This window comes from Leopardus geoffroyi, chromosome B2 (genome assembly GCF_018350155.1).
Source record: "Leopardus geoffroyi isolate Oge1 chromosome B2, O.geoffroyi_Oge1_pat1.0, whole genome shotgun sequence".
Classification (NCBI taxonomy): Eukaryota; Metazoa; Chordata; class Mammalia; order Carnivora; family Felidae; genus Leopardus; species Leopardus geoffroyi.
The window spans coordinates 82,389,587-82,461,675 of record NC_059332.1 but is presented as its reverse complement, the minus strand read 5'-3'; the positions used below and the strand labels follow the sequence as shown (position 1 = coordinate 82,461,675).

The window sequence follows — 72,089 nt, the reverse complement described above, 5'->3', positions numbered from 1 at the left end:
GTAAGCACTGCCCTGTGCTGAATAACCCTGTGGTGCTATGGTTCACTGACTCTAGACCAAGTGCTCTGTGTTAAAATAATGTGATTTTTGTCCGTGTGCACTGGGATCAGCATGCTCTCTGAGAGGATTTAAACCCTTTTCACCTGGAAGAGTCACTTCTTGCTTAGGGCTAGAATTTCCAACAGACATCTTATCAATTTGAACAGTGATGAAATGGTAGTGCTCAGTGTTGACACTATTTTACTTCTTGACCTGAAGTATGGGGCATTACTGCTTTCTGGTTTCCTGTCCAATGCCTCGGAGGAAAGGCAGTATGTCTGTTCATTCTCCACATTCTATTATGCAAATTATGTGGAGATGATGCATCACATGTTGTTATATATTAACATAACATATTATCCCATATTAATTTTGGAACATACATCCAGAGTTGAGGCTCCCTGGACATAAGATTCTGAGACACTGAGCTTTGCATCAACTGGTCATTGAATATGACCTGCTCCCATAAAAGAACCATAATAATGAGCGAGGCAGCTTCTTTCTGCCAAGGACAGTTCCTGGAGAGGGACCTGACTGTAAGCTGTCAGCAGCCAATGCCTCTCAAAAACGTGAAGAATAAGATCACAATCCTAAAGGGAAGTAAAGTTGGTACATCACAGCATCACTTTTAATTCAGTCCCAGGTTTGGACCATTTCAGTGAGTATGAGGTTCCTTTCTGTTCCTGAGAGTGTGTTCCTTGTCTGGCCTTGATTCAATCGCAATTTTGTTCTTGATTTCTCCAGTGCTTACTTGCTTATCTGAGCTCCCCGACCTCTTCTGATAAATATCATTAACACGGGGGAACAATATTCATCAAGAGAATAGCAGAGTCTACCTTTCCTGTTCAATATCAACCCAACCTGCTTCCAGTACTCACTAATAAGGGTAATTTAGAGACAAACCATCACTGAAGAGAAAGTTGGTAAAAATTTTTTGGCTCATAGTCATCTCTGCCCACCCCCGCAAGGTGAAGAGAATTCCAACATGGAGCCAAGTGCCCTTGAGGGGCAGGAGAGTCTAAACAAGAGAGAACAAGGGTAAGTTAGTATATTACATGACTTGATGAGTTCAAGGATGGCTTAATGACTGAGAAGAAGTGGTCAAAGATGAGTTAACAACTGGAAAATTAGAATTGTACCAAAGTGAAGAAAGGAAACTATGATGAGAAAAAGAAGTTCAAGAAAATGTTAAGTAATTTTAAAAGGACGTTTCTGAGCAACCAGACAGAGTGAGAAAGAGAGAACTAGCCTTAGACTGATCAAAGGGTAGGTGCAGGGACTTTTGTTACACTTAGGACTCATAAGTGTTCTCAGATAGGATTCACCTTGGAGACTGGCCTCAGGCCTCCTAACTTTTACAGAATTCCACATTAATGCAACTCATACTCAGAGATAGCAAGAGTGTGATTAAGTACAGTACTAATGCCTACAGTAAAAATGTAATGCTTTTTCCAAAATTCCTTGATAACATTTCTAATTTTGACCTTTTACTTAAATCACTGGCAGAGTATCTTTCCAACTTTCAACTCATCAATTTTCCTTATATTCAAATTGTTATTGAAATGCAACTTCCACCGTGAAGTCTTCCCTCATAAGAATTTTTTTTGCAGTTCTGTCTAATCTGAATATGCAGATTCAACAGCACTCTTACTTATCCCTGCCCTGATTTCATATACCCTGAATATGTGACCTATCGAATTATGCAGCCATGCTTACATAGAAATCTATTCCCTAGTTCCCCTCATCCAGCTTACCAGTGCCAGAACTTTGCAGGCAGCTTCCATGCCAGTGAACGATTGCAGAATAAGGAAATGGTAATAACGATGCAGTTTATTACTCAAAATAGTATCTATTTTAAGTGTCATTATGGCCATATCCCATGCAAAAGAGGACACACTTCACAAGAGTCAGAAATCTCTGTGAGGGGCCACTAGTCATCTCTCAGACTTTTCCACTGAATTTATTCATAGCTGGATCTGTATCAATCAGTAAGAACTATCTCCAGCTCTATACTGTGTCCACCTATATGTACACATAGAGAAATGAAGATATGAAAGGAGCAGGGGCTACCCCAAAATTTTATTTTTTTAAAATTTTTTTTTTCAACGTTTATTTATTTTTGGGACAGAGAGAGACAGAGCATGAACGGGGGAGGGGCAGAGAGAGAGGGAGACACAGAATCGGAAACAGGCTCCAGGCTCTGAGCCATCAGCCCAGAGCCTGACGCGGGGCTCGAACTCACAGACCGCGAGATCGTGACCTGGCTGAAGTCGGACGCTTAACCGACTGTGCCACCCAGGCGCCCCTACCCAAAATTTTAAATACGAAAGAGCAGTGAGCTTCACAGACTGTCTCAGTGCACAAGAAAGTCCCCTTGGAGAGGTCTATAAACATGACAGAGCAGTCCTGATATTTGATTCAGAGATATCAGTGTTTATTTTTAAACAGGAAGGAAAGCTCCCAAGACCCATTACTTTTCTCTTAAACACAGACCTCTTTAGCCACCCCCTCTGGAAGCTGTGATGATTTTCATAGGACTACAGATCATTTCAAAAAGAATAAAATATAATGAAGGGCTGCTCCTACAAACGCAAATTTTGTAGAATCCTTTGGACTGGCAGCTTTGGAAATTCTTCTCTCGGGGGAGGTAAATTTAAGTGGAGCTGCACTTGAGTTCAGTTTGTATTCCCCTCTCAATTACCATCAATGCAGCTGAATCAGGAGCTACACCAAAATTCCTGAGATAGCTTTTTAAAAATCTAAAACAAAAGAAGAGAGTGTTATTGCAGACAGAGGTGAAAGAAACCTTGATACAAGAGGGACAAAATCCCCAGAGGGAGGGAGCTGAGGGCATGGAATAATGAAACAAAAACTTGAAACACCCAAAACGGAATACACACATTGTGATCCTTGTTCTTTCTTTAATTTTTCAGGCCTGCAAATATTTGATGTATTTTTGCCAGACTTAGGATGCACACTATTTTATTAGCAGATAGATAATAAGCCACATATAATTATCATATTGTGGGAAAGGAACAGCCAGTCAGTGTCATACGTTTGGGAGTCGCTCCTTCCTGCGTGATCAGAAAACTCCCCGAAAGTGTACCCCAGGCAGCGTGCAGTTAGGAGAGTCCCTGTCATGGCTTATTGCTTAAGCATGCTGCAGGCGACTACTGTATCAGCATCTAATGGCTCAAAACAATAAGGTATGTTTATAAGACACAGAACATTATTCAGCAGTGCTTCTCTACCACCAATAGATCATTGCTTGGGCTTCAAGTTTTCAAGAAGTCAAAGGCATTTTTACTAATTAAAATGTGAAAGTAAGCTTCAGAGCTAGTTTCGTGATTCAAGCAATTGTAGGAAAACAGCTCTCTTGAAGATAATAGTACAATCTGATATTTATAAAATGCTACTGGAATTGAAGAATCAACATGGAGTAATTAGAAGCGGAGCGATTTTTCTCTTATTTACCTGCAAGCCTTCACAGAGGCCCACAATTGCAGCCATATCAAACATTAAAACTATATTCTGAAAACTATTAAGTGCTATCGTGAAGGAATTTTAACATAGCACTAAGAACACCCGTGGGAGCATCATTAAAGTTGCCGAGAACATGCATCTTGGTGCATGATTTCTAGGGTGACAGCTCCACTCTGCAGAACACGTTGTGGTTCACACAGGCATGTCAGTACCTCTGCACACTTTCCTCTATTGACTCACGGTGCCATTGGGCAGATCTAAACTGTGTCTACACAGCAAGGATCTGAGTCGGTGAGATAATACAACCAGGTTTGTCTGATTACAGGCAGATTTTTGAGGGTGCTTCAACAACAAACAATTTCGTCCGCATTTTATAAGTTGACCAAACAAATAGGTGTAAGATTTGTGATGATAAATGTAAAATTTGCGTTTTGATTCTCCATCATTCTATCACAATATAGATGTACTAGTTTTACTTGTTTCCATAGTGGGCAATGCACTAAATACTGTGAATATAGGGATGGGATAGATCAGGGTTCCGAGAACTGCATTAACCTATAAAGACGCCCCAAATTTGTAAAGTTAAGAATTGGATGGAGTTAAGATTTCAGTGGATTTAGGACTTTGGTGTGAGTCACATTGGAGGTTGAGACCTGCTTCTGTCTGTTACTAGTTCTATTACCCAGGCAGACTACATTACCACCATAAACCTCTGTCTCTTCGTCTGTCAAATGGAATTAACACCAAAACCTGCCTCACTGGGACGTTTTGAGATGAGGTGAAGTAATTATGTACCTCTTTTAACATAGTGCCTTGCTGATAAGTGCTCAAGTAGTGTTAGCTAAAAGGTATTTGAACCAATGATTACAAAAAAAAAAAAAAAAAAAAAAAAGACTCTGGGCTTGAACTTACGAATAGGCAACAATCATAGAGGTCCTAGTGCAAGGGAGAGATACGGAGAGAAGTGATGGTTAATGTGCGTTCCTCTGCAAGCTGGTCCCTTTAAGTTCCACATCATAGGGCTGTTCAAGAACATAATAACGGGCCACAAACACAACCGCCCTTCAATAACATGAAGGTGAGCCGTACGCAGAAGGTGGGCGGAAGGACTACAAAAGGTGCAGTGAAGCACAATGGGAGGAAACATAAAATAGCTGTTGATCACTGGGAAGTAGTAACAGCAAACAGGCAGTGCTGGCGGGGACCAGTCAGAGAAGAGGTGGCTCAGAGGAAGGGAGACAACTGAGCTTCCCATGAGGCACATTCGCCGAGCTCCAAACAGTGGGCGGCCGGGCAAGTCAACCAAAGGATTTCCCCTTGTGCTCTGGCCTGGGCTACTGCGCAGGTCAGACGGCCTTCTCTCTCCCCGCAGGTTGGTATAGAGATCCAGACAACAACTCCTAGACACAGCCTGGGAGAGTAAAAAGAGCAGAGCCTGTGTGTTTTTCTCAGGGCTCCGCCACCTACCAGCTCGGTGAACTTGGGCAAGTCACTGGACCTCTGTAGAGTTCAGTAGCGCAGCGTACAAAGTACGATGATAATGTCAACCCGGCAAGCAATCGGTGCCGGTTCGTAACCTCCTCTGATTTCCTTCTCACACCCACGCAATCTAACATGTGGCTCCTTTCTACATGGTTTTATTTTACTACAGGAGCCAGTGCTTAAAGCACCTGGGAATTACCGAGGTAAATCCGTGGCTTCTTTGGCGTGGGGACCGAGCAGATTTCCTTTCTCCGTAACAATGGGGAAATCATCGGCACCGATCATCCCTCTGCAATCATTTTAGCTGCAGCAGAAATCGTTCCCATTCTTTATCTCGGGATTACTTTTGCTCTGTGTAGCTCTCCAGAGCTTCACAATTCTTGGTGCATTTGACGAATTTTGCTTTCAATCCAGATCTCAGATGCAGACCTTTAAAAAAGAAAACAACTTTATTTATTTTTTAAGTCCCTGGCAACCAAACTTCACATCTTTTAAAACCTCAAGGAAAGCCTGCTGTCATTGGTTTTGCCCTTATCCAAATCTGCATGTACTTCCTGACCACAAATTAGGTCACAGATAAGTTTGGAGCTGCCAATCAGCCTTGGATTCATCAAGCATTTGAAACGGCTGGTGCTGCAGTACAAGCGCCAGTGTGTGCCACAGATAACGGTATCATTTGCATAGTTACAATCAGTTAGTGATAGAATGCCTGAGAGGCAGAGGGGATGCGTGGCAAATGCAAAGTCACTTTCAGATTTGCATTCATTTCGGTTTTAAATGGGAAACAGAGGACCTGACGGGAAGGGGCATCGCCTCCTGTTCAGCTTGATTCTGTGGACCCTGTGCCTATGGAGCGTTTCAACTCTTTGAAAGTGCTTTGTGATCTTCCTATGAGCTATTCTTCTCAACAATGTATGACATACCTAGTAGGCATTATTATCCATAATTTAGTGAAAGGGAAGTGAATCAAAAACAGGTTGAATGACTTGTTCAACACCGCAGGAAGTCACAGCACAGGCAGAGGAAGAACCCACAGCTTTGTACCGGCTCCCCATCTGTTGCTAAGCCCCATTAGCCGTGTTTCCTACCTGTACCCAGTAATTAGCCAAACCGAATGCTGCCAAATAAAGACATGGCGTTGATTTTTTTTTTTCAGCATCTGCCTCTTTTGAACTGACTCATTTGACTTACAAAGCATTGTAAAAACACCACCACCAACCCCCGCCCCCCCCCCCCCCCCCCCACCAAAGAAGGCAGGGACAATAAAAAGGACAGCAAGCTAGAGTTCCTTTATTCTGAGGTTTGAGAGCGCAAGGAGTTAATGTTTCTAAATGCTGTGGCTGGTGCTCAGAGAGGCTGGTAAACCTTGAGAGAATTGTGCTCTACTTAAATGACAAGTACCAGGATCTGATTGATATTCTCTGTAAAGTTTTCCCCAGTTACATGGTTTTTCCTTGGCACCTATGATTTATGGAATATCCCTGTATTAATTAGGCATATGCTAGTATTTTGGAGGGAGAGGTAATAAGACAATTCTCTAGCATTTCATTGCATAATATATACAATTTATTGAAAAGACATGATTTTTAGAAACTGGGAGAAAAGGTTAAACACCTTCTTCAGGTACCATAATGGAAAATGCTGTCATGAATAGATAGCAATCCCCTAAATATAAAAAACCAAAAAGTAAGTAACTTCTTTAGTAGGAAAAAAAAGTTAAAAACCATAGCAATCCCTGAGTCAGCAAACAAAAGCGGTTGATAAATGTACCTGCTACCCTGTCGGAAGCTGATCTAGCCTTTTCAGGGTGGCCTTATCAAGTTAAGATCTTGTTGGAGAGTAATGAACACGAGGAAAGACGCTGCTTCTCAATTGCTCATCATTAGAGCTCCGTACACGGCTTGAGGGGGAGCGGGAACTGGGATAAATCAGTGCTTTGAACCTCCTGATAATTGGTGCTCAAATCTCAGAATCTGGGTATTATTCTTGGTTAAACTATCTGCCACATGGCTAGATTGCTATATACATTAATATGTTGAAGACAAAGTGGGGCAGGCATTCATCCTTGCAAAGGGAATTAACAGAATCGGACTGCGTATGAGCCTGACCTAGCATGTCACACTGAGCAGTCTCTTTGTACCTCAGTTTCTCCCACATGGAATAAGAATGACAGTCACTTCTGGAGAGGGCAAGTGAGAGCATACAAGAGGGAAGTTTACTTTTAATTAAAGTGCCACATAAATGTGAAAGCAAACCTACGTTTTGCAGAATTTAGCAAAGCAAATGAAACATTTGTTGAATACCTACTTGCGTGTAAACTCTAGGCACTTTTCAGAGGATATTACTAAACATCACAAAAACAGAACAGGTGGCTCACAATGGCCTGCATGTGTAACTCCAGATGAGAGCAGAGATATCTCCAGGTCTGGAGTCCGATGACGTTGCTTCAGAAGCCCTGTTTGAAGTCTTTGGGAAGTTCACAGGAAATCCAAAAATGAGCTCCTCTATCTGTTATCTGTCATCTCTTAGTCTTGCTCTGTCCTCAATCGATTTTTCTTTATTATTTTCATTTTTTGGAAGTTATTTAGTTATTCATTTGATCCCGGTATAATTAATACACAGTGTTATCTCAACCAATTTTTATTAATACAGCTGCCTCCAGGGATCCTGAATCTTCCTTGTGTGTGTTATTTTTCTGTCAGACTCAAGGGTTGCATCATTGGGCAACCTCAGCCATCTGACCACAGGTTGACGGGCACCTTAAGTGGGAGCATATTCTCCCCTCCATCCCTTCTCCACTCCATCAGCTAGGTTCCTTTTCTTACTGTAGGGGTAAGAATGGAATTCTAAGAGTCTGGAGCCATGGGCTTAATGTTTATTTCATGTTCATATCGGATAGATCCTAAGAATTCTGCCATTTTAGAGTGAATCACTTAATGGTTTGTGGTAGTCACAGAAGTGCAGGTTCAGAATTTTCTAGTGTCTAAGGTGGTACAAAAATGTTAGTGGTAATGATTACTATCTGACTTAGTAAGTAGTCTGCCGCCCCCTCCGGGGGCAGGGTAAGAGGTGGTGGCTCAAATCATCGTCTAGGCTGTGAGTGGCAGAGGAATGAGTATATCAAAATAGTCAATTTGTCCATCATAGATTTATTTTTATCTAGTTTGCTTAAGACAAACCCTTGAAATTTCTTTGTTCCCATCTTATATATATTCCTCCTGCATAAGATGGATAGAATACTCTGCAAAATAGACAACCAGTTTCTTATTAAATCTGTTCAGGACATAGACATATGTAAAATATACTATTCAACAAAAATAGCAAATCTGGGCTGCATTATGACTAGGTGATTAAGAGTATAGGCTCTGGAGTCAGTTGCCAGGATCCTTGGCTGTAAGGTTTGGGGAAACTTCCTTCATTTCTACAAGTCTTTGGCTTCCTTCTGTGTAAAACAAAATAAAAATAGAACCTACATTATAGGATTGTTTTGAGGATTGAATGTAATAATATACATAAAGTACATGGCACAGCTCCCAACACATACTAAATACTTGGTAATTGTTTTTGTAATTATGTCTGTAGATATGCATACAAAATGCACACACAAGGCAAGCAGTGTGTCTCATCAGTAGGATGGACATTTCCTATGATGACTTTCCTGTTATGGTAGATATTACTGTTTTCCCATGAGGGGAAAGCACAGATAGATTAAGATGGTTTACCTAAGCTCACACGGCTGGTTATTGATCAAGTCAGAAATAATTCAGGATTCCCATCCCCGTTTATATCTTCACGTTGGCTCTTTAAACCTCCATGCTCTGCCCCTAAAACAGAGCTTTCTCTGCTATAGGAAAATCAGCATGAACAAAAAGCAAAGAAATAAAAAAACAATTTGTGAAAACTGCTTTCAACTCCATCCCACTTCCTCCTTCCACAATTCCTCCTAACTATTCATCCCCTCATTATTCTGGAGAATGATACGCAAGGCTAGTTCCTTCCACCTGGTTTTTACTCCAGGGAAGTTCCTGTTCCCATAGTTCTAAATGGATAAGGTGTTCAGAGAGTGCCACACCCCATGGGAACTGGTCATTTTAAAGAAGATTCTTAAAGACCTAAATGTATAATATCCAAATGAATGAGTCCATAATGGCAGAATTTAAGCATCAGAACAAGGAGGCAAGGAAAACCAGATATGAGAAAGGGAATAATCAGTTATAGCTAAGGATACTTCTAAGATGCTCAAATCCCTTTTGAGAAACCACTCCATGTAATGCTTCCTTTTTCAAAATTTATTATACTTTGTTTAAAAATATATAGTCAAGTAGTTCAAATCTTATAATCATATACAAAGAAATCAGTCATCCCCATGACTGGTCTTTTAAAATATGAACTAGATAAATAATTTGGCTTTTTAAAACAATAAGCGTGCATGATTCTAGCATGCTCTCATGAAACTGCGATATTCAATGAAAATATTCCACCATATAAATCAAAATCAGCATGAGGTAACCCTTAGAAAGATTCTTTTATAAGTAAAATTAAATAAATATAAAGTGATACTTGATAAATATAATTTAATAATATGCAACATGGTTCATATAAAACTATCAATCAACAATAGAGCCTTTAAAAATGTCATAGACTTACAAATCTGCTACTGAGTAAAAAAGTTAACAATACAGCAACTGATATCCATGTTCTAATGGATGAGATGCCCTGTTAAACATCAGTGTAAGTTTTCAAGTCTCAGTTCTACCACTTGTATCTATTTGAATTTGGGCATGTTTATATCTCTCTGTGCCTCATTGGCTCATTTGAATGCAAAGTTAAGGATAATTTCTACTTCCTGGAGTTGAAGTAAGGTTTAAATGAGAGAGTTCATGCAACATGCTTAAAAAATATCTGTCATACGGCACCTGGCTGGCTTGGTCAATAGAGCATGGGACTCTTGATCTCAGGGTCATGAGTTCGAGCCATGTGTTGGGCATAGAGTTTGCTTAATAAAAATATACTTTAAAAAATTTGTCATAGTAAACGTTTGATACAGTTTTCACTACTCTTACTAGTACTACTATGAATAGGCACATGGTAGTCATGCACTGATCTCAGGGTAACCAAATCTGTGAAAAGAAGAGGCCATTTTTAATGGTGTTTTCTGTAACAAGGTTTTTATTTTTAAATTTTTTTTTTTAATTTTTAAATTTTTTAAAAAATTTATTCTTGAGAGAGAGAGACAGAGTGTGAATGGGGGAGAGGCAGAGAGAGGGAGACACAGAATCCAAAGCAGACTCCAAGCTCTGAGCTGTCAGCACAGAGCCCAACGCGGGGCTTGAACTCATGAACCGTGAGATCATGACCCGAGCTGAAGTTGGATGCTTTACCAACTGAACCACTCAGATGCCCCTGTAGCAAGGTTTTTAGAGCAGTTACCATAAAATGATGTGTGTGTTAGCTAGGTGAGTTTTTAATATGTACTTTACTGAAAATTCTTATTTGCAATGAACAACAACTTACTCAAAGAAGCTTAAATAAGGGGTATTATTATGTTTCACACAGGTATCTAAGCTCAAGATCCACAATCTAGGTGGACTTTCAGCTTACCAAATACCAGTCCTTCAGCACCCAACAGTCTTCATTATTTTGGTTTCCTCTTATGTCTGCTTCATTCCATTCCATATCCCAACCAACCTCCCTCTCCTTCCTGACTTTGCACATGGCCCAACATCTCCACCACATATGATTCTTTACTCGAAATTTTAAATCCAAAATGCCACCTCATATCTCAGTATTCTTATTATCCAAAGACTCTGTTGGTTTGGGGTCATCCAATGGACTGAGGTCCATCTGGGTCTAATCAGCCCAGATAAAGCAAGGGTGTAAGCATACTGCTTCTAGAGGCTATGGAAAAAAAAAGTAATAGAACTCTCTAAAGAGAAATGAATAAAATGAGAAATCCTTTAACGTTGAAGATATTTTTTAAAGTTCTATTTATATCTAGCCATTTTGATGAGCTAGTTTCACATAAATCTTGTTTATATGTATTGTAAGTTTCACTAGAATGTGCAGCAGCTCTTATTTTCCCATTTTATATAGATCTGTATCATCTTTATTGACTTTACTTAATGAAAAATTGGCTTCCTAGTATCATCAGTATTGATCTTGATGAGGGTGAAAGTGACTGTTAACTGTCAAAATCATCTGTAAATATTTAGTCATTCCCATTGATACTATGAGAAATAGATCAAGTGCTCATTTCCTTTCCTATAATAATAACACTTGACTCTGGAAATGGAGGAAATCTGTATCCTCATTGTTAAAACAAGACCAAACTGGACTTACAGAAGACACTTCTTAGATTTCAATAAAAGAATGAGGGCATAAGCATTTAAAATAAATCTTTGTCTTAAGGTATTATTTTGCCTCACTGCTAACAATAGACATCCAAAAATACCTGTGAGAAACTGTGGTCAACATTATGGCTGCTTGCCAATATTTCTAGGACTCCTTTCCTTCTGGACACACGCTGGATTGCTCTGCAAGGCCCCTTGTAATCAGGTGTGGCTAAGGACTTTCTTTGGTTACTGAAATGTTAGCATAAGTGAAATATTTCAATCTGAAGTATCTAATTACCAGTGTTGACTCTCTAGCTCTTTATTGCCCTGTGAGGTTGATTGTGGTAGTGACCTTGTGTTAAGATGTTAAGGGCACCCCGGGTGGCACAGTCAGTTAAGCATCCGACTTTGGCTCAGGTCATGATCTCACGCTTTGTGAGTTTGAGCCCCGTATCAGGCTCTGTGCTGACAGCTCGGAACTTGGAGCCTGCTTCTGATTCTGTGTTTACCTGTCTCTCTCTGCCCCTCCCCCACTCATGCCCTGTCTCTCTCTGCCTCTCTCTCTCTCTCTTAAAATAAATAAACATTAAAAGAAAAAAAAAAAAGATGTTAAAGGAACCCAAGTCACCCATTGGGGGTGGCTTCACTGGAGTCACAGAGGGCTTTCAATAATTGAAACTTACACTTTTAATTTGTTAATCTACAGAGATTTCAGAGGTTGTTTCTTATCACAAGTTAACCAAGCCCATCCCAGTTTATTGGTATAGCTATAAAATATTGATGTCTGTTCTCTCTTTTACTAAATGCAAAGGTTTTAAAAAAAACATACTGAAACAACTTCTCTGTGTCAAAATGTGGCCCACAGTTTTGTCCATACATGTGATTAAAAATGACGGACAAGAAGAATTAATGAGAAACCACAAGAGACTCTTAACTATACAGAACAAACTAAGGGTTGGTGGAGGTGGGGGGTGGGGTTGGGGGATGGGTCAGATGGGTGATGGGTGTTAAGGGAGGCACTTGTTGTGATGAGCACTGGGTGTTGTATATAAGTGATGAATCACTGAATTCTACTCCTGAAACCATTATTGCACTGTATGTTAACTAAAATTTAAATTAAAAAAAGAAGAATTAATGACATAAAATTTAGACAATAATTTTACCTCCTCTCTAAATTAACCTTTTTTCAAGGTTAAGGGTCAGTGGAATGGACAATTACTGTTAAGCCTTCTCAACCCATATCTTTAATAGTTTCTAGTGAACAAAAGAAAATGGCTGATAAGAAAATCAATAATGTAAATTTATTCAATATTATGCTTAAATGATTTTTAAAGGATATTTAGGAAAAAGAGGATTGAAAAGAAATATAGAAGTCTCAAAAAAGAAATTCTATTAGAGTAGAAGAATGGACAACTATTTTTGTCATTATTCTACTTAATGTATATTTTTATAATTTGGTCACATTATTTTTTTTTCTTTTCTTTTTCGGCTTAAAACAACACACATTCATTAATTCACAGTTTTTGTGTGTTAGAAGTCTGGATCCAGCCTAGCTGGATCCTCTGCTTCAGGATCTCACAATGGTTTAATCATGATGTCAGCAAGGAATACCTTTTCACCTGAGGCTTGATTGGGAAAGAATCTGCTTCTAAGCTCGTGTGGTTGTTGGCACATTTAATTTCTTGTTGGCTGTTAGAATGAGGGCCTCCACTTCTTTCTGGCTATTGGTCAGAGGCCACCCTCAGTTCTTAGAAGCCTCTCTCAATCCTTCCCTGATATGTCTCATTAGTCCCTAGAGATCCAATTTCCACCAGATCTGTGCCTGAGGGGACTGACTTTTATGGAGTACATCAGTTGAGCTCCTGTGCCTTCCAACTTCTGGTGAAGTTTGACCAATGAGAGACACTAACAGAAAATGTAGAGAAAGAAAAGTGTGAGTATTTTTCTATTCCCCTGACTTCCTTCCTGATAGGCCTTCATTTAGCTATTTTTTTTTTCCTAAACAGATCACAGCATTTTTAATCCAGGTGACTGGTTTCAACTATTGTCTCTGGATCCTGGTAACTCCTTCCTCTCCTTGCCACTCAAAGGATGATAATGGCTTTCCCAGTTTATTGGTCCTGGGTGGCTACATCATTTCTGTCAATTTCCCCTAACCTATTCACACCTTGGAAGACGTTCTCCTTATTAACATTCTCTATATCCCTCATTTGAGTGTGCCATCTGTCCAGGACCTTGATAGAATGTCCTTTGCACTGTTCAGCATCGATCACTTTCTTCTCCAAACTAATAGTTTACCCCACTTTTTATTGTAGTAATACATATATATATATACATAACATAAATATAATATAATAAATAATTATATAAATATAATATATATAACATAAAGTTTACTAACTTAACTATTTTTAAGTGTAAAATTCAGTGGTATTAACTACTTTTATATCATTTTGTAACTATCACCACCATCTGTCCTCAATTTTGCAGCATCCCCTCAGTCTGACACCAGAGTGAGGTAGCCATTAGAAAGGGTGTTATGGTGGATAATTTTTACTCTTTATGATGTAGCTGGATACTCTTTCATGTTTGAGAAATTTCATACCTTATGTGTTGTGAAAGAGGCTGAAGTAATCAGAATCTCACTTCTTCAGCTTCCCTTGTAGCTAAGATACATGCAAGTGACTTGGGGACAAATCCTACGAGGGACTAGACAGAGTTTTGGTGGAATCAGAGGAGCAAGGAGTGGTGTTTGAATCCAGCAACAGTAGAGTTTTCACAGGATTGTGAGGTGAGAGTTATTAAACAAATTCCTGTTTCTCTAGTCCATGCCTTCCCCCTCTGAGAGATTCTGAATCATCCAACATGCTGTAGGCATTTTTTTCCTACTTAAATTAGCCCAGGGGCACCTGGGTGGCTCAGTTGGTTAAGCATCAGACTCTTGATCTCAGCTCAGGTCATGATCTCACAGTTTATGAGTTTGAGCCCCACTTTGGGTTCTTTGCTGACAGTATGGAGTCTGTTCGGTATTCTCTCTCTCCCTCTCTCTCTCTGGTCGTCCTTTGCTCTCTTGCTCGCTCTCAAAATAAATAAACTTAAAAAAATAAATTAGCCCAGATCTAGTTTCTCTGCTTGAAGTTAAGGGCTCAGTCTCAAGTTATAAAATCCATCTGAAAGACAGGGCACCAGGGTGGCTCAGTCAGTTAAGCATCTGACTCTTGATCTCAGCTCACGAAATGATCTCACAGTTTATGAGTTTGAGCCCCACATTGGGCTCTGTACTGGCAGCATGGAGTCTTCTTGGAATTCTCTCTCTCCCTCTCTTTCTCTGCCCCTCCCTCACTCTCTTCCTCTCTTTCTCAAAATAAATAAACTTAAAAAAAAGAAATAAAATCCATCTGAAAGACAAATTTCAGTATTCGCATAGTAAAAACTAAGTAATAAATTGTGACCCAATACTGCAGAGGGCTCCAGAGAATGTAACATGAACTAATAGGAATAGCCTAATGGATAAATGGTGATTAATGGTGGGACTTTCAGAGCAGATATATAAGTATCCAGGCCTGCAACTTTAATAACAACAGCTATTAAGTGATAAGAACTGCATTGATGTATGTACCTCGTTTCTGTGTTTCACCAGCTGTCTCAGGCCATTTCCTAAAACTACAAATGCCCAGGCTTCAATTCAGACCGTATCTATCAGAATTAGAAAGATGTTATTGAAATGTATGTACTTTTTATGATCATCCTAGGTAATTTCAATATTCAGGAAGGTTTTAGGAATAGTTTATTATTTATTTGATATTACAAAGCTGCAAATATTATCAAAGCTCCATTTTATTTTATTTTATTTTTAAATCTTTTAAAATCTTTATTTATTTTTGAGAGAGAGAGAGAGAGAGAGAGACAGAGAGCAGGGGAGGAGCAGAGAGAAAGGGAGACACAGAATCCGAAGCAGGCTCCAGGCTCTGAGCTGTCAGCACAGAGCCCGACGCGGGGCTCGAACCCACGAACCATGAGATCATGACCTGAGCCGAAGTCGGACGCTCAACCGACTAAGCCACCCAGGAGCCCCCAAAGCTCCATTTTAGAGTTGAGGACACAGCTTGAGAGGTTACTAATTCAGAAACACAAGCAAATGAGTGGCAAAAGCACATTCATTATAGATTCACATGGACTTGTCTGAATCTGATCTCTGATCCTCATTATGTTATAAAAAAAAAAAAAAAAACTCACTAAAGACTTCTGGTACATTCTTGAGAAACAGAAACATTTGAGTTCAGCCTGAGCTCTGACAAGTACTACCTATATAAAGTTTAACCTATATAGTTTTCTAGACTATAGTCTTACCATTTGGGGAGTGAGGGATTATATCTACCTTAACACATGTTTCTTCCTTCTTTCTTCCATTCTATAGTTATCTGGGCATTCCATAATTTCAAGAGAAAATGTGTTAGTCATTTACTACACCAATATCCCTTTCTCTTTTGCAATAGACAACATTGCTTAGCTTCCATGTGCTATAGACAGAAATAATGAAATATCGTTTTCCCCAATGTCATATTTGGGCTCTGGTTCCAACCACCAGCTGACATCTGACTGATTTCTGTCCTGGCCCAATGGTACTGATCCCTTCTTCTTGGTCCCCACCCAGTCTTGCTTGAATGTAGAGAAAAGTGAAGGCAAATCTGGAAATAGCCAGGTCGCTGGATGTGGCTGCATGGAGTCATGGTTGAATAAGATATAAGACACTATTTTGCTTAACTGTTGAGGCTTATGCATTTTTACAGCCCAGCAGCTGATAACCATGATTAATACAGAGGGAAAAATGAAAGCACACATAAGCTTTGTAAAGTTTTAAAATTTTGCTTGGTTAAATGTGGTTCAGATTGCAATTTGATCAACCACGAAGAGATTATGGTCATAAGTGACTCGGTATCCCTCCAGGATGGCCAAAGCCATTATCTTATAGCTTCAGTTCTACCCATGATGAGGGCTCACCCCAACCTGAGACTCAGGTAACTTGAGAAGCTATAGATTAGTCTGCATGGACTCAGAATCAGGCTCATTTTTATTCCTGTAATGACGTACCACTCCACTTTTTGGGTCTTAGTTCTCCTCTCCTCTTCTCATTACATTACTGAGCCCTTGACTACTTTCTGTCAGTTTCTTCTAGGGTTGAAATATTTGTTCTTCACAACCCAAGCTTTTAAATTGATCTTTGCTAGCTACTGTAGGACCTCTTTATCACAATCTTTCCCTGGACCCCAGAACTGTGACTGACTTTGCCCTAAGATATCAGAGCTAGCCTACTGTTTACCAAGGTCAATGAAATCCAGATACAGCTTGCTTTTTGTTGCTGTTGTTGTTTATTTATTTGGGAAAGAGAGAGGGAGAGAGCACACAGGGGAGGGACAGAGAAAGAGGGAGAGAGAGAATCCCAAGCAGGCTCCATACTGTCAGTGTGGAGCCCACCAGGGGCCTGGATCCCACACACTGTGAGATCATGACTTGAGCCAAAATCAAGAGTCAGATGCTTAACCAACTGAGACACTCAGGTGCCCCCAGACAGATCTTTTTAATATATTGTTAATTATTCACATGTTCTGTAAACCTCTTTTTTCTTTTCTTCTTTTTCTTTCTTTCTTTCTTTCTTTCTTTCTTTCTTTCTTTCTTCTTTCTTTCTTTCTTTCTTTCTTTCTTTCTTTCTTTCTTTCTTTCTCCCTTTCCTTTCCTTTCTTTCTTTTTTTGAATATCCCTTTGTCCAGAAACATGACCTCTGGAATCAGGGCTCTGATTCCATCCATCTGCTTCAAATGCCTGAAGTTCCAAAAAAGACATTAAGCTCCCTTTCTATAAGCATGAACCAGTGGAATAAGTTGCTTATCTGATGATCTGACAAACTGAGGAATGTGTCCCTGGTCCCAAGATCCATGTTCCTGTGGTAACTTAGGGTCTCCAATTCCCGTGTTTGGGACTTTGTGTCACTCTGTGCTCTAGATTTTTTAGAAACTAAAGTCATGCTCCTGACCTTCAGTCTTGGAGGCTGGATTTATTTATTTATCTTCATTGATTTCCCTGATCATTAGGCCTCCTTTTTTGCTTGCCTGAACATATTTTGAGAGCTGGTAATGACTTTCTGGGCCCAGGTGGGAACTTTGAGGATAGAAAAGTAGAAGATTCTGACTCTGTCCTCTTGAATACTCTAGTTGAGGGGGGGGGAGGGGGAGGGTGTAAAAATATTATAAATACACAAACCAACTGGAGATGGGTAGTGATATGAAGTTAATCATAAAGTGTTTGACAAGATACAGCGAACCTTCTGGATGGGTCTAATAATCAATGGTTAGTCATTGAAAGTACATTCTGGAGGGGCCAAGGAATATGTGAGACAATGTCATTTATGTATGCTGAATGAAACTGGCCCTGAATGATTTGTTTTGTAAAATATGCCTGATTTTCAGCGGATTACATGATACAAATGCTGAAGACCATCTAAACGATCTGGTCAGAATATTTCCCTACTTGCTGGCACTGCTCATTTCCACCTCTTAACCTGCCCACAGCTGAGTTCCTAAGAGGTGGGAAGTAGGGCTTCTTTCCAAACCTCAAGGCCCTAGCACACACAGATTCTCCACCATCACTACTGATTTTCACCTTACCTGTGTTCCTAAAGTCATTCTATCTGCTTGAGAAGCAGAAGATTGTGAATAGTATTAGACACTCAGACTTTCATGGGAACGTTTCTAGATAAACAGAAGGGGAACATAAGGTATCTGGAATATCAGCTTGGCTATCAGAAGGAATTAGAAAAGCTGGTCTAGCAGGAAGGCCTGTTTTAAAAACTTGCTGAAGCTCAGGTAAAGACTAAATATCTGAAGGTGACACAGCAAGCCTTCCTATTATAGCAGGTCCCGGTGTCAGCTACTTATGAATCTTGATCTTCTCCACTTGACAGAAGACTGTTTTCCTTTTTATCTAGTATCCTAATCCTCATTGTTGTGCATGCAAGTTGATCTGTTTTGCATTATTTAAAAACCATACATTAGATGCACATTAACACATCGCACGGTGCAGATTCTGCCCCATCAGGTAAGTCATGTTTCCTATCTGCAACACCCACATGGAATCCAATTATACTGGCCCACGGGGGTGTCTTTCAAAGAGCTTTTCATCACTCTCCTTTCATTCAGTGGGCTCTTCCCTATCTCAGACCCTTGGAATAATGGTACATGCTCGATGATTCACCATGTATCACAAGCAGACCCTGGGAATGAAGAGTCAAAAGAAACCCCAGACTTCAGCTGGAACTGTCTTAACCTCTGTCACTCAAACCACTCTTAGTGACAACTTCTGTGATCTGCCCCTCATAATCTCAAACCATTCCTCTCTCTCCTGATAGGAGCTTCGGATTTTCTACCTTCAGCTCCCTCAGAATTTGCTCTTTCTCACTCTGCCCTCTATGAAAATCACTTACCATCAGGGATCAAATTCTTGGGCCATCCTCAGCCACATGAAATTCAAATCACCATGGAGCTCTTGTTTCTTCTGACATAAACCCTAGCATAAGCACCCTTTGCTCAACAATTTAATTAGAGATCAAAACCTATTTCCTGATGTAAATGATCTTTGAAAGATCATTTTTTTTCGGTCATAGTCTTGTTCTATTTATTAAGTGTTGAAATCCACAGCACCCCCCAATACCCTCAAAAATTAAAGTTAAATATCACCGCAGTTATGTAAGATTTGCAAGTAATAGAAGTCATCTTTCTGCTTAATACTATGCAAATCTGCCTCAGATAAGTCTGGAATGTCCCCAGAATACAGGAGATATAACAAGAATTGAGGAGAACTCTATAACCTTAACTTTAGTGGTGGGGAAAAGTACTTAAATGTTCAGATGTGTAAAACCGCCCCAAAATAACCTTTTATGTTCCCACTCTCTGCAGAAATATTTCCTAAAGCTTAGTAGAGCTAGGTAGAAATGGGCTCTGGATTAATTTTGACCTTCTGTGGCAATGCATTTTCAAGACCAAGAATTTATGTGTGCAGAATATTAAATGTCAAATGCAAATATGAAAATGGAGCTACATGGTTGCAGATAGTCCCTAATTGATATTGAGCAGACTATTCCCTTTAAATGTTAATGAAACTGTTGTAATTACTAAATGACCAAAACAGCTCAGAAGCCAGGGTTCACAGCTGTAAACCATTACTTGTAAATTACTGGCACAGCCCCGCATTAGCAGATGGCTCGGCCCATGGAAGAAAACTTCCTCAAGATGCTTTTCTTCCAGGCCTGGGCTCAGGAGCAAATTAGATGAGCATATTAGAGAAGGCCAGAGTGCCTGTTTGGACATGTCGCTGGCGATAAGCACCTTCTTTGATCTTCTTATTTTTTCATTACATTCTTTGCAGAAAGTGCTGAATATCACAGAACACAAAGAAAAGAGAAGGCGAAACTGACAGAGCTTATAAACATAGCAGGAAAGTTCAGATATGCACATTTCTGCTGGAGTTTTAAGGAGCAGTGTGTTTCCTACATCCTGAAGCAGATGAACTTGATGGGATGGAGGTAAATACTGTAGTGGGAGAAGGGAGTGTGTGTGTATGTGCATGTATGTGTGTATGTGTGTGTGTGTGTGTGTGTGTGTGTGTGTGTGATGGTGAGACTTGCTAACAAGCCAGTGGCAGAAAAGCAATTAGAAGAAAAATAGGGCATTTGAATGGGCTTAGTACCCTCAAGACAGAGAGAACGTCTATAAAGCTGTGTAAGCAAAACCATACAGTAGAAACAAGCGATGTCTTTATTAGAGAAGGCCTGTGGCTCTTCACAGCTTTGTTCTGTAAATTCCATACTAGCTTTGCAAACTCTCTAAGGTTATTAACTTTACTGAAGATTTTTTTTTAAGAGTTGGGGAAGTCCTGCAGTTGAGGCTTTCATTAATATGAAAGATTAATTAAGACATCTGCCAATAACAGGAGGAAGGAGGAATTTGTCTTGTGATGTATACTACCAATTATGCTAAGAATGAAATGATGGATTTTTCCTCACCATGAACTACTCTGAAAGAAAAATGTCTACAGGATAAGGTGTTTACAGTCAAATCCAAGAGTACAGGCAAATCCTACCTTTGGAACAGTTTGAATCTCCAAGCAATATAGAAAGCGATAGGACTTCAACATGCATCATCACAGAAAAGGGATGTTAAAACTATCTGTATGTTTAGTTTAAATATCAAATTAATCAAAATAATCTGACCTTATGATGGCCGAAGGGACAAAGCATGGAAGCGTTTGGTCTGGACCAGGACATGGGTGACAGTTGCCATGAAATAATCTCGTATGAAAAATTGAGACATAATTTGACAATTTTGTCAAGCTAATACATAATACGGAAATTTTCAGGATATTTATGTTTTATGTCTAGAACCTATGAGGCCGGAATAATCAGAGTTAGAATTGACCCATAAAATCTGGAATGAAAGATTAATGTGCTTGTAAAGTGTCTTGAGTCCGGATCCGGGAGGGACTGTATTGCAAGGATATGATGAAAAGACTTGAATTCTTCTTGGATTCAGAACGTGTTTGGGGCAGTGCTTTGAGATATCTGATGTTATCCTTCAGTTTCCTACCACTTTTCTGTCTTCCTAGGTGAACCTCACATATAGGTGCCTGGGAAACAACCTGTCTCCCTTTCTTTCCTTTGCTTTTCCCTCCTGGCCTTCCACCCACCGGGGTGTGGTAAAACATAATCTTCCTTTTTTCTTTCTTTCCTGATTTTCCTCTCTTACTCAAGCGACATAGATCTTAGATCTGTTTTAGAAGAATGCAAGCAAGTGTATAGGCAGTTTAATCTAATTCATAATGAGAGATGGTCAATTAATCTTTAACTCTTCCAAAGACAGAAAACGTTTTTGGAAGCAGATCATCATTCATGTGTGGTGCTTTAGTCCTGCAGACTTTGAAGTCAGGCAGAACTACATTCCTAAGCCTGGCCCTCATACTCACTGCCTGTGTGACCTTAACACGTTGCTCAACCTCTCTGTGCTTTAGTTTCATCAGATATCTATATACTGGGGAATATTAATATCTACTCCATGGGATTCATTTTAGGAATTTGAAATACTTAATATAGTCTCTAATACACGTGAAAATGCTCAACAAATACAATGCAAATGATTACTGAATTAATAAAATTTTAGATAGTTTCACATAGTAAAAATAAGAGATTCAGTTATGAAACAGAATATTTTCTATCGAGAAAATTAATAAAAAGTAACTCATCTTGGTTTTGATAATACAGTATAGTTATGTGAAATGTTACCACTGGGAGAAGCTGAGTGATGAGCAAATGGAACCTCTCTGTACTATTTTTGCAACTTCTTGTGAGTCTATTGCAAAAAACAAATCAAACAAACAAAAAGTTTAAAACCCAAGTAAACCAACCCAATCTTGATTTTGTCCCTGAACCAAATCCACTGAACTATTTTTGATTTTCATAACTTTTTTTCCTCTTATGCTTTTGAACCATAGTTTCTTGAAAGCCTTTGAAGTTTTCATGGCAATTCCCTTGTTCATTGCTACAAAAGGTATTTCCAAAAAGTGTATTGTGTGTTTGTGTGTGTGTCCATCCATGTGCGCATGTCCATGTGTGTTAAGGAAGTGATATTTGTATATTTTTCAGTATTGAAGTAAAGGAATAATGATCTGTGGTTATTTCAATTGGCCATTTGTACAGATATATGGAGGAAAGGTTATTTTTATATACTCTGTTAGAATTTTGAAAGGCTGTATCTTAAGATGTTATAACAGTTAGCATACTGCAGGCATGCAAGGATGCTTTTTTTTTTTTTAACATTTAATTATTTTTTGGGAGACAGATACAGATCATGGGCAGGGGAGGAGCAGAGAGAGAGGGAGACACGGAAGCCAAAGCAGGCTCCAAGCTCTGAGCTGTCAGCAGCACAGAGCCCCATGCAGGGCTCGAACCCACACACTGTGAGATCATGACCTGGACCAAAGTCAGCACTTAACCAGTTGAGCCACCCAGTCACCTCATCATTGTTTTGAAGCCATGGACTTTTCTGAGAAGTTAATAAAAGCTATGAACTCTTCCCAAGAAAGTGTGTTAAAACAAACTCAAGCAAAAGGATGTGCACAATTTATTCCTATTTTATGTCATTGTTGAACTTCTACTATGTGCTACTAATAGACGTGGGGGTAGCAGAGTATAGAGCATACAGAATAGGTAAGATAAACTTTGTCTCCTCCAGTGACAGGAGGAACAGTAAAGAGATATTACAATGCAATATGACTGGTGCTATTTACTGTGAAGGCAGCATACTCTTTCACATAGGAGGAGCATCGAGCCCAGGCTTGAAAGAATTAAGAATGATTTTTGTGGAATCTACCTCTAAGTTGAAACCTGAAGAAGTAGTCATTAGCCACTTGATGAGGAGGAGGAGTTTGCTTTTAGCATAGGAAAGAGATTATTTGAAGTTGTATTTTAAGAGAGAGCAGTTGCAGAACTCCAAGAGGCTCACGTAGCTAGAATATGACATATGAAGAATGCAGGAACAAGAGATAACATTGGAAAAGTGATCAAGGGCCAGATTATGCAGGACCTTGTAAGCCCTACTAAGAAAGCTTGACTCTACTGAAGAACTTTGGAGAGTCTTTGCACGATTTTGAGTTCGATTTGCCTTGTAGAAATCTTACTTTAAGCACTGTGGAGAATGAACTAGAGAGGGACAAGACTGTAATGAGGGAAAGCGGTAAGAGGCCAGTTGTAGCAACACAAGGAAGATATAATAGTGTTCTATATTCTTGACAAGGGATGTAAAGAGAACTGATTTGTTTTATGAGATTTTTGGAAGTAGATATAATTTTACTATTTGTATGTGAGTGGTATGAGAAAGAGAAAAGTTGAAGGTTAATCTCAGATTTCTATCCTAAGCCACTGGGTTCCTGATGGCACCCCCCATTCGGAAGGACTACAGTGGAGAAAGAAAAGTTTCAGTTAAAAGAGATCAATTAAGGTTTGGGCTTATTGAATTTTAATTTCTATGGGTTATCCAAGTATCCAATGGGGCATTTAGATATGCAGCTCTGGGCTGTGGAGATTGATACCAGAATTGGTAACATTTGAAAATAAGCGAAGCCACTGCAATACATGAGATCATACAGAAAGTGACAGAACCTTAGTGAATTAATTAGAGTAAAAGCTAAATTACTATAACCAAAGAACTCTATAATATCATGACTTGAAGGAAAAAGAAATTTAGTTTTCTCTCCCATATCAGTCCCAATTTGAAGAGATCACACTGGTAGGATAACTCAACTCTACCCAGGCTCTTAGGAACACTGATATCTGGATGATCTGCCATCTTGTAAGTGTTATCATTAGCTTGGTTGAAGTTAGAGCACTGCCCCCTCTGGATTCCAGCCATTTGTACCAAAAGTCACAATAAATGCAGAGAAAGGAGGAAGAGTAGATTTACAGATGCATATTAGTTTACAGGTTTGGTGATAGGAGTTGAAGAAACTTCTCTGTGAAGAAATCAACGTCATCCACCAAGAGGAAAAGGGCATGACAGGGTTATAAATCCAATGTGTGAAGAAGTTCAGATTGCCTCCCTGGAGACCTAGAAACAAAGCTTTCTGGAGAAAGTGAGTGGTCCAGGTTGCTGTTCATTTGCCTACTTAAGTTTGGGAACTGTAACTTTTTAACTGTTATATGTGACTATTCAATCACAAAACTGTAGAGACAAAACATGAAAGTAATCTTCAAAGATTTCTGTCTTTCTTGGTTCCATGTGTTTATAAATATAATTAATGGACACTTACTAAAAATTTTAAGTCATCCAAAATTTAAGATCCAAATTTTGCAAATATAACAAATAAGTTCTAGGGGCATCTGGGTGGCTCAGTCAGTTAAGTGTCCACCTTTGTCTTAGGTCATGATCTCACGACTTGTGAGTTCAAGCCCCATGTTGGGCTGTGTGCTGACAGTTCAGAGCCTGGAGTCTGTTTCAGATTCTGCCTCCCTCTCTCTCTGCCCCTCCCTTGCTCGTGCTCCTAGTCTCTCTCTCTCTCTCTCTCTCTCTCTCTCCCTCTCTCCCTCTCTCTTTGTCTCTGACTCTCTCTTTCAAAAACAAATAAACATTAAAAAAAATTAAAAGTAAAAAATTCTGCCCCAAGGAAAATGTCAACAACACTATATCATTCAGCTTTAAAAAATATGGAATTGTCCTTAATTTGGAGGCATTCATGTTGTCCTTGGCCTCTAAGTTTGATATTTTCAGTAGTTTGTTTAAGTGACTCCATATGCTAATAACCTCATTTACAAAGACATATGAGTAGAATCAATGTTTTCATATATGGCTTTTGCAGGCGAGGGTGTATTGTCAAGTAATAACTGAATTCTCTGGGACTTCCTGATTTGAAATCCTGGCATGGCACGTTCTTTGTCCTGAAGTCATAGAGGTCAAAGTCTGCCACAGCAATGCTCTTTGTCGACAAGAAGAGGATTGTTGATGCAGATTTCAATATGTGAGTTTGTTTGAGAAAAGTAACCTTGGGAGGACTCTCTAATTTTTCCAGGGATCTGTTGATTTCTTTACATGGAGAATTTGCCAGGACTCTACCACACTCAGTACAGACTAGAAACATGATCTTCCCAGCATTTATAAATTTAGGCTAGTTGCCTAATTCTAGTCTTTGGTTCAGGATGGGTGGCCTGGATGCAATAGTTTGTATTTGTTGCAGTTTGTTGTATTTGTATTTGCAGTTGTATTTGTTGTGGTTTGAAGGAGGGATGGGGATTGTATATTTGTTTTGTTTTGTGTTGTTGTTAGCAGCATCGATAGGTCAAGGCTCTGTCTGGAATGAATTACCTCATTCATATTGTCACATATATCTTTTCCTTAGCCAAGATATGGATCAACTCCTCCTTGTCAAGTAGTTCTGAGTAGATTTTCCTTTATAGCACTCTATCTTTTGTCTGCCCCCTCCATAAAATATGATAAATAAATCAATAAAAGAGAAGTAGAGAAAACAAAACAAACAAGCAAAAAGGATAAAACTCTTTCCCAAAGTACAATCAAGCACTTAAAAGTTTTGCTTTTGGAACATGTAGCAAAGACGTGCACATTCTTCTTTCATCCCTTGACAAAACATGCTGAAATGAGTGATTTTGAATTCTGGGCTCTGAGAAAGTTGATCTTTCTGTGGCAGTGGGCGAAGTTTCTTCCAGAATTGCTGGCAGAGGCTCTTAGACATCTCATGCCGGTATAGAAGGCAGTGAGTCATTATGACATGTGGAGCCCCTTTCTTCAAGGAAGCAGCCAAGCCAGATGTGTTGCCAAGCATCACAGGTGCTCCACCTGTGCCTAGAACACCAAGATTTGTCTTCCAGTGGAAGCTTTCCCTGGCAAAAAAAAGCTTTTTTCCATTTTGAAGACACTGACATTCTTTCCAGGTTCCAAAAGGGGGCTCATACAATGCAAATTCTTTTTTGATGGCAACAATGTGCACACAAATAGATGAAAGCTAGGAGCTGGCGTCACTGAGGGACACCTATATTTTTGTCCAGTTTCTTGCAGAATGCAAGTGACATAGCTGCCAATTCCTTCAAGATTTGCTTTAAAATAGTGGAAAATATATCAGTACTTCAAAAGTGAATGAAATATATTGACAGAGGTAATTGACAGCTCAAAGATACCAAATACCTAAGCATGGTTCCACTAAAGTCCCTCTAATATGGTGACTTATTTTGTTTGGGAATGAAATAAGTACCCTTATGTCATGCTCCAATATATGACTTCTCTGTTGGGAAATCTAAATTCTTGTAAATATCCAATCTTAAAAACTAAGGTGTTTTCTCATAAAATAGATCCATAGCATCTGATGTTTTTGCATGATGGCCAGGTATGAGCTTTTCAAAATGACAGCAAAGAGATTAAAGAAAGAATGTTTTGCTTTCTTTGTTAATTATTTTATGATTTTTGTAGCTAGTTCCCAACTTGCAGAAACCTCCATCTGTATCCCTCGGGCCTCATAGATCTAGCTCACAAAATACAGGCACAAAAGGAAAATGCTAATTGTTGAACAGTAAACAGCCACCATATATTCAAACTAGGAAAGAAAAAGATCTGTGTATTTAAAAGGATTGAAAGATAATATTTTCTGAACCTTTCCTCAGTGTAATATAGTTACTTATATTACTATACTTATTTTTGTTACATTGTATCATAGAATTTCTCTTTAAGCTACTATATTTTTTTAACATTTTTTAGCATACAAAAAAACTCCTGACAGTAAAATTTTCATATTATTTTTCCATGATATCAGTTTAGTTATCATCTGTCTCAGTCAGCTTGGGTTGCTATCACAAAATACTGTAAACTAGGTGGCTTATCAACAACGGAAACATTTGCTCACACCTCTCAAGGTGGGAAATAGGAGATTCTGGTGCCAGCATGGTCAGATTATATGGTGAGAGCCCTCTCCTGGGTTGCAGACCGCTGACTTCAGTGTCCTTACAAGATGGAAAAAAAAAAAAAAATCAAGATAGCTCTCTGGTCTCTTCTTTAAAAGGGCACTAATCTCAGGCACAAGGGCTCCACCCTCATGACATAATTACCTTCCAAGGGCCCTACCTCTAAATACCATCACTTTGGGCATTACACTTCAACACATGAATTTGGGGTCGGGGAGGGCCACAAACATTCAGCCTATGACATCACCACAAAGTTAGTTGTCTCGGAAGTATTTTTAAGTCCCTTAAAGAGATTCAAGTGAACAGTGTTCCTTTGAAATTAACCTGAGATTTCCTCTCTGTGTAACTTTGACAATATCTATGAGTTAAACTATTCTGTTTGCTGCCTTAAAATTGTGAAAGCCCTTTTATTGTGCTGAAAAAAAAAAGAAAGAAAGAAAAACAAAAAAAAAGAAGAAAGAAAAAGAAAAAAGAAAGATAAGTGCAATTATGCTTCTAGGACAATGGTCGCCAATTAGAAAGTAGGAAGACAAAACAAATAGTTGTTAAAAACCATCTGTTGTTTTGTCTGCCTGTGCAGCAATTCGCCACATGTGCACCACATTCCCACCAACTCATTCTAGCCATTTTCTTGCCCCAGTATTAACTAGATGATTCCAAAGGAAGTTGCCATCTTCTTACAGATTTTGATACTCTGTTCATGGTGATTATTGTTATTGGAGTCAGCATCTGACTCAGACGAGACCAGTAAGGATCTTTCCCTTGAGATTTGTGAACGTGGGACAATAGGGAAGAACTCTTATCTCCCCTTTAGCTTCAGATGTGAGGTACTTTAACGCTGGAGACTACCACTAATGCTGTGTCTAGCAATTATGGGAGAAGTCAACATTAAGAGAGGAGCAGACTAAAAAGGATAATACTTTTACTCCTGAGCTCTCATTACAACTCTGTCCTTACCTTGGTTACGTTAGCCAATAAATTACTCTTGTTTGCTAGAGGTAGTTCAAGGTGCATTTATGCCACATGCAGTAAAATTATCCTGATCATATAATGGTTCATTAATTTTTCAGTTTGTAAAGTTGATTAGTTACCTCATCACTAATAGATTAATTATATCAATGAAATAAGTCTATTTCATCATTTACATGGTACTTTTATCTCTAATAGATGATAAATCTATTTTAGAAGATTAAATGCCACTATCTTTTAAAATGTCACTTTACATTATTTATATTGGTAATAATAATTAATGTCTTAATGAATTATGTGGAATTAGGAAAAAAAGGACATTTAAACAAAAATCATCAAAGAAATTTGATGGTGGAGAGAAGGAAATACAATTTTTTAAATACAAAAAATGGATTCTTCTCCTAAGAATAGAAATGACACAATTGGGGTTTAAGTCCTATTTTTATATGTAATTATAATTATATGTATTTTCTCAATTAGATTATAAAGTAGTGAAATCCCTAGGGCCTGCACACCTAAAGAGTTTCAATGTCCTTTTTAAACACATCAATGTCAAAAGAATATTGATCTTACAGATACATTTCATGACATGAACCATTCATCATCATCTTGAGACTGTACAAGCTGAGAAAATAATTTCTATACATTATTCAGAAAATTATGAAACTTTAAATTGGTACATCTGTTTTTCCTCCATGTATAGTGGAGGAAAAGTCATTACTTTCAAGACTGACCACAGAATTCCTTTTGGGAGAATAGTGATGATAGGATACAACTTAATGGGTAGTTTTAGTTACCAGATGAAATCCTCTGAGCAGTGCCTAATAATCTGGGGTGAGAATAGTATCACTTTAAGTGTATCCAAGTCATAGTGCATTGCTAATTGTATTCAACTACATTCAATGAAGTAACAGAAAGAAACCGCAGACTACAGTGTCTGGACTAAGAAGTTCATACACGTGAGTTTGCTTTTCTTTATTGAACGTATTAATTTACTTTCATTGTTGGTGTTGCTGAAGTCGAATTTGTCAAAGTGCCCCTTGTTGGTATATCACTAAACCAGTTCAAGTGTCCTTTCTATTAGGAGAGTATCCTGTCTGCCTTGACCCACGTATCAGTTTTAGAAGCCCTGTTTCTGTGCTCCCCTTGGATGACATCTTCCCCTTTGCCATGATCTTTATATGTGCACTCCTCTTCTAGGAGGAATAAAGATTCCTGCCGAAGGACAATGGTCTCATTTCTTCATCTCCCCACCAAAAACCAGAGAGCCCAGCTCACAGGTGCAAGATATACTTTGAATGAGTATATGTGAATGGAATTTGAATCCAAGATGAGAGTGTTTCATGGTTCATTCTTCTTACAGTTAAGAGGTAAAGTTTCATTCATTTTATTTAATGCTAATCATTGTTGCTAAAATATCATTTGTGCTTTACCTGTTTGAATATCTGGAATGTTTTGTTTTGTTTTGGTTTATTGTCTGTGTCTGCTGCAAAGGTCTCCTTTCAAGCTTTTCCCAGGCCTGGGCCTATCCTGTGGTCCATTTCAGTGCCACTATGCTACTCTACATCAGCTCTTTCATTTTGTTTTATTTCAGTATGAGGACCTGCCACCAGCTACCTGCTTAATTTCTTCCTCTCAACCTTTCCTATTGAAAACTCTCAAGCATCTTGACCCCACACAGCGCATTCTTCACAACAGTTGTTTTCATACTCATACTCTGCCCCTTTCGACTTAGGAATTCTCAGAGTTGCCCCACAGGTCAGTATCAAGGGAAACCATCAAATATAGGAGCACCTCTTATAACTATTTTATGTATTGGGAATGTAAGACATTTTTGTTTTAAGAAAGAGCAATGGTTGGGGCGCCTGGGTGGCGCAGTCGGTTAAGCGTCCGACTTCAGCCAGGTCACCATCTCGCGGTCCGTGGGTTCGAGCCCCGCGTCAGGCTCTGGGCTGATGGCTCAGAGCCTGGAACCTGTTTCCGATTCTGTGTCTCCCTCTCTCTCTGCCCCTCCCCCGTTCATGCTCTGTCTCTCTCTGTCCCAAAAATAAATAAACGTTGAAAAAAAAAAAAAAAAGAAAGAGCAATGGTAAGAGAACATTTGAAAACTATTTCTTCACAGTTTTTTTCAATGCTACATAATATATACTCATGCTTTCAGGACATTTATTATTAAAGTTTAAATATGTGAGATACTGATATTAAAACACAGATAATATGTCCCGCTTCCCATCTGCATTACTTCTTAAAACTACATAATTTCCAAGCAATGGCATCATGGGTCTTTGTAATTTAAACACAACTTTGAGCTATTTAGCAGGGTATTTATATATTTTGCTTTTATCCATCACTATTTCTTTTGTATTTTTTTATTTATGTTTTTTGAGAGCTCAGCTTTAGTTTTATTTTTGTTAGGGAAGCATTTTTTTTTCAAATTCTTATTTAAATTCTAGTTAGTTAACATATAATGTAATATTGGTTTCAGAAATGGAATTTAGTGATTTTTCACTTACATGTAACACCCAGTGATCATCATAACATGTGCCTTCCTTAATGTCCATCACCTATTTAGCCCATCCCCCCCACTCAGCTCCTCTCCAGCAATCCTCTGTTCTCTATAGCTAAGACTCTGTTTTATGGTTTGCCTATCACTTCCTCCCACCATGTTTATCTGTTTCATTTCTTAAATTCCACGTATGAGTGAAATCATATGGTATTTGTCTTTCTCACTTATATCACTTAGCATAATACACTCTAGCTCCATTCATGTCATTGCAAATGGCAAGATTTTGGTTTTTTGATGGATGAGTAATATTCCATTATATATATACACATATATACATATATACATATATGCAGGTATACATACATATACATACATACAAATATATACATGTATACATATACACATACATATATACATATGTATACATATACACATATATACATATACATATATACATGTATATATATTCATATATATACATACATACACACACACACACACACACACAACACATCTTCATTATCCATTCATCAGTTGAACATTTGGGTTCTTTCCATAATTTGGCTATTGTTGACAGTGTTGCATTGGGCATGGGTTCCTCCAAATCAAAGTTTTTGTATCCTTTGGGTAAATACCTAGTAGTGTAATTGCTGGATCATAGGGTAGTTCTATTTTTAACTTTTGAGGCCCCTCCACACTGTTTTCCAGAGAGGCTGCACCAGTTTGCATTCCCACCAACAGCATAGTTGGTCAGTGATGATGGGCAGGGGTAAGAGGGCATCACCCCCCTCTGTCATCCCCAAATGGAGAGTTCGTGCTTGCAGCTGTTCAGGAAATCCTCACAGAAGAGCAAACTATCTCCCCTCTCGTGTTCCCAGCTTCTGTGAGATCCCTGTCTTCACCCTGTCTGTGTCTAAGCCATCTGCCTTCCTGGCAGCACGGTGTTCCTGTATTTTATCTCAGGCATGCAACTAGGTTTCAAAACTCCAAATTATAGGGACCCCGTGGAGCATAGACCCACACTGATCCTCTGAGGAATAGTTTCACCACTCTGTGGCTTGTGCTGGTTTGTTCCACAAAATCAGTCGCACGATTGCACAGGAGCTTAGAGTTTATGGTAAAGCCCAGGAAAAAGCCAGCACCAAGATTTGCTGCCTTCAGCCAGGTGTTTCTGTTCCTATGCTAATGAACAGGGCAGCACATTGGTGCCTTCCAGCTCTTTTGTCCCCTGAGAGGCAGTGCCACCTCTCCCAAATGCACTCCAAGAAGGAGAATTGTCTCTCTCAGTGCGACCCAGGGGATCCTCAGACCATGCTGTCCACTTCCAGGCCTCTGACCTTCTTCTTCACAGGAACACCACTATGCCTGCAAGGCTCAACCTTGGCAATGGTGTGAACTTCTAAAACTTGGGACTTTGAGCTCTGCTGCTTATAAAAACTTGGGATAGTAAGCCACTCTAGTTTTCCCAGTCATGGTTTTGAGGAAACGTTTTTCTTGTCCAATCCCCTGTGTATTTCTTTCTCTTTCTCTATCTCTCTCCTCTACCCAAGATCAAGGCTCCCTCCTTTCTCAGCACTCACTAGTCTTTTCTCCCCAGAATCATGTCTCTATACCTCCTACCTTCTACAACGTGGCCTCTGTTCTCCCTCTAGTCCTGCAGTTTGTTCTCCCAGTCTTCAGATCAATTTCTTAGGTGTTCAGAATGATTTGATATTTATCTGTGTTCAAGGTACAAGGCAAGCATAGGGTCCCCCTGTTGCTCCGCCGACTTAACTCCTATTATCACTATTTTAAATATAATTAAACATCATATATATGTATTTGTATATATACATGCATATATGAAAAACATATGCATAAATAATTTATATGTATTCTGAATCCACATAAGAGCTGCTATCTGACTGGGGAATGTATTTAATAAAGAAATTATAAACATAGGTAAGTTGAATTAGAAGGGGCTTTTATTTATTTTTTTATTTTTTTAAGATGACATCACACAAAACTTATCTGGAAAAGTAACTGTAGATGTAGATTTAAAGTTTTTGTTAAAGCTAATTTAAAGTCTCATCAATTAAGTTCTATAGAAAACTTTACCATCTTAAGTTTTAAAATACATTAAGATATCATAAATCGAGGCAGTTTATTGCTCTAGATACAGTCATAGTCCCCTTCCTGTATGTCACTCAACCATCTAAAAGATGTGAGGAATTCATACTAAAGTAAAGTTTCAGAATGTGGTCAGTGGTTTCCATGTCACTTACCTACCCTAAAGTTTATAATGGCTGTGACCACTCCCTCTGCTAAAATTCTTTCCTCCCTTGATATCTTTGACATTCTCTCTCCTAGTCTTCCTCCTACTTATCCGGCCATTGATGTTCAGTTCATTTTTCATGGTCTTTTCCTATGTATCTGTAAAACGCTGATGTTTTCTTGAGGTTTTTATTTTTTTTCCAATATACTTGATCATACTTGCAGATTCCACTCACTTCCATGATTTAAAATGGTTTAAACTACCACTGTTTTATGTTCAAGACTCATAAATATATTAATAGACTTCAAACCTAGCTATCTACTTTTATTTCTACTTGCAGACTGAAACGTGGTCACCAAATTCTTTTTCCTTTCTCTACAAGGCATCCATGCCGACTAAATCCCCCAGTCTCCCATAGAGTCAGGTATGACGTGTGACTTACTGACTTATAACCAACGAAATGTATGCTGATATGATACGTGTTCCTTTCAGGTCTGGCCTATAAAATAATTTTACCTAGATCTTCCCATTCTTTTTTCTCATCCATAAGCTCCATGGAGATGATTCTAAGGATCTAGAAAAGGGTGGACAAAAGAATGGAAAGAGTCTTGGTACTTGACTGGCTGCTTTGAGCATAGACTCTTGCCATACCCCCATAATTGTGTCATTGATGAAATAGAAACTTTTATTAGGTTAAGCTACTTAAATCATTATTTGTTACTGTAGTTACCCTACTAACACATATCTCTAACTCAGTGTGTTGGATGTTGAACTGATAGCCCATTCTTCAAACTATCTCTTCTTCCTATTTTTCTCTTATTCCAATTCCTCACCATGACATTGAGACATATTGTCCCTACCTGAATAGTCATCATCATGGTTCATTATTCTCTCTTCTCCCCCCCTTCCATCATTTAACCATTTTGCCAATGTTATTCAAAGATCTCCTAGGGTCCAATCCCTGCTCACACAGCATCATTCTCATGTCCTCGATACCACCAGCTGTACTACCCCTGCTAAACAAACGTAATTAACTCCTATCCAACATCAACATTTGGCTTCTATGTCATCACCTATGAGAAGATGACAGTTGGGTGATACATCCCTCTTCTGTGATTCCATATCATCCTGTGCTTACTTGTATCATAGTGACTGTTACCTTACATATATTCCTGTCTTTGTCTAGATTCAACATTTTGAATATGAAAATGTTATTTTTAAATCTTTTTTACCCTAGTAAAAGTCACAGGGTCTGGCCCATAGCATACATTCAGTAAATGTATGCTGAAAAAGATGTATGATATAATGAAAGTTGCAGCATGGATATGTCAGTTCAGTTCAGTAAACATGTATTGGCCATATGCATACTACAAGGTGCTTTGGATACTAAAAATGGATAACATGTGCTTTGACCTACAGTTTACATTTAATAGCCTAATACAGAAAAAATTTCTATAAAACTCAATTTTAATTGCAGTTCTATTTAAAGGTTAGAAGTTGTACCTGCAGAATTACATACCTTTAACAGCTCTGGATCTGGTGCTTAGTGAGAGCAATGAATTTTTCTAATGTTAAATCAACTTGGCACTAGTCTTACTGAATCTAACTTCAAAGTGTCTTTTAATTCTGTCCCATTTTCACCATCCTCTCTGCTACTGCCTTTGCTCATACCCTTTTCATTTCTCATTTGCATTGTTACCCAGTATTTCTACTCTAGACTTCTCTCTATTATATCATCAAACTGACTTGTTACTTGAACATCTGTACCTGAGTTTTCCATTTGTACTGTAAACTTAACATGGCTTTGAACTCATTCTTTACCCTCTCCCCCATTCCCTTATGTCTGTTCTTTCTTCCCTTTGAAGCCCTAATGTTGGTAAGTATCAATTACTGCTGATCTTTCCAGCCAGAAACATAGGAGTCTTTGTTACTCTTTCCCTAAATGGCCCTCAAATCTGTTTCTTGCTCTCTAGTCTCTCCATCACATCCCTGTACCAACACACCATCTACACTTTCTTAGAGTGACCATATTTAAAGCTGACTGTACTGTCTCAGCATAACTTCTTTCCCCATAGGATAAAGCCCCAGTTCTTCAGCTCCACATCACCCAGATCCCTAGCATCTCATCATGCCATCTTCTCACTTTCCTAAATGAATATGAATTGCATTTTTGTGTTTGCACACCCTCTTCTGATTATAATAACCTCCCTTTTCTTCTTTGGATTCTAACTTATCTTTCCAAAAGCTTAAAATATGTGCAGTCCAAAATGGAAAAGACCGTGACCAAAAACAATATGTTCTCTTTCACTTGAACTATTTTAGTAGTTGGTGGAAGATCAAGCTACATAAGATATATCCTTGATTTTACCAATTGGCAGAATTTATTAAGCTCTCAATACACAGTAACTGTAACAATAATAATTATTAAATTATGAATATTTACTAAGAATCTTGTCTGAGTCCAGAATTCAGTTTTATCATTTAGCTGAGATTCATTTCAGTCAATAAATAGGGTAGTTGGTATTTGAGGGCTATATAAACTGATAAAAAGAATGATGACTAAAATATGTACATATCTATATATGACCTTAATCTCCATCAGCCTGGACAGATATAGGTAAAAAAAAATTTTCCCTGTGTAGCCAATAAACATTGATTCTGCTCAAAGCCCCCAAATAGATTTATTCTAGATCAAAAACAAGAAGATGAAAAAGGCAAAATATTTTAAAAGATAAACACTAGTAGAATGAAGTGATCAGTCTTCTTCAATTATCCCAAGATCTTATATACATGTATAAAATCAGTTGAACTCAATAAACATGTACTGGCCACTAGCAAGATAAAATATGTAAAAATATCCAGAGTCAAAACTTGGTAAATTTGGCAGGTAGATAAAATTATATATTCTTTGAGAATAATGTCATTGGTTATCCTGTCTCAGAATGCCTGGGGTAAGTTGGGCAAAGGGTTATTTAATCCCTACACATAGGAGGGTAACCAGCCTACTTGCTTGTGCAAAGAAAAGAATGGTGCCCAAAGTATACTGAATATATCACATTAAATGTCAATCAAAGCGATTTTATACTGCTTATACTTTATTCTTAATATCTATGCACCAAGGTATTCAGTATTTATACGAATATTTTTACTTTTTTTCCTGATATTTTTAAACATTATAACTCAGCATATACAATGACTATATTTCTGGCAAATCAACATATATAAATCAAGCCACATTTTCACTTAGATTTCCACCATAAGTATATGACGCTTGATACTGATTTCTAATAGATTTTAGTATGAAGTGACTCAACGCATGTCACTTGTGTTTCTCTGTTAACTTTCTTCTAACCATGACTTTTATTATTTAAAAAAATGAATCGTTTACAACTATCATTTTATATTGCGAATAATTGGTGGCATTGACATCAAAACTCAAACCATGCCAGGGACGCCTGGGAAGCTCAGTCAGTGAAGCATCCAACTCTTGGTTTCAGCTCAGGTCATGATCTCACAGTTTGTCAGTTAGAGCCTTGTATCAGGCTCTGCGCTGTCAGTGCAGAGCCTGCTTGGAATTCTTTCTCTCCCAATCTCTCTGCCCCTCCCCTCCCTGCTCGCTCTGTCTCTCTCTCTCTCTCAAAATAAATAAACTTAAAAAAATGTTTTTAATCCCAAACCATGCCAAGGAAATTAACATTCCTTGTAAAGGAGAATCTATATTTTCTCAATATTATACAAATATCAGTATCACTAAAAGCATCTTTACTTTACTTTTTATCTGTTAAATACAATCTAAGTAGTAGTAGTATTCAAACACAGCTTCAAATTACCCTTTCCAGATTGTTGTGCCTCAAGTCCCTCCTATATAGAAATTTCAGCAATATCAGAGCAATTTTAATTGTCACTAATATCACACATATGTTTAGAAACACCATCTAGTTTGCATGTTCAGGTTTCCTAAGCAACATTTGCCATTCCATCATGAACTGTCATCTACTCTAAAGCTTTGCAGTTGCTTCCTACCAAGCAACAGGCTAACAGATTTCCTGTTGTTTTTTTTTTTATTTTAATTTTTAATGTTTATTTTTGAGAGAGAGAAAGACAGAGTGTGAGTGGGGAAGGGCAGAGACAGAGAGGGAGACACAAAATCTGAAGCAGGCTCCAGGCTCTGAGCTCTCAGCACAGAGCCCAATGCAGGGCATGAACCCACAAACTGCGAGATCATGACCTGAGCTGAAGTTGGATGCTCAATAGACTGAGCCACCCAGGGGCCCCAAAGATTTCTTGTTCTGATGCTAGATTTCTCCTCTCTGTTACTGTATCCCTTAGAAAACATAGTATCCAAATGTCAGAAAAATGAAGAATTTCCTTTCCTATCTCCTTTGGCACAATGAGTAAATCCTGGGAAAATTCTGTCAAAGAAGTTATAGCATTCCAAGACTGGAAATGTTTTGTTTTCTCTCTCAGCAGACTCCATGTTTTGAGTAGTCAGATGGCACTTCACCAGCCAAGTTCAACCTCAAGTTAAGACTCTCTAGATAGTCCTTCCTCTTTGTCAAGGCCCATTCCCCACTCCAAGTCTACCATCCCTGATGTACCTTGTACCACCCCAAGTTGCTACAAATGGCTAAGAGCCTCCTCAGAGTGCTCTGCCTCCTTTCTTTACTTATTTTTTTTTTCTTTTCTCCTTCCTTCCTTCCTTCCTTCCTTCACTTCTCTTTACCTCCCTCCCTTCATTTCTTCCTCCCTCACTCCCCATTTCCTTCCTTCTTTTCTTTTTTTTTCTTTCTTAATTTGTAGAAAGATGTAGAAAGTTACAGAAAAGATGTCTATTATTTTTCTGCCTTAAAGAGAGTATGATAAGCTGTTATGTATGGACCATTTGTCTCTGAGCTTTTTCTCAGAGATCTTGCCAGCTGAGAAGGCAGCTGGCTTAGAGAGGAAGAAGACTTAACAATTTAGTTTATTTCCTTTTTTTCCCCTTCTCTGAGCAATGGGAAGGGCATTTGGTTTGATTTTCTTTCAATCAATGAACAACAAATATTTCTTGAACAATTGCTGTATGTGTTGAGCAAAAATTGTTCTGGGGGTAGAGCAGTAAACAAAAGAGACTAAGTCCTTGACCTCATAAATCTTATAGTCTCAAAGCAAGTGAAGGAGCAAATCTGCTTCTTCATCACTCCTGAGACCTTATCTTTCCTCCATATCCAGTTCTGGCCAAGGAGGGCCAGAGGAGATGTAGGATACAAATGTTCCTTTGTATAATTATAGTGCCTTGGTCTATAAATATATTTCTTATATCAGAACACCTGTCCAGATGCCCCTAAAAAAATTCCAAGCCACTTCTGTTTTCTGTAACTAAATGCAAATCATATTGAAAATATCAGGTCATGGGGCGCCTGGGTGGCGAAGTCAGTTAAGCGTCCGACGTCAGCCAGGTCACGATCTCACGGTCCGTGAGTTCGAGCCCCGCGTCGGGCTCTGGGCTGATGGCTCAGAGCCTGGAGCCTGTTTCCGATTCTGTGTCTCCCTCTCTCTCTGCCCCTCCCCCGTTCATGCTCTGTCTCTCTCTGTCCCAAAAATAAAGAAACGTTGAAAAAAAAAAAAAAAAGAAAATATCAGGTCATGATCTGACTTCCAATTCACTCCTGTCAGTGAAGAGGTTTTATAAAATGCAGGAACACACATACACACATACACACACACACACACACGCACACACACACACACACAGTGACACAAAAATACAAAGCTAAATATATTCAGTAAAAAAAAAAAATTATTTTAACTACCATATTATTTTCCAGTAGGAGATCTTAGCTAAAATTTTATGAGGCATCACAGCACCCATAAAGTATGCAAAATAAATAAGTGAATTCCTGAACAACGTGGTATAATTTGATGTTACCTTCAAATGTGAAAAAAGAAGTCTGTGATATATATATATCCATTAGGATCTTGGATTTATTTAACTGGCTATCATTAATGCCCCCACTGAAATACAATTGAAAATTAATATATCTGGCAGTAAAAAATATGACCATTAATGAAAGTTCACACATGATATTTTTATAGAGTTGCCAAGTCTCTTGAATTCAGAATGTGGGACAGATGGTCACATGGTGAATTGTTCTCACTTGCTAATGCTTTCTGCTGCTTCACTGATTTTTGATCTTCAGAAGACTTCAGTCTCATTCAGAATGTGTGGGAAATGAGAGATTCCCAATTGTCTTCAGAATAGATAAAAAATCTCATTACATCTATGACAGAAAATTATATAAATTATGTAGACCTAAGCCAAATCAAAGCCTTCCTAAATTTTTAGGTTCTTCACTGGGAAGTTTTGAGTTTATATCTAAGACTGAAAATGACTTTCCTGGGAGTACAACACGCTAAACTCCTTATTTTTATTAAACTCCTTTCATTTATTCATTTATTAATTAAATTCATATTCAACAAATATATTTATTCAGTTATTCATTTAGTCATAACTCAGGGTTAATTAGTCTGTTTAGGCTATTATAACAAAATACCACCAACCTCATAGCTTAAACAACAGACATTTATTTTTCACAGTTCTGGAGACTAGAAGCCCCAGAACGGGATTCTAGCAGATTCTGTTTCTAGTGAGAGCTCTCTTTCTGACTTTCAGATGGCTGCCTTCCTGCTGAAACCTCACATGCCCTTTCCTCTGTGGCATGTGGAAGGAAAGAACACGCTGGTCTCTTCCTCTTCTTCTAAGGACATTAGTTCTATTAGATTGTGATACCACCTTTATGACCTCCTTTAACCTTTATTATCTCTTTATATGGCCATATCTCCAAATACAGCCACATTGGAGGGTTAGGGCCTCCACATATGAATTTTAAGGTGACACAGTTCAGTCCATAACACAATATTCATTTTTCATCATTACAAAATAAAATGCATGTTACTTTTGACATTTCATGATAAGACATAAGCTTTTCTTTTCCCCTCTTTGCATTAGATCATTAGAAGGTATATATTATGCCTACTGACTGGCAAAAGGATTATTGGCTCTGAATTAGCTGAAATTTGAACCTCAGTGGCAAACATATATTGTAAATATCACTTATACAGACTTTAGATTCAAATGGTTGATAGGGTGGCTCTGAAGCAAAAGTATAGGTTTCCTCATGTGGTCTATGAAATGGAACTACTCCTTACTGTCAATCTTAAATTTAGCCACTGTTCATCCTGGCTCCTTCATACATGACACCAACAAATCAGGTATTTCATGTCAGGCATAACTTTTATCATGCAAACGACAGCATTTAAGACACTTATGAGGGTTGCATTGGTTAAGTACAAACTATCTACTGCTCTTGGCCACCCACCGCTGATGGGATCGGAGCTGTTATCTGATCTAAGAACAGCTAAACTGAAGATTAGTTGGGTTAGTCAGGAGCCCACAAAGGGGTCATTAACAAATCTTCACATCAACACAGTTTATGGTGATAACTAGGCCAATTCTTTGTTTTAGAAATTTGAGCAGGAGTTTCTGAACAAGTTTACCAGTTGGCAGAGACACCAAAAGGCAAAGACACAAGGAGAAGCAGTGAATGGGTGTGCGGGTGGTGGGTGGGAGGTGGGAGAGCAGAGCTCTGTCAATAGAGTCCTGAAGCAGGATTTCAGGCATGTCTCCTATAGAGATGTACAATAAAGAATTTAACTTTGCCCAGGGAGAAGTTGACCCTTTGCCTTCTGTTCCTGCAAAGTAATTTCTAAACCTATGAATGCCCTGCCTCACAAAAGTGCCTTTGTGTATCTGGAGGTCTTGGGCCTTTCCAGATAGTCTAAAGATATGGTTTACGGTAGGAGGCCTTGGGTCACATGGTATCAGCTAGACTTCTAGAGCACCTAGAGACTGAGGTCAGCCACATGGTCAGTGGCTAAATGAAAATATAAACTTTGGATTCAAGGCTCAGGATTCACTCTTGGTTGGCAGTACTCCATGTATATTGTCACATTTTGTTTCTGAGAGAGTTAATGCTGTCCTTGACTCCACAAGGAGAAGGCAACCAGAAGCCCCGTGTTTAGAACATTCCTGATTCCAAAATTTCCTGATATACCTCTGGGACATCTAAAACAAGGCCTATAGTTTATACAGAGCTTTTGTTCTTCCTGTAAAACCCGGTTGCATGACCTTTCCTTGGTGCCTGTGAAGCTAATCCACATGGATAATTTCCTTCTATATTTCCATAGAAATGGATGTCCCTACGGTGAACCCTTCTACATGAACATATATAAGGAAGTATATGAGAGAATAATAAACCTAGCATTGTAGTCAAAGGAATAGTATATATTTCAAATTTCTTTAGTTATCTTTAATTCACATTTGCAAATATGTTACAGTAAAATTCAAACACTTGTAGGAAAGACTTGTTATGGTCTATAACCTCTGCTAAGGAGTGAGGACCAGAAATCCAATATGGATGATTCTAGAACAATAATATTTTAAAAATGCTGCTGAAATTTCACCCTTTAGGTTTAGAGAAGCATTATTCTAAGGTAGCTTATAAACTTTATTAAATGAGAAATGGCTTTTTGGGTATCCTTGTGTTTACCCTGCTGCTGCTGTGGTCCTCCCCGCCCCCCGCCCCCGCAATGCTTTGGATGCTTCCTTTTACACTGTCACACACACACACACACACACACACACACACACACACCTGTCTGATGACTCATTTCTGTGGGAAATTTTTCTTTGTTTTCCAAGGGAATAGGTTGCTAATATGATAAATTAATCCATACCAAGTTATTTGGTGTTGTTGGCTTAATATATAACCACACAGATATAATATTTATATTTTTAGCAAGGTCTTTTGTAATGTCTTTCTACAAATCAAAGAAACATCTTTAAGGGTAAGCCTTTCGGTAGACCAGTAGTGGGAGTATTTGGCTGCAGTGGTTTTGAAAAAGCCCTAGGAGACCATGTTCTGTTCTGCCACTAGTGAACTGTGAGACTTCAAACAAAAGATTTAATTCTCTTCTGTACCCTCAACTGTAAAATGAGAGAACTGGTCCTGCAGACTCTGCCAATGACTAAAAGTATTTTCTCTTTGAAAAGTGACCATATACCCAGGCCTGCCAGGGACAATGAAAATTTATTCATATTGCTTCAGCATAACTGTTAATTAATTAATTATTAAGGGTGCCTCCTTTACTCTCAGAAGGAGCCCAGTTTTGATGATATACAAGCATTATCTGCCAACTGCCCAGTTTATAGAAAACTTTCTTTGTGTCACGGTCCTGATAACCTCAAAATAGTAAGCACAGGTAAGACTTACCTGCCAAACTTTCCAGTGCCTAACTGAGGCAATGTCTTTTTAAAACTGTTACAATGACTGAGCCATTTTATACTTAAATGGTATTAATAAAAAAAGTTCTATGTCAAAAAATAGAGATTGTTTTTTAGGAAATCAGTATTATATTTTTCCTTCATTCTTTATTCTTTTCCACCCCCTATCCTTCACCCCCGACAGTACCATAAATCAAAAGGGAGCAAAAGTTACCTAACTCTATCTAGATTTACATTTTACTCAATTCATTGAAATCCTCCCTTTCTGAAAGTCCCCTCCATCCAGGAGACTCCAGTGAGCATATTCATGTTTCAAACAAATCTGCCTTTGTTAATCATCAAAAGGTATTTTCTTTAATAAGTGAGGTTCGGCAGACCCTGCAGCTGTGTTGTTTATTTTATAGCAAGCACAAAGACAATTTATTTTTTTAAATACTATAATTAGATTAGTGTTCTCTTTACTGAAGCATCTGTAGGAAAATGAGAGTGTGTTTCTTTGAATGAATGAGCAGTCACATTTATTTTTATTAAATCTGAACTTGTCCTCCGAGATAGCTGAATTTAATTTTATGTTCTAATACAACATGTAATATTCCAACTTTTTTTTAGATAAAGTCATGGTTCCCCCAAAAAGGAGGTTGGACTAAATTGAATCTTCTGATTCCAATTTTATGAACTGCATTAAAATCTCTCTAGGGTGCAGGATTATGTTTGTGTTGAAGAATGACTACATTAAGGTATGTATTTGCATACATAAACAAATATATCCGGATGGTTATCTATGACCTGTTGTTGACACAGAGGGTATCAGAGAATAACATTATACCTTTGTTATGGCTCTTTAGGTCTTTACTAAAAAGTTTTAGAAGTGCTATTTATAAATCAAAAAGATTTAATAGAGACATTTTTAAGGTTTTGGAGACTGGTTTATCAACATTGCATCTATAAACTGGTTCCTTAGAACCGTCTAGGCTGCAATTAAATCACCCAGGGAGAAGACATTACTTCTTGACCAGTTACCTTTTCACCTTGGCATAGCCAGTAAGGAAAATATTTTCTATTCTCTATGCCCTTTAACTCTTAGTTGATGAAAGAAATTTAATATCAGTGTCATATCTTTAACAAGAGAAAAATATTCTAGTTCTCTATTATTGTGTAACAATAAAACTACAGACTGAATAGCTTAAAATAACAATTTATTATTACCTTTCATGGTCCGTGAGTTAACTGGATTCATCTGGATGGTCCTGCCTGATCCTTTTCAAGCAATTAGAATAAAATGGTAGCTAGGGCTAGAGTTTTTTGAAGGCTCAATCTTGCTAGGCATCCAAGTGGCTTCTTATCACACATAACTGATTTTTTTTAGCTGAGATGGCTTGCACAGCAGCAGGAAACTGGCCAGTTCCCTCCTTTTCTACATGATCTATTCTTGTAGCTAGATTTGGCTTCCCCACAGAATGTCTGTCTCAGAGTAATTAAATTTCTTCTATGGGAACTAGCTTCTCCCAAAGCCCAAGGTGAAAGCTGCACGGCTTTTTATAACCTAAAGCATGGAAGTCATGCATCATTGTTTTCATTGCTTTCTGCTTGCTACACAGGATAATCTCAGATTCAATATGGGAGGGGATACCCAGATACATGAGTACCACAAGGCATGGTTCATTGATATGTGGTGGGGCAGAGGGCAAAATTTTTTACGTAAGGTACCACAAAAATAAAATAAACATGATTTTAAAATAAATAAATTTAAAATAATAAATACCATCTATTCTTCAAGTCTATAAATTTCTTTTTATAGAAAAGTTTCTTTTATAATTTTAATAAGTCTACTTTTATCTCCTTAAATAACTATAGCCACTTTGATATATATTTTTAGTTTTATTATTATTCTCTTTTAAGTATAGTATTATAATTATTTTCTGCTTATTCCTTTATAAAACATTTTTTTATTTTAATAATGTTATGAGTTAAATAAGCATTTATGGCTTTCCCTAAGGATGTAACACAGCTCCTGACAGAATTGTTAGTCAGCCTTTGGGACATAATTTATTTCAGTCATGAATAATTCTCATAATCAAACAGCCAAGCAGTAATACAAATTACTGTAAAGAAAATAATGTTTGAGAAAATATCTCTATGATTGTGTTACAATCTAACAAAGGAACTGTTGGGGAGGAAAAAATTTTTTTACCATTTATGTTTCTTTTGGCTAGTCTAAGGATTAAATTGACATGAAACAGATTCACAAGAGAAAATCAAATCTAATTACATATATACAGGGGCTCCATAAGAATATGAGGCCCACAGGCAGTTAGGCAATTGAGGTGTATATGCCATTCTGAGGTAAGGAGAAGGCTATAGGGATCTGGGACTTCAAAGAGAAGAAAGACAATTCACAGGAAGATAAAAAAGAGTAAATGTTTGGTAAACAAACATTTGCTGGGCCATATAGAAACAATGGGACACAAAGAGGAATTTTAGCAAATAGACTGCTAGTTTCCTCCCTCCCTATAATACTTAATTCACATTGGACTGTAGTCTCCATGTTGATAGCTGCCTTCCTGGAAGAGATCCTCTGTCTAAATTCTTTTAGGCAGCTGGGATGGGGGGGAATGTGGGGGGACATAAAAAGAGAAAAACTTCTTGTGTCTCTTGTTTCTCAAACATGATATAAAAAATAATAAATCTAAATAATCCACATGCCAAAGAGACCCATTTTGAGGTGGCAAATTTTGCTTCCTTATAGAACGTATAATTTTCCCAGTGATAACAATATGTACTAGTATTATACACTAATTCTGAGCTATAATTTTTAATATTCATGAAAATAAAATAGAAATTAAATTATTTTCAAGCTATATATTAGATATTAAAATATCAAACTTTTATTTACTAGATAAATTCTATTCAATCTCTGCCTCTTTATAGTTAAGAGCTTTATAAAAGAGGTAAAGAAATATGTTTTTATTATAATTTCCAAAGAATACCCCAAAAATCTTCATACTTATATGAAAAAAATATAGATTCTGTTGAATAGAAAGTTATTATTCTCAGAAAAAGGACATGGAAACCTTACAAACTACACAAAATACTCAGTAATGTTTTTCAAAAGTGGTTTTTGTTTTCTCTCTTCTGAAACATTTCCCTTCTTATTTAAATCAATATATTTAAAATGAATGCAATCACTATTTCATTGTAACTTCCTCCCCAAACCATTTGAATTGTAAACACTAAAGATTTCCATTTAAATAAAAGGTTAGAGAAAGTACCAAAAGCAACTCTAAGAGCAATACAAAATGTTAGAATCTGATTTTTTCAACAGCTAAATTGATCATAAAACTATTCTGATTGAGATTCATTGTTTTGAAATAGATGTTATGCCCAAGTGAAAGTTCACTTAAGGTATTTGGAATTTAGGAATAGAAAATTTATTGGAAACTTTGGATATGGGACATAAATTTAAAAATAGACTCTGTAGTGAAACACTAGACACAAGGGGAAATAAAAAGAGGTAGGACATTAAGTAGGAAAAAAACATAAAATATTTAAAAAGAAGTAAAAAAGGTGGAATAACAATTAAAAAGAAAAATAGAGGCAGTCAAAATAGAGTATTTTTATGAACTAAGTGAAGTAGAAATATTTTTTCAGTAAAGAACTTATTTTTAAGAAGTTCTGGGGCGCCTGGGTGGCGCAGTCGGTTAAGTGTCCGACTTCAGCCAGGTCACGATCTCGCGGTCCGTGAGTTCGAGCCCCGCGTCAGGCTTTGGGCTGATGGCTCAGAGGCTGGAGCCTATTTCTGATTCTGTGTCTCCCTCTCTCTCTGCCCCTCCCCCGTTCATGCTCTGTCTCTCTCTGTCCCAAAAATAAATAAACGTTGAAAAAAAAAATTAAGAAAAAAAAAAAAAGAAGTTCTGATAAAAGAGGGGGAAAATGAAATTCTTACAAACCAGTGTAACATCTAGAAAATGTTGCAGAAAATAGGAATCACATTTTATAATTCAATTTTAACCTTAAAGTAAGTCACAGTATTCCAGATTAGTTCTATCAAGCAAGGTTGGATATTATTCCTTTGTTTATATTCTAATCTTCTACAACTATATTGTAATATTTTGTTAACTGCTTTGATAACTAGTTATTATTGACTTAAGGCCTTAAAGACTAACTTTCTCTAAAACAAACCCCAATGTATTTGTGGGTAGACATGTGAGAAGATAGTATCATTTAATTAGACATTTTTTCTTTTTGTTTTCCACTCATAGATGTATTTGTCCTGAAATTTGCCCTGAAGTTGCTTTGCAATGAATGGCATTGTCTTCCATCTTTAGAAGACATAATTTTCTTAATTTCTTACCCAAGTGATTAATATTTAGCAGACTTTTTTTCAGGTCAGATTTCTATGGCAAGATGCTGTGGTAAGAATGGGTGGGATAAAGATGATGATGGTGGTGATGGTGGGGATGTTATAGACTGATTAGATGTAAAGTAAACAAAACAAAAACATTAAAGTGACAATTCAGAGAAGAAATTTCAAATAAAAGGATTGGGTGTTAAAAATGAGACAAAACTGTTCCAACTCCAAAATGGAGTTGCTTATGCTAAGTTCCATGTCACCAAACTGAGATTTAACTCAATTACAGTTTCAGGTCTCCCAAAAATGGAATCTTAAAACAGTCAGAAATTACCTGGTCAGCACTAGTTAGGTATGCTGATAGATTCCTGCTGTCCCCTAAAGGAAAGTAACTTTATAATAACCAATTCAAACTTTTTGCCTAGTTTAATTTCCTTGTTCCCTCTCCCTACCATCTATAAAAGTATTTCATTTTGTACAGCTCTTCAAAGCTCCTTTCTATCTGCTAGATTGGATGCCTGATTCAAACAGATTTTTGCTCAAATAAACTCAAAATTTTTAATATATCTCAGTTTATTTTTTAACAAAGATATTTTCAGTGCTATGCTACATAATTCCGAAATGAAATTGAGTGCCCTGTTTTCTGGCTCAAATGTAGAAGCGTATGTGGGAAACCATGTTTTCTAATTAGTAAATACCTATGCATGTTTTTTACCTCAGCCTATAGTTGCTTTATATTGAGCCTGGCACTATTCTATTTTTCTGTTAAAGAGAGTGATCCACCTCTCCTAGTGGACTTACTATTGTTTCTTAGCCCTCTGTCTGAAGCTCTACCTCAGGGCATCCTTGAGATGTGTTTTTCTCCAGTTGTTCCACTACAACTCAGGATACAAGAGCTGCCTAGTGTTCCTGATCTTCTTTCTATTCATAACCTCTCCCTGTGGGATGTTTTATTACCATGAGCATTGATTTAAGTTGATAGCTTCTCATTCTCAATCTTGTTGGCTATGATCTTGTCTTGTCTGAATAAACCACTCAGGAAATTCATTATATCCATTCTGATATTCTCCTTATCTTTCTAGTAAGGTGGATAATCGATGAGGAAAATATACAATAATCATTTGTAAAGAAAAACAAACTATTTTTTTCCCTTTTAGTTATCCCCTTATCTGGAGACCAACTGAATAGTGTCTATCCGATTAATTATACTGCAATAAAATACTGATAGCTCTAAAATATTAATTTTCATCTATTTCATCAGAGTATGAAATAATTATCTAGTTAACTTAGCTTCTGGCTGATAAATTCCTTGCAAATAGTAAATACTAAATAAATGTCGAACAAATCATTATCTTTAGATAACTTTATCTTATACAAACTTAGTTTTACTTCTTTTGATGCATTTAAGCCATATATCTAACTGACCACTGCAAAGTTATTTTTGTCAGCATTCATTTTCATGTATGTATTAAATTGTCATTGCTATTAGTCATTGAAAAAAATTTATATTATCAAATTATATAGGAGGAAAAGAAAACTAAAACCACCATAGTTCTAAACTTAGTACCCAGATAGAACTATCTTGTGTATTCTAATATTTTTTCAGAGCTATGTTTGTATGTGTGTCTATATATCTGTGTTCATATTGGTATTGAATTCCAACTGTATCTCCCCCCCCCGTTTTTTTTTCCTATTGGAGCTTTAGGGATTTTGAAAAAAATTATTGGTAATAGCTTTTATATTTTTCTTTTTCCTTGATATTTCACAAAGCATAATTTCCATACTGTTAAATATTCTTCATAAATAAAGTTTTATTACTGCCTAATATTCTATATCATGGATTGCCTTAATTCCCTTACCTATCCACGGGTTATTGACCACTGCTGCTTCCAACGTTTTGTTCTAATAAATAATGCTGTGGTAAAAATCTTTTGCTGACATTCTGATTATTTCTTTAAGAAAGATTCCTAAAAATGGAATTAGAGAATGAGTCCCTCTTCAGACTTTTGTCACATTTTGTTAAAGGGCTTTCCAGAAAGTTTGATCCAGTTGTATTGTCCCCAATTGCAATGTATAAGAATGCTGATCTCCCTGAATCTCAACATTGCTGACATCCATAGGTATTAATTTCCATCAAGGACAGAGCTATGTCTGTATTGTTTTCTATGACCCAGCAAGATTAGACACCCACAGCTGCTCAATAATTATTTGAGGAGAAAATTAACAAGTATTTAAATCTTTGTAAGTTTAAGAGGTAAGATGTTCATTCTTTTGAAAAATACCTACTGATGCTATGTGCCAAACAGAGGTGAATACGTGTGGTTGCTGCTGTTATGGGGCTTGCAATTTCATGTTGAAATCGTTATAGTTTTAATTTGAATTTTTGCATTACCAGTAAGTTTTTTTTTTCCATTCCGTATTGACTTTTTCTGCATCATTTATTTTGTGAACTTTCTATTCATGAGTTTTGCTCATTTCTCTATTGGCATTTTTGAATGAATTTCTAAATATCCAATGAGAGCTCTTTGTATATTATTAGCTGTGTGCCAGATCTGTTGCATATAGAATTGTGCTATATTTTAATACTTGGGTTGATATACAAGCTAGCTATGCCATATTGGGAAAGTTAATTACTTTAAAATCTCAGTTGAGATTAAAATAAAACCTACCTCAAAAGATTGTTGTGATCAGCAAATGGTATAATTCATACAAACCTTTAAGCACAGGCTCTTAAATAGTAAGCACTCAATACATAAATATTAGTTTTACTATTAATGTTATTACTGCTATTTCTATTGCTCAGATAAGCCTTTCTTATACAAAGATTAAAAATTAATCCATATATTTTTCTGTTTAGAAGTTATACAAACTTTCTCAGGTCACAGCTCCCTTAGTGTCTAATTTTTTCAGTGTACTCCTAGATCAAAGGAAATACCTACTACCACTGAGTTATTAGGTCCAAACAATTTAAGAAGTATTTATGTCTTACCAAGAACTTAGCGGTTGGAAAAAATTCACATAAATGAAAAAACGTAAAATTCTTATATAACCACGATTACTCATGGGATGTTCATGCCCTAATGAATACTGCACAACTTCTCAGATCTCAGAATCAGATTGAAAACCACCATGCTCCCTTCCTTACGCATTGAATTTTACACTACATTTGCTTCTAATCTCAGCAATTATTATGATACAAAGATAGGATGTCAATGAAACAAATGTAGCTCCATCTAATGAGGAAGCTGTGTGCTGGGAGTCAGTAACTTGTGCCATGTTCAACAGATGTCAAATATTGTTTCCCTTGAAAATTTAAACTATCCCATGGTGCCCCTGAATTGACCTTCTACAGTATCCTTGGGTAATTTGGTACAAAATTTAGGAACCATGGGCTATATGTCTTACATTAGTTTTTGTTTTTTCCTTTGTATATAATTATTTAATTTATTTATATTTTACTTTCAGTAATTTAACAATATAATTTTCTCTTTCATAGCAATGTTTATCAACATAATTGAAAAATGTTTTCTTTCTTAGGGTTTAACATCGCTTTATCATAAATCAAAATAATACGTAGCCCAGAATCACCTTGGGTGCTTATAAATTATGCCAGACTTAGAATACTTTTGGATAGGATACTTTAAGCAACATTGATAAGTGACCCTTGGGGACCCTACACTTGAGAATAATTTTTCTGGGATCTATTTCTGGATTACCTATTCTAGTCCACTAATCTTTTTTAAGTTTAGGTTGATTTTAATTTATTTAGCTATATAACATGTGTCTTTATCAGAAAGAAAAAGCCTATTCCCGTTACTTTTGTTAAAAAAGTTATCTGCATTTATTTATACTAAAAGTAACTGTATATTTTTAAATAAATTATTTGTTCCATCAGTACTTTCTCTTTTGCCAGTTTAGAATTTATTAGCTTAGAATAATATTTATGTATATTAAGTATTTTTTATATTGGCTATCTTATAGCAATGTATTCATGTTTCCTTTCCATTTCTGTAAGAGAAGAGAAGAGGGTGCTGCCCCTCTACTTCAAGCCACAGGAAGTCACTTCAAGAGGAACTTCAAGGACACCACTCAGAAAGCATGATAACCCCCTGGAGTCTGGGAGACATGTTAGCCTGATGTCTGGCTCATGCCCAGGAAACCTACAGGGTGAGGAACTGATCCAAAGGCAGGAAACAGTCTATGAAGAAAGAGAATACATTGGGAAAGAGTAGATGTTGTATTCCTCATGGCCATAGGTGAGCCACACGGGAGAGAATCAACCAGGTTCATCTTAAAAGGGACTCCTCCCAGAGGACTTCTTGACAAGGGTGAGGCAATTCAGTAGACAGTGGCGTACACAGGATACCTGACTGTAAGAAGTGGTATGTGTGCCTGATAAATGTGTAACAACTTTCTAGAGCGCTGATTAGGGATACTTCCTACACCAACATACACCTGCTTAGATGAAATCTCTGCCTCAACTCTTCTTTCTGTCTCCACCTCCTGAAGAGTTAAATCCAAAAGAGGAAATGATCCAGAGCCCTGCTGAGATCTCTCCACTGTTCAAAGTACTAAGGAGGGAAGAGTGAGAAAGTGTAGATCTCAATCCTTGTCCAATTCCAAACATGTTCAGCCTGTGCTGGAAGGAAAATTTCTATCAACATGAGATTAGAATTTAATATAGATTCATCTAAGTTTAATAATAGAAAGTTTAGGAAGTTTTGGAATCTTCCAAATAAATACTGAAAGTATTATAAAAGGAAAATCTACATAGCATAGTTAAATATAACCTTTGAGAAAAAATGAAATTAAATAATCAAAAAAATATGAGATTCCTCAATAGTCAGTCATACACAGATTTGTAAAGCTCATATGTTTTATTTTGACTAACAAAATTATTTTTCAAATATTTTCTTTGTATTACTGATCTATTCTTCACATCTAATATACCATTGTATTTTAGCCACATATATAGTTTTATATATAGTCATATACATATCACTATTCCCACACATATTTTAGAAAGTCTTCTATAGATTCTTCCTAATATGTACAAGCTCAAGTTGTTTTTTTTTTTTTCTAAAAGTAAGGGTTATTTCCTTCTTTCAAAATAAATGAAAGGAGGCAAAGCAACTGGCATAAAATTATATATCAGAAGGAGGGTACAGGTTTATGAATACAGAGAAAAGGTCACTGACTGGGTGAAATATTTGTGAGAATGAGACGTGGCACTGTAACATTTTCAAAGCAAGTACAATGGATAGACCAAGAAAGTGTTTGAACACAAAAGTAAAAAAACAAAATAAAACTTTAGGATCAGAACAACAATAGATCTTGGAGTGCACGCAAAAGTCTACCAAGGAAAATGAATAATCTTTTCCCTTTGTGAATCAACATTTGTCAGTCATCTACTCTGTGTTGAGTATATCCTTCTGGCCTCAGAGTCCCCTTCCCACACTCTCCTTCCTTGTGGGGAGTAATGCAGCAGACATAGGCCAGAGCAGAGCTCACTCTGCAGGCTTGGGGCAGTCCTGCCTGGGGGCTGGTCCTCACTGCCATCCAAACAAGAGCCAGGTTGGGTGTAAAGAAAGTGCACTATGTTACCATTCAGAACAAGGGTTATAGACTAGGCAACTTTAGTCAAAGAAGGTATTAGGGATAGAGGTACCGATATGAAAATATCAAGTCCATAATTTTTATCAACTTAATCCTTTTAGATAGTGAGATCAAAAATGGAATGATAGTCCAAGAAAATTTTTCTCTCATCAATCTGTGGCTACCTCCTTGACCTATTTGGTATTCAATCTCTGGGTGATTGAGGACAAATGATGCTGGCCTGTAATATCATTGTCAGTAATTTCTGAAGGAGAGTAGAACACAGTAAGTAGAGTAGGTGAGGAATCCTTCTTTTTCTTTGTTTAGGTTTTTACAAAAATCTCTTTTTTTCCATGAAGAATTTTGAAGCCTGAGGTATTCCAAGAGTCTTAGTGCAGTTTTACACTTTAATAATTTCAAATATTTAATGCTGCAAATTTATTTTAAAAGCAACAGTTGAAAGTTGAATTAGCTGTCATTATTATTTAATTTTAGAATTTGGAATAAAATATTTTTTATTTAAAATTTTTGCTTTAGTTAATGTTAATGTTTGTCACCTTCTATTAGACTAAAACTAAATGTTAATATGTAAAATTTTATTAAAATTATAAAAAATAATAAGATTATTAAATGTAGATAATGATATTTAATAATAGTTTATTATTTAATGCTTTCAATAGTTATTATTTAATAACTAATAAATAATTTCAAGTGAACTTTTATAGAAGTTTTGGCATTTATACATCTGAACTTACTGAAGCTATACCTACCTGTACTAAGGCTTTTGGGACACTGTGTTTAAAACCTAAGAAGCATTTTTAGGTTCTTCTAATGGAGTCAGAACTTTGCAGCCTTCTTTGAAATACTTGTTGATTTAATGTATTTATAACTTCTTTTGTAACCTTTATGGCAGAAGCTCTCAGTTTTTGTGAATTTTAAAAATGTGGTTTTGGGGAGTGACAAAAATTAAGTCAGACTGAAGGTAAAAGGTGAACCTGGTACAGATGGATGTTAGGAGAGCAGACCTGGGCACGAGTGGTGGATAGGGTTCCTGTGAGAGATAAGGAGGGAGGATCAAGGCGGGTAGGCACCAGGCAGCAGGCTGAGATGATGGGGCAAAATCACTAATGAACAAAAGACAGGAAGGAAATACAGAGCAACCTGACAGTCCTCTGGGCTATGTCAGAAAATGTGGTTTTAAATGATATACACTTCCCTGGTGATGTCATTTGTGTTTTTAAATTTCTCTACACTGGGTGGGAGGGAGGGGAGGGTGGGTGATGGGTATTGAGGAGGGCACCTTTTGGGATGAGCACTGGGTGTTGTATGGAAACCAATTTGACAATAAATTTCAAATAAATAAATAAATAAATAAATAAATAAATTTCTCTACACTTATTTCTCAGAAGAGAGCATAAACTCTTATCTTTTTCTCATAATGTCATCTTAAGTGTTGATTGGATTGTTAAAAAAAACAAATAAGATTATTATATCTGGTTCCCTATGGAGATAGCACCCTCCAAAATTTTATGTATATCATTTTATATATATATATATATGTATATATATATATGTATATATATATATATATATAAAGATACACGTCTTACATTATTTTTGTCTAGAAGCAAACTTTCAGAGGATCTAATATGTAAATATACAAAATTTAAACCATGTTATGTGTAATTAACTAAAGCAATTATACAATATCTGAGACAGAAAGCCAGCAGATCTTAAACAATTGTATAGTATTATCAAGAATCTTATATTAAAATTAACAACCAATTGCTAAGAAAGTAATTTCCTCCTCTAAAGTATTTTAAGCCTCCAATGATACATTTCCTGAAAAATTACGATTTTTTTTTATTTGAAACACATTTACCTATTCCTCCTTTATAGATAAAACTACTTACTTTTAAACGTAACATGCACATAGGGATCTTGGAAAATGTGTTAGATTCAGAAGATGAGATTTCTCTGAATTCTCCTACAGAATAAAAAAAAAATGCTATGCACAAGGCTATCCAAACTTTTGATGAATGATCACACTGTACAGTTTGACTGTCATTTCCTTGTCCTGTTCTCTATCATACACCTGATACTGACATTTCCAGGGCAGTTTCTCTGACTCAACAGATTCTAGGTTTTCTTCATTTTTTAAGGGGAAAATGACATAGCCCTGATTCTGTTTTGATGGGTAGCTTTTAAAATCAACAACCTATAGATTTCTAGGTACAGCCCATCACAGTAGACACAGGCATCAATTAGTAAAGTGCTGAAGCAAAGTAAATTATTGAGAAGCAGTTCATCACTCTCATTTTTGAAACGAGTCAGCCAGAAAGTATTTATGAAAGATCATTTCATGTTTAGAACTCTGCTAGATGCTATGGGGAAGTAAAAAGAGTTTCGGAACACAAGGAACTTGGGATCTACTGAGTAGGAACTTAGGGCTTTGCAAGAAAAGTATTGGCCCACTTGTTTTCAGCTAGTCAGCTCTGATGTGGTTACTATGATTGAAACTGTTTGAATGAAAATGCTGTTTGATTCTGTTTGAAACAAGAAATGACAGCAAAAAAAAAAAAAAAAAAACAAAAAAAAAAAAACTTAAAAAAGCTAACTTCTGGGCAAAATTGCATAAAAATAATCAGATAAATTTAGTGTTTTCTCCTTAATTCTTAATACAATTCTTAGAGGTAGTCATTCCCAAATATTTAGTGTTTCACAACTAAGACATTCTGGCATTTTTTATTTTATTTATTTCCTATATATTTTAAATTATACAAACTATATATGTTTATGTTAAAAAATAGAAAATACAGAAAAAAAATCTATAGATTATTATTCTGCAAATTTGAGTCATATCTACCTTCCTAAAGCTGCCATAACAAAGCACCACAGACAGGGCGGCTTCAACAACAGAAATGTATCTTCTCACAGTTCTGGAGGCCGAAGTCCAAGATCAAGGTGTCAGCAGGTTTGGTTTCTTCTAAGGTCTCTCTCCTTGGCTTAGAAGCCCCCTTGTCTGTCTTCACATGGTCTTCACTCATTACTGTGTGTCCCAATCTCCTCTTCTTATAAGAACACCGTCTATATTGGATTAGAACCCACTTCACATTCTGAGGTACTGGAGGTTAGGATCTCAACATAAGCATTTTGGGGGACACAATTCAGCCCATATAATCATCTATATAAGTAGACGGTTGATAGCCTGATAGAGCGAAACACACATATATCTTCTTCTCACTTAATGCACGGTTTTTACATACATATAAATGCAAATCTATAAAATATATTTTAATGACTAAATACTATACAATTACATGGGTTTAACACAATGAGTTTAACTAGTTTCCCACTGTTAACCTTTTAAGTTGTTCTTAGTATTTTTTCTATTTAAATCCTGCTGTATGAACATCCTTACATATGCACCTTGACAAAATTTCCTATTAATTCTCTTTTGATAAATGTCTAGTAGCGGATTCTCTTAGTCAAAGAGCAGGTTCTTTTCTTTCCCTTAGGGATTTTTATACTTACTGCAATATTTGTGTCAATTTTTCACTCCAACAAGTATGAAATACAAATGCCTGTTGACCATTACCATGTCAGCTTGTTGTTTCTATTATTTCTTTCTTGTCTCGGAAAAAATGACAACTTACTGTATTTACATTTATAGTTACTGAAATTAAATTGACCCCGGGGTGGGAGGGTAAGCATTTCTTTTTTTCTTTTCATGCTTTATGCCCATCTATACTCTCTCTTTTGTGAATGCAAGCCCCATCTGAACCCTCCCCCACCTACTTACTGTTTACGATTAAAGCTCATTATTTTCTTCAGTGAGCCACTGAGCAGAACACGAATCATTTCAGTCACAACCAGGGAAAGTTGGGTAAAGTTAAATAACCTAGCCACTTTTCCCTCCAATATACGTCCTCCTAGTGATGACTGTAAATTCCGTCTTGCTTGAGATGTGCTCTGAGCAGACACAGTGCCCTGACAGAAACCCTACCAGGGCTGTGGTTTAGCAAACATTGTGTTCCCCCATATTTTCCAAATATTAATTGTAGCTATTGTTTTTAGATGGTAGCCTTCTCCTTGTGGTTCTCTGCATCTAGACATCTGAACTATTTCAACTATAATACTTTTCCACACCATTGGTTGCATACTGTGAGGCAATATTTGACGTTACATAGTTTCAGGTTAATGTGGCAAATAAAGCCAAGTTTTACATTTTTACTGTCAGTTCTCTTTTTCTGCCCTGCGCATTTTCCTGCAATCCTCCATTTGTATTTTAAAGGGAGATTTGTTCCTTGGAGACCTGGAAAAATGGTTTAAAAATGACATCATAGATCCTTGGTAAGTCTCTCCGTGGTGGTTTCTCAGAAATAAAAGAAAAATAATAGATTTCCTCAGAGATACCGACACTTCAGTTCACAGGCTGTTCTTGGTTTGTTTCTATTCCACATTGAATTCATCTAGGTGTTCTGTGTGATCAATTTAAGTGTTCCAGACTGCTGACACCATATGCCTTATGAGAGTCTTTTTTTTTTCATACTATTTTTCATAGATTCTGAATGAGATGAATTATACAGCACATTAAACAAAGTGTAAGACAGAAAGAAAAAAGAAAAAAAGAAAAGGAGCGAACGCAAGATGATTCCTTTGCTTTTGAAAAAAAAAAAATTGACTTTACTTACGATACTGTCCAGCTATCTTTTCAAGAACACCAGTGCCCTCCTGACCATCATTGTCATGCTCCACATTGATCACAGTTCAGCGCTGCAGGATAATTCAACATCTCTGTATGTTTCTGGCCAAGGTCTTTGAAACGGTAAAAATCTCCCTTATGAAAAGGAGATAGTTTTGAAAAAGTATCTAAACATTTTCTAGGAGAATAAGAGAATAATTTAGTCGTCACTCTTTCCTTTTTTTTTTTCCCCTTGTTTCCTTTTTTTTTTTTTTTTCTTTGTTCTCTTTTTTTCTTTTTTCTTTTCGGTTCTATCTCATGCTACTCCTGGACACATATAAGTTCAAGTTTCACTTTCCTAACTTTGAGTCTACATGTAAATATCAACTGGTAGACGTAAAATGTAGAGTGTTCCCCTGACTATAATGACAACAAAGATAGTTATTTCTGCTCAATATGAAGAAAGCATTCTTCAAATGCTTGCTGAATATGTCTTTGATTCAACAGAGATAATTAGTTTCAGTTAAGCTGAGCAACTATTTGCTTCAAAGAAGATATTATATTTGCTTAATTGCATTTAAGTGCTAAACACTGTAAAGGGTAACATTTCCTGAAAATGGGATCTTTTCCTCTTAACTGGTTACAGGATAGCTATGAAACCACCAGAGTCAGGAGCAATTTACCAGTTTGAAAATGATAGATGTTTTCTGATTGTTCCCCTGACATTAAATATTATTCCCCTAACATTCAAACATTCAATAGTCCATATCCACTTAATCAAATTGGATCTTTATATGGACTCAAAAAAAAAAAAAAAAAAAAGAGATGTACATGGTTAATTTCTCAGTCCAAAGTGGATCTTGGTAAGCAAAATGACAATATCACAAAAAGAATCAAACAAAACTATTCTCTATGGACATATGGATGGAGTCATTGTATCACTCTAGAGTGTTTGGGTTTTAATTAAGATGCAGATACAGCAAATCATCTGTAGAAAAACTGATACAGTTTCATTAGGCGGGAGTAAGTTACCAAGTAGTAAATACATTTTTCAAAAATAAAATAAAACAAAACCAGTTATTTTTGCTTCAATTTTCAGCTAAACAAATACATAAGCCAACAGTGGAAGCAACTGATGGCTAGAACATGATAGTCTCAATCCATCACCCCCTAAAAGCTGCTTCCCTTTGGTATAGGAAGCTTTATCTCTGACTCCAAATGAAGTGACGGCAAGATACCAAGTTTAAAATTCTCTAACTGTCAAGGGCTGTTTTACTAATTATCCAGATTCCAAGGCAATCATACAACCGTAATCATTCACCTCACGCCTGGAAACATAAGTCTTGTTCTTTTGATGAATATTTATAAGACAGTGTAAAGCAGTCTACTTTCTTTTCCCTTCAGGCAAGACAATTTGGAGTTCATCAATATGTATTACCAAGGACTTTTATAAAAGGCACTTCAAAGAAAATTCATCAGGCATTCCTTTTGTCTTGATTTCTGTTAGACTGATACTTCCTTTTGACAAGTATCAATAAATTATCCTCTGATGGCTAGAAACTTGATGTCTTATTCAGAAACTTCCTCACACAGCAAAATCTGGGCTTTGAGTTTCAAGTGAAATTATTAAGATCCTGCATCTAATTTAAGGACAGACGGAAGATATGCAAATTAAAAACAATAAAACAAACATGTACATAGTCACCCTACAGCACATAGGATGGAGGTTTACCACAGTTGAGCATTTTCTTGCTATATACAACTTGCAACTTTTCTATTTGTCATGCAAACATATTTAGACATCCCTCACAAGTTAAAAAAAAATGCAAGCCTCAGTTCCTGGATAAATGGAAGAATCACACCAAATGAAAACCAAATTAATATAGATATGGAAAGTGAAGAATGACAAGCTGTCTCTCTCCATAAGGCTGATTAGTTTTCTCTCTTGAATATTATTGGTTAGACTCACATTTCTATAAGAGAAGTGTGAATAAATGCAATTGTCTAAAATAAGAATGAAAAAAAATCACTGCTCTATTTAATGAGCTTTGAAAACAACATAAAAATCCTTTTATTTGCATCCTTTTTAAAAACACAGCTTAGTTATTTTATTATTCTGGCAAAAAGTATTGGGAATAGAAAAACACAATTGATATATATTTCTATAAATAAACACATAGCATGCTTACTAAAGAGTCTATTTTATGACTTTACTCACTCTTTACAAAGTTATTGTGCTAGTTATAAAAATATTTCCATATTCTAAGAAACTGTTTTGTCATTACCTGCTAAAATATAAAATAAAACTTAATATCTAAATTAAACTCAATCTTAAAAAAGAGAAAAAGAGTGGCATTTGAGCTTAAATGCATGCTTTGCAAACCGATTATAATATTAATCAACCAGCCATTCTATAAAGTTCATACACACCACCAAAACATGTATCTCATTTTTTAAAATATAATTCACAATGAATAAATAAATTTGAAACAGAGATTTTATTTTGTAAAAATAAGGGAAATAAAGAAGGAAAAGATGGCAAGCCGAATAGTTGTAGCATATGCTATATTCTCTGAGTTCCGGAGAGCTGAGATACGTTATTCAATGGCTTTATAAAAGTAATTGAATACAAGAGTGCTATTTGAAAATAGTTTATTTTTAATATTATTTGGTAAGAATGATAATGATGGTGTAAGTCTGAACTGTATTTTCTACTCTTCATTGAATAAATTTGATTTATAACATTGTTTAAGGGGTACAATGTATTACTTTGATACATTTCTATATTGTACTATGACTCTGTAGCAATGTTTATCACATTACATAATTATAGTACACTATTATTGTCTGTATTTATTATACTGTGCGTTAGATCTCTATGGTTTATTTACTACTCATTACAAGTTCATACCCTTAAACACCAGCACTCTTATCCCTGCACCATCCCCTGGTAACCACCATTTTACTCTTTTAACTCATTTTATTTTTTATTTCAGGTTTAACTTTTTAAAATTCCACATAAAAATGATATCATACAGCACTTGTCTCTGTCTGACTTACCTCATTTAGCAAAATGTGCTCAAGGTCCACGTTGTCACAAATGGAAGGATATTCTCCTTTATCATGGTTGAATAAAATTCCACTGTGTATATGTACCACATCTTTTTTATCCATTCAACTATTGAAGGCCACATAGCTTGCTTCCATATCTTGGCTATTGGGAATAATGCTGTAATAAACATGGAGTGCAGATATCTCATCAAAATCGTGTTTTCATTTCCTCTTAGAACACACCCAGAAGTAGAATTGTTGGGTTGTATGGTAAACCTATTTTTAATATTTTTGTTGTTTTTCTTGATTTCTATTTTCACACCATTGTGATCCAAGATGATAATTGGTATGATTCCAGTGTTCTTAAATTTGCTAAGATTTGTTTTGTGGCCAATCATAGGATCTGTTCTAGAAAATTTTCCTTATGCACTTGAGAAGAATGTGTGTTCTGCTGTTGGATTTCCTGTTCTATATAGGTCTATTAAGCCCATTTGTTCTACAGTGTGCCTCAACTGCAACATTTTCTCACTGATTTTCTGTCTAGATGACCTATCTTTCACTAATAGTGGATTATGGAAGTCATTCCCTACAATTATTGTATTGTTGTCCGTTTCTCCCTGAAGATCTGTTATTATTTGCTTAATATATTTGGTGCTTGGATGTTGGGAGCATATATTTATTATTGTTATCTCTTCTTGATGTATTGACCCCTTTATTGTTATAAAATGACTTTTTTTTTTTTTAAATCTCTTGTCACCTTCTTTGGCTTGAAGTCTATTTTGTCTGATATAATAATGACTAACTCTGCCTTCTATTTTTTTTAGATTCCCTTTGCTCAGAGTATCATCTTCCGAGGTTTCACTTTGACCTATCTGTGTCTTTAGAACTGAGACGAGTCTCCTGTGGGCACGTCTTGTTTTTTTTTTTTATCCATCCAGCCACTCTTTGCCTTTTGATTGGTGAGTTCAATCCATTTAGGGTAATTATTGATACGTAGGGATTTACTACTGTCATTTTATCTTTTGCCTTCTAGTTACTTTCTCCCTCATTGTCTCTTTTTTACTTCAATTTCTGTCTGACTTTGTAAATTGATGGTTTTCCATGATGAATTGTTCAGTTTCCCCTGTATGTTTTGTATCTCTGCTCTAGATTTTTGCTTTCTACTTGCCATTAGATTTACATAAAACATCTCACAGATAAAATAGTCCTTTTCTGTTGGTAGCAATTTATCTTCATTTGCTTAAAAAGTTTGGATTCTTTTACTCTACCCCTTTTATATTTTTGATATCATAAATTATCTCTTTTTATGCTCTAATTTTAATACCACATTATTTTTAATGCTCTTTTCCTTTAACCTCAATGTCATAGGTGATAGCTTAATATACTATTCTAATAAATAGTTGCAGTATTCTTTTTCTTTTTTTTTTATTTTTTTTTCAACGTTTATTTATTTTTAGGACAGAGAGAGACAGAGCATGAACGGGGGAGGGGCAGAGAGAGAGGGAGACACAGAATCGGAAACAGGCTCCAGGCTCTGAGCCATCAGCCCAGAGCCTGATGCGGGGCTCGAACTCACGGACCACGAGATCGTGACCTGGCTGAAGTCGGACGCTTAACCGACTGCGCCACCCAGGCGCCCCAATAGTTGCAGTATTCTAATTCTGACTATTTCTTACCTTCTTCAGAGTTTTGTGTACTTTCATCTTTTTGTTTCCAAGAAAGAAGAACTCCTTTCAACATGTCTTGTAAGGCAGGTCTAGTGATGGTGAACTCCTTCAGCTTTTGTTTGTCTGGAAAAGCATTTATTTCTCCTTAACATTTGAAGGGTACCTTTGCCAGATGGAATATTTTTGGCTGGCAGTTTTTATCTTTCAATGTTTTAAATATGCCACTTCACTCTCTCCTGGCCTGTAGAGTTTCTCCTGAGAAATCTGCTGATAGCTTAATGGGGGTACCTTTGTAGGCTACTGTCTTTTGTTCCCCTGGCTGCCTTTAACTTTTTTCTTTCTCATTATGGAATTTTGACGGTTTTAATATAAAGTGTCTTGGAGAAGGTTTTTTTTTTATGTTAAAATAATAAGGTTTTCTATTATCTTCATGGACTTGTATATCCAGTTCCCTCTCAGGTTTGGGAAGTTCGTGGATATTATTTCTTTACTCTCTGGGCTCCCTTCTCCCTCTCTTATTCTTCCAGGATACCTTTTATTCTTACATTAGCTTTTCTAATGTAGCCAAATAGTTCTCATAGAGTTTCTTCAATTTTTGAAATCTTAGTTCTTTCTCTTCCATATGACCTACTTCATTTCCAATGCACTCTTCATTATTCATCACATTTATTGCATTATTCAATATGCAATAATTCAATATTTGCATTATTCAATATGCAAATAATATGTTTGGCTCTTTTTTTTGGTAATTTCAATATTTTTAATAAAGTATTCATTCTAATCATTAATTTTATTCCTGAGATTATTGTGTTGCCTTTCTGAGTTTTCTTATAGTTCATTGAATTTCTTAATAAGAGTTAGTTTGAATTCTTTATCAGACTGTAATATCCCACATCTTTGTTTTCAGTTGCTGACAAATTGTTATTTCTTTTTGTGATACTGTATTACCATGATACGTGGTGTTGGTTGAAGTAGTAAACACCGTTCTTATTTAAGCAAGGCTTTGTTTAATTTGATTTTAGCAGTTCAACAGATTGGTAGTTATGAACCTTCCTTTTGTTTTCCAGAAGGTTGTACCAAAACACAAGTTTTGGTTTCTCTTACCTGACTCACTGCTCGTTGCAAGCTGAGGCATTTGGGGGGGAAAATGGTGGTAGGAGGTGGTGTGTGTTTAAAACTTGGGACTTTGGATATGCCCACAGCCTGGTAGAGAGATCCTCAAGTTGGGAGTGGGGGATTCCAGGAGCCAGTGGGCAGTACTCCTGTCTCACAAGGCAAACAGCAGGAGACACTTTCCTTCAGTTCTCTTAGCTTACTTGTTTTTCCTTTTCCTCACCCAAAGAGAACTGGCCTTTCCATCTGCAACAGCTGGCCAGTCAGATCTCCACTCACACCCTTCACCTTCCACATCTACTGCCAGAAAAGTTGTGCAGGCTTGCTACCTGAGCAGCTGCCACCTTCTCTGCCATCATTGCCTCTGCCCCCTGCTCAACCACCCCTTCCCTCACTCGGGCACCTCCTCAGTAGTCCAGTCCAGCCACTCTCAGATGCACAGATGAAGGGATCTCTGGCATGTCCTGGTACACTTTGCAGAGGTGCTTTTTTCCCCCATTATAGATGTTTGATTAGTTGTAAATCAAAGGGGACAGAAATGGGAACTACTCATGATGCAATGATGTTGACATCACCTCTCCTCTGCACCCTGAGCTGTATTTTCTAAAACTGCAACCCAAATACACCATGGTAAGTGCTGCTATGTTCTTGACATATGGCTATTAATTTCTTCACGTGGAATAATAATAATAAAAACAGGGGTACAAGATCCATTATTTTTTACTATATTCCTTATATCCCCATACACATTCATTTCAAATAAAATCTGCCCCACTATTGTATTAGTTATTTATTACTGTATAACAGATCACTAGAAAACGGAACAAACAAACATTTATTTTCTCATTACTTCCATGGGTTAGAAAAAGAGGGGCAGCTTAGCTGGATGGTTCTGGTTTAGGATCTTTCATGAAACTGCAGTGAAGGCGTTGGCTGGGATTGTAGTCAATGAAAGGATGGAAAACCTCTTTTCAAGTTCACTCACAGGGACATTGTCAGGTGGCCCCAATTCCTCACAGGCTGTTGCCTGGAGATCTCAAATCCCTACCTCATGGTCCTCTCCATTGGGGTGTTTGAGTGTTCTTGTAACATGGCACTGACTTTTTCCAGAGTGAGTGAGCCTATTCTTCAAAGAGAGATACCTATTCTTCAAAGTCACCCACTGTCACTTTCACCATATTCCATTCATAAGAACTGAACTAAATCATTAAATCCAATCCACTCGTAAAGGGTGGTGGTTAGGCTCCATCTTTAAAAGGCATTGTTACGAAAGATTTGTGGACATAGTGTAAAATCTCCACAAGTGTGCTCAACACCGTGTTCATACATCATTAAAATAATTCACCCACTCGGAAGATTTGAATTGATTCCCTCATATTGGTCATAATAGTATTTGAAAAATATAAAATGTCAATTAGATATTACATGCATTTATATGTAATGTTTCCACTATATAAGATGTTTTATTCACTCATTTATTTATTCATTTGTTCCTTTTCAAATATATGTGCAAGGATAGGCATGGGAATTCTTCTGTGTTTTGTCAGTTTGGATAGAAAAATAAATGTTCAATGCCCTTTATCCCCCAGGAAAAGATAACAAGGACTCATGCAAATTTGGGCAGAGTGGGTGTCATGATAAATTGTTTAAAAAGTTTTGGCTGGTGTCATGCATACAAAATACTGAAAGAAGACTAAAGACAGAAGACCAATTAAGAGGTAGTGAAATAATTTACATACTAGACAACAAGAATTAAGACTTACAGTGGTGGTTATGGAAAAGACAAAAAGGAAATGGATTTAAGAAATATGATGAAGAAAGACAGCAAAATTATCCCTCCCTTAAGGAAGATTTACACTATTTTTCCTAACTGGTGCTTGAGAAGAATTTATATATCCATTTCAGAGCTAAAACACCTTCTTTTACAAATAATGAAAGGAAAGCAGTCTTGGTTTCAAATCTATGTTTGAAGAGTCAGTTGCCTCATAGCCCCTAATGGGAAATGCACAACCATTCTAATGTTTATACAAGCAGAGGGAGTGTAAAACAATAAGAATAAATGAGAAATTATAATTAGAACATTCCTATTTTTGTTATCTTATATGGTTAAATAAAATATAATTTTTGAATAAACTTTTCTAGAGAGACAAGATGGTACATAACCATTAGCCAGAGTTTGGTTGGAGTTGTTGTTATGATAGTAGCCATATTGTTATATATATTTTCCAACCTATTCCCTATATATTTTGGAATAAATTGAATGATAATATGGAAATATATAGATAGTAAAATGAAAAGAAAGGCTTTGGAGCTTGACATACAGATTCCTATCTTGGACCCATTACTGTCTAGATTTGTGATCTTGGACATGTTACTCAAAGTTTCTAAACCACAATTTCTTAAAGGCAAACATTGAAATTCACTTGAAGACTAGGGAGTATTACATTTTTAAAAAATATGTAATATTAAGGACAGTGCCTGATACATAGTAAACTCTAATAAATATTTATGAGTAGTTTTATCCTATGGATAATATTATTAGGAATAATTGAATAATATGAAACTGAGTTGAACTGGGGAAGGGAGTTGTGAGAATATTCCCTGAAGCTAAGATGTTAGTAGTCCTAGTTTGGTGGCAGCAAAACCATCTTCTAATTGTCTTTTGGGAATCACATTATGCATTCACTGAGATTGGAGACATGTGACACGGTAAAAGGATATTCCAGTGTATTGGTGTTCTGGAGTCCTCACCGAATTGCTAAGAGAAACAGCACTGTTCCAGTCTTGACAGAGTGGTCTCATATAGAAAAACCTTATTATTCATCCCAGAACTATCCCTACAACCTGGCCCTCCTAAAAGCACCTGGGGGAATGATCAGACATTTAGATTATTTATTTATTATTATTTTTTTGGTTGGGGTGGCGGGGGGCAGGGGGGGGTTGGTGGTGGGAGGGGGCAGTCTGCCATTAACCAGGCATCTTAATCCTTTGGGAGTCTTGAGTTTTGGAAAAAAGATCCCAGATCAGAATGCTTTAATTTTAGTAAGAATTTTGGACAAAGTCTTGTAGATATTAGAATCCTCATTGAAATGGTTTTAAACTGAGAAGTCATAAAGTCAGCAGTGGCCTGATGCAGAATGACTGATATGATTGACTGAATATGGGTGTCCTCAAAGTGATTGAAACAGCTCAGTGATGGCACTAACAAGAGACAGAAAGGAACACAAAGGAGAAGAACACTGTATTTTGAGACTGTATTTCTGAAATACAGTTAATATTAACAGAAATGAAGAGTTCAAATGAGGAGGAGCTATGGAAACAGTTCAAAAATGATGAGTTTGGTTATTAAAACACTGACCTTTTGGATAAATGGTGGACAGTCAACCTCAAAGTAACCCTGAGTGTATCAGAAAGTCTTTTAGTAATTGATTCTAATACAGAAAAGCTTTAACTATGAAATATTTCTTTTTTAAAATTTTTTTAATGTTTAGTTTTTGAGAGAGAGACACAGAGAGAGAGAGAGACTGTGAGCAGGGAAGGGGCAGAGAGAGAGGGAGACAGAATCTGAGGAAGGCTCCTGGCCCTGAGCTGTCAGCACAGAGCCTGACATGGGGCTTAAACTCATGGACCGTGAGATCATGACCTGAGCCGAAGTCATATGCTCAACCAACTGAGCCATCCAGGTGCCCCAAGAAATATTTCTTCATATAAAATGTTTTTTTTCATAGAAAGTATCACACATATTTCCTATTTAAATGACAGTAGATCATACTGTAACAATTTTCAAGAATTAGCACTCTTTCTTAGTTTTATAGACAGGGGAAGATGAGATGTTTTTACCTTTGGAGTACTTATACTACTTTTAATTTTTTAAATGTCTTGTTGACAGCTGAATCAGCCTCAAGCACACAATGCATTAGGTCAGAGTGTTAAACATGATTTTGAAAGGAGTTAGATAATATTCCTTTTTGACATGTCAAACAAATTAAAATAACCAAATACATACTTTCTATAGTGTCTAAAAAAAACACAGAAAACTTCACAGGATAAAACTCATTATATATTTTTAATGAAAAACATTTCCAATTACTTTTTTATCAGTTTTCATGTTAACAAATAATTCTATTGGCACCTTCTGATGTGTTATATTTATAGAAAGTCAGTATGCTATAATCATTGAATTATTATTATAGATTTCAAGCACCAAATTATTCTATTTTTTATTCCTGATGAATACTAAATTATTATAATAGGACCCACTATTCCATTAATGTATTATTTTGAACATGATTATACTGAATAGTTATTAAAGAATCATTCTCACTGGGCAAATCAGACTTCAGACTTACTCATTTAACACGTTCTTCACAACTTTAAGCCATTCCCAGGTATTCAAATTGCTCCACATACAAATGTATGATTTATAATCTCATAGTTATTGTAAGTCAAAAATTTCACTATTTCATAAAATACCTTTAAAATATGATTTTCAAAAATTTGTATTACTGAGAACATATAAAAATTTAACATTAGCTACTAAGTCATTTGCCATTTAGATAAATTTAACTATTGTTGTTTTGTTATTCCAGATGAGAAAGAGAGATCATCTCTGACCATCTACAGAATATGGTAGCTCTGAACAATTTATTGGCACTGTATCTGAAGAGTAGCAGCTACTGCAGACACATTAAGCCTTTTTTCCAACCAAAATAATGAGCATATCCATCACCTAGAAGTTTCCACAAACCCCTTTGTAATCTCTCACCCTTTGCCCTTTAATGTGTCCTATCCTACCTCAGGCAAACACCAATGTGCATTCTGACATGATAGATTCATTTTCATTTTCTAAAACTCCATATAAATGAAACCCTGCAGTATGTATTATTTGTCTATCTTCTTTAACTCCATATGATAATGTGGTCATATGTCAAGAGCTCCTTTATTTATGTTGTTGAGTATTTTTCTATATGGATATACCTAGTTTCTTTAAATTTTTTTAACGTTTTTTTTTTTTTTTTTTTTTTTTTTTGACACAAAGAGAGACAGAGCATGAACGGGGGAGGGTCAGAGAGAGGGAGACACAGAATCCCAAACAGGCTCCAGGCTGTCAGCACAGAGCCTGATTCAGGCCTCGAACTCACGGACCACGAGATTGTGACCTGAGCCGAAGTCGGATGCTTAGCCGACTGAGCCACCCAGGCGCCCCATAGTTTCTTTAATATTAACCTGTTAAAGGATTTTTTTCCAGCTTGGGATTATTATGAATATAGTTGCTATTCACATTTTGTATGAAGTCTTTGTATGGATATATGTTTTCATTTATCTTAGGTAAATACCTAGAAGTGGAATATCTGAATCATATGATAAGTGTATGTGTAACATTTTAAGAAATTGTGCCAAGCTGTTATCCAAAGTTACTCTGCTGTTTTAAACATCAATCAAGAGTAGAAGAATTCCATGTCCTCACCAACCATTCTTATGCTCAATGTTTCTAATTTTAGCCATTCTGTTTTGTTATAGTAGTGTCTTAGTTAATTTGGATTAATAAAACCAAAAACAGAGACTGAGTGCCTTAAACAACACATTTATTTCCTCACAGTTTTGGAGGCTGGGAAATCCAATTTCATTGTGTGGAACAATTTGGTTCCTGGTGAAAATTCTCCCTTCTTGCTGTATCTTCACAGAGCCACCTTATAAGGGCACTAATCCTATCATGAGGGCTCCACCCTCATGACCTAATTACCTCCCAAATGCCACACCTCCAAATGTCATCACTTTAGGATTAAGACTTCAACATATGAATTTGGAGAGTACATGAACATTCAGTCCACAACAAGTAGTATCTCAATCTGGTTGTAATTGGTTACTTCCCCAATGATTAATTATTTTTCTTTTAATTTCTATAATAATTTGTATAGAATGGGTATTATTTCTTCCTTACATGTTTAGTAGAATACACCAATAAAGCCAGCTAGGCCTAGAGTTGTCTTCGTGGGAAGGCTTGAAACCTTAGATTCAACGTATTTAATAGATGAAAGGGTGATGTAGCTTATCTATTTCTTGTTGAAAAAGATTTGTTAGTATCATCTTCCAAGGAATTTGTCCATTTCTTTGAAGTCACTTGAATTATTGCCAAAAAAATATTTATAATAATCTTTTATTATCCTTTTAAAAATCTGTTGATTCTGTCATGATTCCATCTCTCATGTTTCTTTGGTAATTTGTTTTTCTTCCATCTTTATCTTAATCAGCCTAGACAGATGTTATCAATTTTAATTACTCTTTCAAAGATTCAGCTTTTGGTTTTATTGATTTTTATCTTCTTTTTCTGTCCTCTGTTTCACAGATTTTCACTGAGTTTTAATATTTTCTTTCATCTATATTGGGTTTAATTTGCTCTTTTATTGTCCCTTAGTTTTTTTAAATTGTATTTAACTCATAAAATATAAATATGACCAATCAATGGGTTTTCTGAATGTTTCTCAAAATTTCAGTCATTAATCAATATTCTTTTTTTTTTTTTTTTGCTGTACTATTTTCAGCCACTCTTTGCTTTTTTTTAAAGTTTTTATTTAAATTCTAGTTATTTAATATATAGTGTAATATTGGTTTCAGGAGTCAAATTTAGTGATTCATTACTTACATATAACACCCAGTGCTCATCCCAGAAGTGCCCTGCTTAATGCCCATCATCCATTTAACCCATCCCCTACCTCCCTCCCCTCTAGCAACCCTCAGTTTAGTCTCTGTAATGAGTCTCTTATGGTTTGCCTCTTTCCCTTTTTTTTTCCTCCCCCTATGTTCATCTACATATGAAATGTGAAATCGTAAGGTATTTGTTGTTCTCTAACTTATTTCATTTAGCATAATACACGCTAGTTCCATACACATCATTGTAAATGGAAAGATTTTATTCTTTTTTGTAATGTTTATTTCTTTTTGAGAGAGAGAGACAGACAGCAAGTGAGGGAGGAGCAGAGAGAGAGAAAGAGAAAGAGAGAATCCCAAGCAGGCTCTGCACTGTCAGCACAGAGCCCGAAGCAGGGCTGGATCTCATGAATCTCGAGATTGTGACCTGAGCCCAAACCAAGAGTTGGACGTTTAACCAATTGAGCCACCCAGGTGCTCCTGTATGTAGATTCCTTCGATGACTTTCAATAAGCTTTTATTTTCTCAATAAAAATAACTTCTCAATAATAATTTTCTTGCATAAAATTGGCTATAATTATTTCTAAATATTACTAAATATTACAACTGCTGCTGCAAATCACATCTTCCAAATTCCAAACAGTTGTAACAAAACATCTTTCTTAATCATCGTTTAGATATATAGAATAACAAAACACTTAGTTTTCATAACATGAGAATCCTCTTGATCTTGACACCTGAGATAGATTTTTTCCTAAATTCTAGAAAGCAATAGTTACCCACAGAATTTCAAGTCCCTTTAATCCATCATTTTCTTTCCCATCTACTATTCAATCAAATTTTTACAGTTACGTATCACTGAATAATAAATTACCTCAAAAATTAGTGGCTTAAAATAACAATAAACGTGTCATATCACACAGTTACTGTGGGTCGGGAACCCAGCAGTGGCTTGGCTAGATGGTTCCAGTTTAAGGTCTCTGATGAAGTTACAGTCAAAACGTTGGTCAAGACTGCAATCACCTGAAAACTAGGCTCATGCTGAGAAAGGCATTCATGTGCATGCAGTGTTTTTCAAGCCCCACTCAGCTGCATAAAGAAGGGACCTTGGTCTTGGAACATCTAAGAGATAAAGAGACCACACACCCTGTGCTGTACTTATCACTTTGTGTGGGAAAATCTTTCTTGATTTCACAGTTGATGAGTACTATTTTGTCTCTACACAAAGCATGTGTATCTTATGGCACCTGGCTGACTCCACTGTCTTCCTTAGAAAGGGAACAGGGTCCTTCCACTGCAGCATAAAGTTGATTTTAATCTATCTTTTCTGTGTGTAAATAAGGTGTTGTTCCATCCAGTACTTGACTCAATTGTGTTTTCCTTGATGATTCCAATACCAAGATTCAGTGGACACAAATGCTTAGGGCCCTCCCCTGTGATTGTAACTAGTGCATGGTATTCTGCTTGACAGCTTGTCTTGAAGAACACCATTGTATGCTGGCTCAGTCTTATGCTTGTGAAGTTAGTGCTTGTTTTGGTAGAAGATCCCAGTAACTTTTCATATCTCTCTCCCCACAGGGCTGCCTGAGTATCCTCACAAGAAGACAGCTTCCTTCACAACAGTGATTTAAGAGAGAGGAAGAGGGAAGAATCTTTATGCTCTAGTCTCAGAAGTCACATTCCCAGAATCTTTTGGACCTCAAACTCTCTGCACTTCCTATCCAAGATTTTGGTCCTCTGTCCTGTCAACCTCATGAGAGATTTGGATATAATTTTTGTCATTTCCACAATATTGTAGTGACTAAACATATTTACTCTATTAAATGTGGAAGTGGACCATGCAAAGGAAGCCTAAAGGAATCCCAGGACTCAGAATCACTGGGTCCATCTTTGAGGCTGCTTACCATGCAATTAAATCATTAATGTGGTTGGACACACTGAAAAGCTATGCCAAAGGCAATTTTGAAGTCAGTGTAAATAAGCTATCCAACAAAGTCCATCAGTCAGTTCCTTTATCTGTTCATAACTAATGACTTTTCTTCCATTTCAGTAATTCCCTGCTAGGGCCACATTCTCGATATTATCATTGTTAGAAATGTTCTATCTCTGAATGTGTACATTTCAGGCATTCCATTATCTGTGCTTCCTATTCTGGTAGCTTAATACTTCATTATTTTCTACAAATGTATGTCATTCAATCTTGATAATTTTTGTTTCTTTAGCTCACTTTTGCATTCTCAAAAAAAACTCTTTCAAGCCTTCTATGATAGTTTCAAATCTCTGAAGACCATCTCCTTCTTCTTACACTCAGAAAATTATCTTGCTTACTCTTCAGCAAAGAAAACTGAGACTTATAAGATGAATGCTCTGAACACTCTTTAAAAAACTTACAAACTTACAGATTTTGTTCCTTTTTTTCCCCCTTTTTCTTCCATTTTCCTTCCTGTTACAATAGGAGAGAAATCTTTTCCCTTTCCTGGGCCCTGGATCCATCTAGGTCCTTCTGCCTTTGAAGGTATTTTGCTCTATTAATTATTATCTCTGTTTCATATATTATCAGCCCCTTCTTCTTATCTGTTGTCTTTCTAGATAAATGTGGTCAAGTACCTTTCATATTAAAAAAAAAGGGGGTGGAGAGTAGGTTGAATTCTAGTAAGGTATTAAAAAACATTTAGCCATTCAGTAAAAATGGTAGAGTCATAGACAGAAGGACACTGAATTATGTGGACCTCAAAGCTGCCTCATTTACCGCTAAGCTTCATAGTCCTCTTTACTGATAGGCCTCTTAAAAGACTTGTACATTCTCTCTACCTCCAGTTTTTCATATTCTATTCACTCTAAAATTCTCCAATCCAGCTTATAGACCCTCATCACTACTTTAAAAAGGGCTTCAGAGGAGCTCTGCAGATAGAGGACCAACAAAAGAGCTAGTGGGAGAAAAGTGTGTGGAATAGAAATATCATCACTATCATGGTCATTCGAAAATCTAAACTTGGCACACTACTATCCTATTTTCTTTTAAGAAAAACGGACATACACTCACACACATGTAGTTTTACCTACCTCTCTGTGCTCTAAAAACCTCCCAACAAGA

At 36.7% G+C, this 72,089-nt stretch overlaps 1 long non-coding RNA gene across 1 annotated transcript; it reads left to right on the top strand.

The window, feature by feature from the left end:
* Positions 1-19,693: 19,693 nt before the first annotated feature.
* LOC123609767 lies at positions 19,694-29,654 on the top strand. Its single transcript, XR_006717956.1, has 5 exons — positions 19,694-19,911; positions 21,873-21,928; positions 23,853-24,021; positions 29,008-29,177; positions 29,402-29,654. It is a non-coding gene; the product is annotated as an uncharacterized LOC123609767 (long non-coding RNA).
* Positions 29,655-72,089: the final 42,435 nt, after the last annotated feature.